Source organism: Thunnus thynnus, chromosome 10 (genome assembly GCF_963924715.1).
Source record: "Thunnus thynnus chromosome 10, fThuThy2.1, whole genome shotgun sequence".
Taxonomy (NCBI): Eukaryota; Metazoa; Chordata; class Actinopteri; order Scombriformes; family Scombridae; genus Thunnus; species Thunnus thynnus.
This window is the reverse complement of record NC_089526.1, coordinates 7,010,077-7,082,165: the sequence shown is the minus strand read 5'-3', so window position 1 is coordinate 7,082,165 and position 72,089 is coordinate 7,010,077. Positions and strand designations below refer to the sequence as shown.

Sequence of the window (72,089 nt, the reverse complement as noted above, 5' to 3'; positions counted from 1 at the left end):
CCTCACAGTGTCTAAATGTATTTGTGCTATTTAAACATGTATTTTCAGCTGTAACTGTATTGACAGGTGTATGAAAAGTGCAGAATATACATCGCCCTTTTTTTTTTCTACCCCCCTCCCTCCATGCCAAAGTCTGAAATTAGACGGGAGAATTTCAAGTTTCAGAGAGTGTTAAATGAAATGAAATAGTCTCAAATGAAGAACATATTACAGTATATATGAAGGGAGAAACGTCTCTCCATGGTGATCCTTCTGACAACACGTTGTACATGAATGTTTCCTACAATAGATTTTTAACATCAGGAAAAAAAAAAAAGAATTATCTTCATCATGCATGCATTTTCTAATTTACTCATTGTTTGATTTTATCATGCTTGTGTCCATTGTGTGTGTGTCTGTGTGTGTGTGTGTGTGTGTGTCTTGCTCCTGCATTTACATCTGTAAGCCCACAATGTAAGTGTGTGTGCATTGCAGATTGCGGGTTGCATGCACATTTTTTTAATTGTGTCATGTGTCATATGTGTGTGTGTGTGTGTATACTCATTTGTTGTGTGTGTGTTGTGTTATGTTGTGTGTGTGTGTGTGTGTGTGTGTGTGTGTGTGTGTAATGATTGACAGTTTGCATCTGCACACAGCCAAACTGCTCTGCACTAGCAGGTGTGCAAGAGCCCACAGGTAATGCAGCTGTTTACTTACAATGTGAATGTGTTTCTCTTTCCGGGTTTAGCATAAATAACACACTGATCCATTTACATTTACACTTAATTTACACATCCCATTGAAAATAGAATTAGTGGAAGGGAAAAAAAAAAAAAAAAAAGGCTAAAAGATGCCGACACGAGACAGAAGGTGAGAGCCGAGGAAAAAGGTTTCAGTCTGGAAAAAAATCATGAGAATGATTCTGATTGTCCACGGTGAGCTTATTTCTCAGAGAGGATAGAGAACGACTGGAGCCTTTATCGTAAGCTGATATGTATAAATACTTCTCAGAAAAGTGTATTTGTTGTGGTTTTGGGACTCCACAAAAGTTTCATTATGAAGCATCTGAGATCTGCATTTAAAAAAAAAAAAAAGAAGAAGAGGGAGGAAAAAAAAAAAAAGAAATCACACACACACACACACACAATCTCTGCATATGATTCACTCCAGCTCTCTCCTGGGAGACTGAATGGGAATTGAAAAGTTCCAGTAAAGAGATTCAAATTTGCTTTTTGCATAATTATAAATTCATGCTAAGTTAGGAGTGTTTTCATCATTACGGACAACAGCTGGTGATTTCAATGCAGCCTGTGTTTTATCCATCAATTCATGTTGCTGCCTCCGAAAAAAGCCCCACATGTGCTGCAGTTGTCGCTTTGACCACAAGGGGGACCGGTGAGTCTCATCTTAAAGAGAAGTGAGAGAAAAGGAGAGGAGAAGAGGAGGGCAGCTAATGATGACCTCTCTCCATGTGACACTTTTAATACTTTGGGTTTTAACATGCTGTAATCCAGCCGGCGGTTATGAATCTGCGGATTCAAAAGAAACAAACTCTGACCTCTGCTTTCAAAAACAGAGAAGATTATCAGTGCAGCAGCAGCAGCGGCGGCGGCAGCGGCGTGTGAGAGCCGTAGACGAGCTCCAAGACGTTAATGTAAATTGTTAATGTGCATCTATGATGGTGACGCATGCAGGGGGCACATGTAAGGCACAAAAAAAAAGAGAAACCAAATGTGTGTGAAGTGTAAACAAATCAAAGCAGACCTTGAGCTGAGACATTTCAATCGTCTGCACTTTTCTTTTTTTTTTTCTCTCTCTCCGAAAACAATAAATAGCACCTGGAAAATTACAAGGGTTATACACCCCAGAATTAATCTTTCCAACCCATAACTAAATAGAGAGACACTGTTGCCTCTCCATCAAGTGGGTATATTTTAATTACAGGCTATTGACTACTGAAAGTAATTTGTCTCAGAAAGATGCCCAAGAGCTAAAAGACAGACGTCTCGTCTAAATCTGGAATGCTCATCCATTTTTTTTTTTTTTCTGCTCTGGTTTTGTGGTTAGTCTTTGCAACTTTCTCCAGTAGATCTTTTATAATTGCTCACCTTTTAAACATTAACAAGGATTCCTGAGACACTAACGGTTTCATCTGGGGGTGAGCGCTGGATTTTCACAGAAATTGAAAATTAAAGCATGTATTTTTCCTGCCTTTGCCTCCTTCGCTTTTCTCCTCACAACCTCTTTGATTTCATGATTTTTGAAACAGAAGTAGTCCGCAGGCTCACCTCTCAAATGAAACACTATAAATCCTCATTTGCGTGCTGCCAAGGAGGACAGTAGAGATGAGAGCCAATCAGAACAATAAAAGCTGACCCACAGCGGCGCCTCCAAAGCGCACACGCCTACAGCTGTTAATGGGATGTCAGTCAGCTGGGCGAAGGAAAAACAGCCCCGAAGTGTAATTACTGTCTGGTGTGAACTCTCCCATCAGCTGTAGCCGCTTAATGTCACTTAGTACATTATTGCGTGTGGAGAGCGTCAGCTGAACACGGATGTCAGCTGCCTGGATTTTAGAGGACTGTGTCTGTGTGAGGTGGCGAGTTGCTGGTTCGATTCTTCAGGTGGACCGTGGTATTTCTGCTACACGCTCGCCAGGGATCACCTGTCAATCACACAGCGAAGGGCCTTTTTCCTCTTGACCACAAACCAAATCAAACCCCCATCATCAGTTAATCCTATAGCTCCGGCTTAGACCGGTGAAACCTGCTTGTGAATTCATGTCACATAGTGGAAAATAAGGCTTTATTGATCCCCAGGAGGGAAGAGAATTTAAATTTTGATCATAGGTATCAACTGTTGCCTTAAATTTAATTTTAATTGATTTTCTTGGTTGGTTAATTCTTGGGCAGCAGTTTCTTCCTTTAATGTAATTATTTTTCTTCACTCCTGATTTTAACACAACAAGTCCTCCAAATTAAATGACAAAATACGTGATTACTACTCGGTTAAGCTTAAGGAACGATGTGGTCATGGTTAAAAGGAACTGACACTTGATCGTTGGTAGAAAACAGGAAGCGCACAGCAGTCCATGGTTTTTTTGGCTCAGTCATCCACCCTCACCTCCTCCTTCTGCGGACTCTGTGGCTCTAACAACATCAAATCACTTCCTCCTCTTCTCCCGGGCAAAGAGTCATAACTCCTACGGCCGTTGGAGGTCTTCGTCACTTAAAGGTAAACATACGACGGATGCTGTTGTTGTTCTTGGGAGAGCAGCCTCTCCTCACGTCAACCATCTAAACCCTGGTGCAGCTTTTAATGGTGATAACCTCTTGACCTGCAGATAATCCAGAGTTTTCCAGAAGCGTCGGCTGTCGGCCTGAGACTTTCCCAGCAGACTTATTGTTATTGTTATATTGACCTTATTGATGTAAGGTGCCTTGCATCCAACTGAGCAGAACCTATGTCATGAAAGCAAAAGCTAAACTGTCACATGAAGAGTAGATGTAATATAATTAGGCCACAAATACGCAGGGTTTGTCAACTTAAGTCCAAATGGTTTTCTGCTTCTTTCTGGTACACAAAATAAGACACATGGCTAATTTTTTTTATTGTTTCTGCTTTTCACACTGATTGTATCATGCTCGTCTACTCTATATTGCTTTTAACATCAGTCATGCCACTAAAAGGTATAATATGTAATTGTCCTGCATTATTATGTCTAAAAACGACCAGCTCTATGTTATATATTTTGTTTAGTTGTGTACTTACATTATCCCAAATGTTTCCAACAATGGAAACACTGAATAAACTGCTTTATTCAGTGTTTTTACTGCTTTTAATTAATAAATATAATTTAATTATCTGCAGATAATTCGGCTCATTGTAAAAACCTTGTGAACGATGAACACTGAAGGAATCCTAACCTAAAAATAAAATGTTAATGGTGGCTTGTTTAACAATGAAGACAACAACTCCCATGATCCCACGTTTACTTCACAACATCATCAAACTCAACGTCTGTTCTGTTATTGTTTTGATTGAGAGACACCGAGCAGCAGAAAATTACACGTTGTGCGACGTAGCCTCTCAAATCGGTAAAGCCTGTGTTTTTTTTATTTCACCTGACAGATCACAAGGAGGGAGGAGTCCCAAGTTCAAAGCAACATCAGATCAACAAAGCCCTAAAAAATCCGGCTACGCATGATGATGATTATATGATAATGATGATGATGATGATGAAGTAGATGAGCAAAATGACTAAATGCTGGAGAAAAAAAACTGTCTTGCTGTGAAATATAAATGCAAGTTAGCAAAATGTAAATGCAAAACAAGTTTGATTTAAACTAATTTGAACTAAAAATAAGCCTATACTGTTTGTGCTATTTCTATTAAAAGTAATAGAGACCTTTCATCAAGAGAAAGCTGCTGAAAGAGTAGTGTGATAAATGTTTGTTACCATCATTACTTTAAATTAAAAAAAACAACAGAATACAGCCTTAAAAGATGCGTGATAGTCAAATTTAACTCATGCTGTTGAGCTAACCCTCCCACCTCAGCTGGACATTGTATGCACTAGAGAGCCCGTCTAATCCAGACCTGTCTCAGATATTTCTGTGGCCAGCAGTTTTCTGCATGTTCAGATGTGTTGGCTTTCACTCAAAAATGGAATGAAAGTATTCATAAGGTCAATCCACAACAGCAGCATTTTTGACATCTGACACACTATGTAGATACTACCACAATATGTAGATAGATAGATGACAGATATAGAGAGTTAGAGTCATATCCAGAAGACTCAGGGACAACTGGACATCTTGCTTCTCATCCAAAAGGCTTTTTCAGTTCTGAAGCCCTTCTTCATATACTATGATCTGGATGTTTTACAGACAAGAGTTAGAGTCACTCCACAAACTCCCGCATTTTTTAACGCTACAGGCCTATTTTTCTTCATCTCTTGGGTTCTTAGTAAAACATAATCTCCAAAGGCAGCTGTTCAAATCACACAAAACTCCCACTGTGTATATACTGTTAACTGTATCTATAATGATCGTTCAAGGCTTCTCATTTGTAAGAGCTTTCTGAGCACTTTACGGGCATGTAGAGCTACGGCGGCTGCTGACAGGGAAGCTGATTGTGAGGATACTGACGACCAAATGGAGGTCAGAGTTGGTGCGGATGGATGGACGCTTCACTATCACTTAAAGGCTGCTGACATTTCATGTCTCATGTTAAACAAACTGCTTTTAATGCAGCCAAAATATACAATTTTCTATGAGACAACAGGTGTTAAGAACTGCTAAGGTAAAGGGTTTCATGAACTGGTGATACGCTGCACTAGAGCTATGATATGTTTATGTCATAGATTATTTACTCTAAAGGATGGTTCACAATTTTTCTGTCTTAAAACAACAGTCAGGTGCCTATATGAACAATGAAACAGGTTTTGCTTGCTGTAATAATTCCTCCTGTTCATACTGACCATTAGAAGATCCCTTCATAGTCGCCTCAGTGAAGAAACGGGGGACAAAAACTACAATCTTCTTTTATGCAAACATGTATTAAAAAGTTCATCTGAAGCTAATATTAGGCTTCAACCATCGTAATTAGTCGAATTAAGTGTATATCTTCCAAAGCTGCAGTCTTTTTAGACACAAGTCTCTTTATATTTCCCTGGAGTGTGTTCTTGTTGAGCTGCAGTGGAGGTAAAAAGAGGAAAATTTACAGCAAGCAAAACCTGTTTTTATGTTCATATGGGCACCTAACTATTGTTTAAAGACAGACTTGAGAGAGCTATCCTATAAAGAGGACATATTCTGCACATATCCAGGTCTATATTTTTTTACTCTGGTGCTCTAGTGGAATATCTTTGCATGATTTACAGTTCAAAAATGTGTTATGTATCTTATACTAGTTCTTCATGCTACCCCTCAGTTCATCCTCCGTCTGAAACAGGTCTCTTTAAAGACCTCCACTGGCCCCGGAGGCTATGTAAACAGCAGTAGTAGGATTTCACTTCTTTTTCTTGTTCTTTACTTGAAATATAAACTTCTCAAATACATCCTTACATGTTCAAGCCCAAATCTGATCCGAAATATGTGAGTAAAAGAACCCACAACCTTGCAGACAAAGCGTTCAGAACAGGCTGAAACTTTGGCTTCTGACTTACAGGGAGCATTTTTACAAACCTTCACCTCAAGTTTTATAACTTTGACTATGTTTAACATAGACATCTGACATCATAACAGTATAAAAATAACAGATAACCACAAAGAGCATAATATGTCCCCTTTAAAGGGTGTTGCCACCTGCATACAGAGAACACAGCAGTGTCATATAACGAAGAACACGATGAAGATGTCCACCGCACGCCAGCTGCTACAACAGAAAGTTCTTGATAGACGTTCTTCTGACATCCACCTTTAACTCCTCCTTCTACCGTCACCTTCAGCGTTAAACATTTTCTGCGTCAAGCTTGCAAACACGGTTGGATGTCAGGCACATCAACCAGCACAAGCCACAGGAGCCGCGGCGATATCAGCCCTCCGTGTTTGACATGCATCTCAATGCAGTGCTGCTGTCACAGTGAGACACCATATCTCCTGGAGAGTCTATTAGCTGTGCTTAATTAAACAAATGTGATTAGACTGATCCAAACTCACACAACTGAATCCCCGGTAAGGAGTCAGCCATGAGAGGTGGCTGAAGAGAGAAAGTGGAGTCGCGCATGGCTTGGCTTTATTAATAGAGCCTATTACACACTAACGCACACCTCGGCGGGAAGCTGCAGGGCGTACGTGTGAGTTATGTGTGTGCGGGCAGCGATGTTTCAGGTCCACTTCTGAAGTTTGTCAATCACAGTTTAGTGCTGACTGTCAAGAGCAAATGAAGCTCGGAGTGTCGGGGTAAAGGTGATAACTAATAGCAGATTGATTACTGGTAATTTAGTGTGTGATATGTGGGTGGAATTTAGCTACAGCTGTCAGTTGTAACCAGGTGGAAAGCTACAGGGAAATTTCACCAACTTGTAAAAGATGAATCACCGACAGAGGCAGAGAAAGATGAGAGAGAAACTAAAGCAACTGAGTGCGCTAATATTTTAGGGGGATTTTAAGTCTGAGTCATTTCAATTCACCATCAAGTGTAAACGCTTTCTGTCAAAAAAATATAACTTGCTACTTAGAACTACTTAGTTGAGGAAACAAGTAGCAGAAAAGATGAAGAATCCCTGAAACTCAGTTAAAGTTTGAACTTTCTGTGCCCTCTGCATCTCATGAATTTGATGGTGCACTCATTACTCAATCACAGGCAACCTAGACATCCAGGGCACTGCTATTTAAAACAATGGCCTGTCTATGTCTGACTGAGCTGAGGGGTCCTGATGAGCTACTGCAAGTAATATGGCTCTGATATGTTATTGGGTCAATGCCAATTCAAACTAAGGAGGCCTTTAATAGTTTGTTAAAAAGGTCAAGTAACAGTTCACCAAGTTTGGTTCATTTAAAGGATCCGTTCAAACTTTTTTTTTTTTTCAAAAAGTCCTGTTACCGTGCAAACAGACTCCGTACGGACCTGCATCATCTGCACAGTCTGCAAAACCTGCAATGAAATGCTACTTTATTTCTACATTTTACTTTTTAAATTACTTGATTTTTTTTGTGTATCTTGCGCAATACTTAAAGGCTTTACGGTACGTATCCCAGAATACCTTCCCGCTATCTTAAAACAACACTGACATGCCCATATGTACACTGAAAGGGTTCGTGGCCGCTGTAATTGTTCCTTCTGTCCATACTGGCAGCAAAGAAATCTTTTCCTAAAGCAATGTTAGTGTAGGAGATGGAGGAGAAAATCCACAGTCTGTGTCTCCTGAAGTTCAGCTGAAGCTAATATGAGGCTTTAGCAGTTTGAGTTAGAAAAATCAAGCAGTATTCTCCAAAGTTAAAGAATGTGGCTAATATTTTTCTTATTGTCAACAAATGTCATGTGCAGAGCCAACGCTGAATTTATCTTCTAACAAGTATTGTGTGTGTATCCGAAGCCTGATATATTATTATTCCTCTGTGCTGTAAACCTCTGTTGGTGTCCTGGGTGACATGTTCCTTCCCCGTGAAGAGTTTGGTCTCTTTAGTTTGTTTAGAATCAGCTCCAAAGACAAATGACAGCGATCCAAAAACACAAAGTAGAGTTTGAAATCTTTCCGTTACTCTGCCGCTGACTGCCGTTTCTTTTCAGATTAAGAATAGTGATATTTTTTCAAATAAAGATGCAAAAGGCAAGAAGGAGGGATGAAGGATGTATTTACAAGATTTTGTTTTGATCAATAACATAATAATATAGGGCAGGTAATCATGATGTAACCATGGCAACATATGTAGACATCAGGGCTCACCGGCGTTGGAGTGTGTGTGTGTGTGTGTGTGTGTGTGTGTGTGTTTGCGAGGAAGCGTGTGTGTGTGGACTGAACCACTTTGTAAACACAGTTTAAGTTTAAGCTTCATCGGAGACGTCAAAACAGTGAAGCGTAGCATTAAGACTCTGATTCAATTAACTTTTCGTCCAAGTGAGAGATACTTCAGAGGCACAGCGGTGTTAAAAACTGCTGTGTGGAGAATGTTAAGTACACAGGTGTCGATGTTAGGTGTACAGTATGTTTGCTGGACAGGTTTAAATTATACAAACACAGTTTTTCAAATGTATTTTAACTACATAATCACAGACAAGAGAAAAACACTATTATATTATTACACTATTATAGAAAATCTGGCATGGATGTAACTGTACTGTGTGGTTTTGTTCAAGTCAATGTTTCTTATAAGAAATGATTATAAATTAAAGTGTTCATTGTAATTTTCACTTAATCAATGTTGATTTTAAAGGACAAGGCTGGCAATTTTTTTAAATATTTTTCTTACTGTCAACATAATCTCATGTGCAGAGCCAAACCAACAATCGACTGTGTGTGTTTCCAGAGTCTGATATATCGTATTCCTCTGTGCCGTAGACCTCCGTTGTTGTCCAGAAACTATTAAAAACAAGTCTTTGAGCCACACCGCTGCACTGAGTGACATGTTCCTTCGCTCTGAAAGCAATAGTTATGGTAGTTTGTTTAGAAACGACTCACATTTTCAGTCTCATGAGGTTCCGGATACGGCAGACACCGCTGCACATGAACGTGTTTGCATTCTCAGTGCTTCAACAGCTTGTTGTGTTACATATCACAACCTCTTGACTTTGTACTACACTGTAAATTTCTCAGCTTCAATATGGTATCACTGGTATTAGTCTTTGGAGCTGTTGCTAAACAAACTACGGTAACCATTGGAACCATTGCATCATGTCACCCAGTGCAACGATGTGGCTCGATGGCTTGTTTTTAATGGTTTGTGGACATCAAGGGAGGGCTGCAGCACAGAGGAATAAGATATGTCAGGCTTTGGATACAAACACAATACTTGTAAGTAGGACGAGTCCATTGCTGGTTTGGCTCAACACACGAGATTAGTTGACAACAAGAAAAATATAGAAGCCTCATCCTTTAAATATCAATATTCACTCTGTATAAGCACTTCTAAAATATACATTTCTGGCAGCTACTTATAATATATTTCTTAACTGTGTTTGAGTTTACTTTTAGAAAAGTGTTGTTTCCATTAACATGGAACATAGAGGCTGCTTGTGTCTATCTTTTAACAGGGCTATATCTGTACCGAACCATTTATCCAGGCCTGCAATGCCATTTTGCACTGGTGCATCCATCACGTCACCATTAAGAATCGGAATGCCTTTAAGCCTCTTATGCACATTTCCCTTTTAGCCACCATGACTTTTTTGATAACACTGCAGCCACAGGAATCTTTAATTCTGCATAATTTTTTTTTTTTTAGCAAAACCTGGCTAACCTAATTGTGTTCTTAATGTCTGTCACTGTACAAGTAAAGACAGGACAGGTAGGGTAAGAATTTACGGTAACTTATTGTTTGGTGACTGAGTTATAATGACACCTGTGTATGAATTGAGAGTCCAATTTAAGGCACACTGTTGCAACTGTTTTAATTTTGTTACAAAGTGAGATAATGTTATTGGATAAGGAGGAACAAATGCAAAAAAAATAACCATTGGACCAATTACCAATCAATGCTTTATTAGCTGTTATTAGCATTAGCCAACCCCAACTGTCCACATTTTAAAGTGACCTTGAGCAAGACACTAAATCCAAAATTGTTCCTGATATCCAGCAGCTTGCATGGAAGCACCATTAACCTCAATGACGGAGTGTGTGAATGAGAGGCAAACTGTAAAGCTCTTTGTTTGCAGGTAAAAATAGTGATATATAAGTGCAATCCATTTATTATTGAGTGTGTCAGTTCAGCCAAACAGAAAATAAAAAGATATTTTATAGTACTGTTATGTGTGATGCATATAGTTTTATTTGTCCAGGTTTTAAGATATCTATTTCTGTCGTCGCCTCAATACAACAACGGAACTTTATGGTGCTCGAAACATAAAAAAGAAGACATATAAAAGAAATTGAACAGTAACAGAAAAAGTACTCCACAGAACTCATTCAACAGTTTTTATTCAAACTGCTTTCTATGAAATAAATGGTTCATTCACCGTCATTGTGTTGCAGTGGTGGCAGAAAACTCTGAGACAAATATCTGGGCAAATAAAACCAAAACTATATGCATGACTAGATATCTCTAGAGTTATACTTGGGGACTCAGAAGAGAGAGATTTTTAAAAAGAGAACTGATGGAGCACATGCCGAGATATCCTGACTTTTAGTAAGGCAGTTTGGGTCAAGTTGCACAGATGGTCAATCCTACATTTCCCATAATGCAATTAAATTATCAGTTGACCCTTTTTTAAAACTCCAGGCCCCCAGTTTGTGATACAGGGTTTCTGTGATTTTAAGGCCCCAAACACGGTCCACACAAGTACGCAAACACAAATGGCAACTCCTGCCCCAACCGCCGCAAACATGCGTTAAAGTTAAAGCTAATGAGAGTGTTTCCATGACAACAGCAGTAAACAAACATGGCGTCTGCTATTCTTACCGTACAGAGGAAAGAAAAAAAGAAAACACAGAAGAAGTGTTGTGCTGCCTTTAAATTGGTCATGGACGACAAGTTACAAGTTACAAAGTTCAGCGAAAGTTGAGCGGGAATGAACCCAAATGGAAGGGGGTCAACTTTCTCTTGTTGTTGTTGTTTGACTAATAAACACTAATTTAGTAGAACTGACCCTTTAACACAACTGCGATAGATTTCAGCAGACTTGAAAACAAAAACTCAGGTCAGGTGATTTCTTTTACTGCACATGGAAGCACTGCTTTATTTTTAAGTGTGCACCGAAGTGTCACTGGATCATCCATCAATCCGGAGACATACGCTGCGATGCATCACTTCATTTCTAACAATCACTCATACAGTAAAACCCCTAATCCAGCTCACACTCTCAAGTTGCCTTTGACAGCAGCTTAGCCACCCTGCCATCCGGCGTAACACAGCGGGTGTGGAGAAGCCCTCAGGGGTGAGATATCCTCCGCCCCCCGTCAATCCCCCCCCCCCCCCTACTCCCACCCCCTCCCCGGTTGCCCCCGGTGACAGTGACAGAAGTCTGTAATTGCCACCTCGTCAGACGGCTTCATTAAGACGAGCATTGTCTGCGCAGCTGAACGGCGGTGCATGGGGAAGAGACGAGCGCGAGCCGAGGAGAGGAGAGAGTGCCCACAATGCAATTACTGCATCGCTGTGACAGGTGGGGCCTCCAATCCTCTGTGTCGGTGGGGCCCTGATGCATGTTGGGGAGCCGCAGCGGGCTCGCATCATTTTTCACCCCCCCTGTCATTAGTTGGTAATGATTGGATTATTTTGCAGATGAATCGCAGTATATGTCTTGCTCACAAACATTTCCTGGCCAAATTAATCAAAACCATCAAGGCAGAGCAGTCAGAGTGAATTAAAAAAACAACACGTCTAGATTAAAAATTACCGTAATCCTTCATCAGTGTGCTTTTAACCCTTTGACTGGGGGTGTGTTGTGGTGTGTGCCATCTTTTATGAATGTCTTTAACAATATGACAGTCTTTATGAATTGTAAATTATTTATAACGTTTGAGGTTCACAACACTTATAAAGAGCTGAAACATTGACACAGCAATTAAGTAACAAAGACTGTTATCATGTTTTTGTGCAGCTCACTATCTCTAGATCATATTTGATCTCATATTTGACAATTCTACAGCGCACACTTTACATTAGCACTTAGTGAAAATGTAGAAACTACTGAGTGGATGCTATATGTAGCAGGGAGACTTCTGATGGTCTGCTACGACCTGAAAAACCAGGGTCACATGACCAACTGAGGTCGCTGAGCTAGCACTACCGCTAGCGAGCTAATCTGCCAGCTGACCACTACAGGCTGTACAAGCTTTTACTACAATGTGGGTTTCACAGTGGGTTTTTATTTCAAAAAATGTGAAAGAAGGACAAATTTTAGTAGGAATTCATTATAAAGAATGATTTTTGTTACATTATTGCAACAATAACATGCCCTGATCATTCAAAGTGACCTTTAAGATAAATAAAACATCATACAAATGATTAGATGATCAATTATCATCCTTTTCATTGAAATTCAACTGTAAAGATTAGAGACTAGAGGTAAATCAGTCACAAACAAAGGACTCTCGCAAAGTGAGGAAAACGGATGAAATAAAAATTGCTTTCAAGGAGCTGAAAACTTTTAACTGTGGTAATAGAACATAAAATAGATCCTAATAAAACATTTTAATGGTCCTCTCTGTCTAAAGAGTACAAACGTTTCTCTCCTTAGTCATTTTAATAAACCCAAATCTCATGTACTGTGTCATCATACTGATGTTGCTTTCACTTTAACTTTCTTAGCCAACTTTTTCCCACCAAGTGATGAGTTGAAGAATCTACCTCAACCTCTGAAGACTGGAGGAACTGTAAGGAAGGAGCAACAATTTATATTCCCCTGCAACCTTGATGAATAGAACATTGAATAATCGTTTTTGATTGTTCAGTGGTCTTAAAAAGTCAGATGGTCAGTTTACCCCCAGGCAGATCAACTTACCTCTAACCTGGGGCAAGTTGAGCCACAGGAACACTTTTTTTTTTGAGAAGTCCTATTTTCAGGCCCCTTTGTCATAGATGCATTATTACAATTTCATTTAATAAGAGACATCCTGAAATAAAAGTAGATGTTTTCATTCTACTTCTGTCTCAGTTTCCTTACCTGGAGGACAACATACGTAGAATTTGGCTCATCTTATCTCACTCTCTCCTAATATGGAGTGTTACCCATTGACTGTATTGGAGCTATGCTCCTGTTGCTAACGTGCTAAACATGGATAGCATCACAACTTTTACAAACTGCATAGAATTAGTAAAATGCACACACATGCATTTACCTTCTGTAGATTGCAGGCTGTGGGAGGATTTCAAGCTGGACACTACAGCAGACCAACACGGTCTGGCTGTTCAGATTGAAGCTGCAGCAGGTAGGAGACATGTAGCTACATCTCGAGTCTAGTTAACGTTACTTAGTAACGTGTTGTCAGGGAGGTTTAATAAGAACTGTGTATGCTACACAAAACATGCAGTCAACGAGGTTTGTTTTGTTTATTTCTATGATTTCAACACAGATTTCTTGTTCACAATTTTAGTCTTATCAGGAGAAAAATAGGTTGGGTCCCCTGGACACGTTAATAGTGAGTTTACTGCATCCTTTCAAATTTTAACGCGTCAGAAACACAGTATCCATCAACATCACTGGATACAAGTCTTTATTAAGTTTGTTTTTCTCATAATTCTTGTTTTTACATTTGAAAATGTTTTCACTGATTCCATTTGAGTCACAGAGATACGTTACTGCTTTGTCAAAACTAAAAAGAGGTGAAAAGAGAGTTTTACAAATTTTTCAGGGACAGGTGTGTTATGTGCTTCCTCGCTGTTTACCTTCTACAGCAGAGGGCGCCAACCTGTCGATCTTTGGGAAGCTCAAAGGAGATCGCAAAGCATTAGGGTTAATTTTAAAAAATCATTTATATATTTTTTTTTCGATCTAGCCAATCCAGAAATGTTAGAGCATAACACTCTCCTGCTCTCCTGTCTGATTGGCTGGATCACGATACTGTCATGAAGCTACCGTTAGCTGGCTTGGCAACCAGCTAGCAAGTTCAGATGGAGGAGATGGCTAAACACAAAAAAACATTTACAGATGGAGAGTTGTCTGTCACTGCTGACACTTTATTCAAAGTCTGTAAAAAGACAATATAAAAAATGTGATCGTGAGTGTGCTACTTGGCCCGGCAACTGTGGTTGTTATCGGAAGATATGTCTTAACAAGTGCTCAGGGATTTATCATTGTGTAAATGCTTCTTACTACAATCTGACGAATCTGTGGACATGACACCACACAACTAATGGTGTTTGTTCAGATGGCTTTTGAGAACTCATCCATGAAGAAAGATTTCCATCATATATATATATATATATAGGAGAGGACGAAAGGTGAGGATGTCTACAACGATTTCAAACAGTACTTGCATGATAGCAACATCCCCATTCATAAGTTAGTGGCAGTTACAACTGACAGTGCACCACTTATGCGAGGCACACACTGTGTTTTTACTTCTTTGTGCTGCAAAGACCCAGAGTTTCCCCGAGTTCCACAGTTATCACTGTGTGATCCATCGACAGGCACTTTTTCCCATGTGATGACGCTAGATGTGAGGATTGTTAAGTCACAGGCAAAAGGACTGCAGCGCCGATTGGGGATTTCTTACATACCTGATGGCCAAACTAAACTCTGAACTGCATGATAAAGACAAAGTGGGTCTGTGGACCTCTCAGTTGAGAAATGGGAGACTGACACACTTCCCAAACCTGGAAAGAAACCCTGAAAAGTTCTGTGCCCATTTGGATAAAGTGGCAGCTGACTTTGACAAGCATGTCATGGAGGATACTGTCTAATTCATCACAAATCCATTTCTTCCCATTGGCAGTGACACTGTATTTGTCAAGTTCCAGGATGTGTTTTCCTTGCCAAGTGGAGTGGACATGGAAATAATTGAACTGCAAAGTGACATTGAGATGCAAGCCAGGGAAAAGGACAGCAACTTTTGGGGACTTCTCCCCCCCCAAAATCTCCTCTCCTCTCCACTTATGTGCTAAAAGTGAAAGCCTACTTTGGCTCCACTTATTTCTGTCAAATGGCCTTTTCAAGTCAAGTCAAGTCAGTTTTATTTATATAGCACCAAATCACAACATAAGTTATCTCAGGGCACTTTTCACATAGAGCAGATTGAGACCATACTGTTTAATTTACAGAGACCCAACATGTCCATATGAGCAGCACTTGGCGACAGCAGCAAAGAAAAACTCCCCTTTAACAGAAAGAAACCTCAAGCAGAACCGGGTTCTAGGTTGGCGGCCATCTGCCTTGACCGGTTGCGTTGAGAGAGAGAAAGAGGGAGGGGGGAGAGAGAGACACAGAGAAGCACAATAACAACAATAATATTAATAGAAAAATGACTAATAATAATAGTAGTAGTAGCAGTGGGGGCGTCAAGCTGGACCGGGAGGACAGCAGCTGGTCTGCATCGGAAGATCCACACCTGCGAGATGAGAAAACAGCAAAACTCTGGGGAAGATGCCAACTTAGTAACATGCATTAATGGAGCATGAATGCGTACAGATGGAGAGGGAAAGGAGGAGATGACAGATGAAAATAATCAAAACAAAGCACAGGACCTGGCTGACTGACAGGCACCTTACTGACTGTGTGAGACTAGCCGTCCAACTACAGAGCGCTAACTGATAGCGTGCAGTCACAGCCATCACACCGACTTTGGGGAGGTTTTGCATAGTTTGGAGTGAAATACTGTGTATAGTACCTAATTGCTTGTTTATTTCCCTTTTGTTGTCATGTGGCATATGGTTCAGTGGGAATATTTATATTGCTCTCTTTAGCTAGTTAAATAAGCTTAATGTATTGCAGTCATTCATATTTTAATTTCTGCCTTCGAGGCTGATTTTGAGAGAAGGTGAGGGTATTTCAGTTCATACTGTGCCTTGATAAAGCATAAAATAGTCAGAAATAAAATTGTTGAAATGGACTGACTGTAAAAAAAAAAATAAGAAAAGAGGCAGCATTTAAACATCTGTGTGGGCTTTCATATCTTATATTTCTGAACAGTAGATCTTGGCCTATATTTGCACGTGAGAAGTGATCCATCAAAAAATTGTCTACTTACGCTCCAGCTGTCTCTGTCTGTCACATGACCTTGCAGGTCATAGATGTCCCTCGAGAGTCGCCCTTATGTAGCAGAGCATAAAGTAAAAGTGTTGAGATGTGATGTAAGATGTTTGACCTCCATGACATAGCCAGGAATTTACCTTAATGTTGTCTTTTTTAACTGTAATAATTGATATTGTATAAATAGATAATTTCAGAAATTGCATTGAAAATAATCCAGGGTTTTGCCAAATTAACATCAGTGTTGTCTGGCATGGTGTTTGGCAGTGACACCTAAATCATTTATCCTAATCCATGTGCAGTGAATGTAGACATCAACATCTAGCTTTGATATTATTTTAGCTGAAAAAGCAAATAACCATGCTTACTAAAAGAAAAGCAATAGTAATGCATTAAACACAGTCAATAGTCTTTCTTGGATTTTCCTACAAAAACTGTGAACAGCGTGTTTTCAGGATGAACCAGAGTAACAAGGATGCTGTTTCTTGAGAGAGATGTCGCTGCAAAATTTGATAAATGTAATTTTTCAATGCTTTGAGCCCCACAAATTACACTGCAGTCATTTCTGTTGTCCTAGGAGTGCAGCAGCAATCTCATAGATATCCCAAAACTATGTAAACATGGCTACGTAGCAGTAGGTATAAGTGAGAGGATATATGTTATGGTCATTTAGGTGAATGACCCTTTAAAGGCTTTAATATTGATACATTTTTTTCCTAAATTTTAATGTTTTAGCCATAAATTCACTATCACGTTGATGAAGGATTCTCTCTTATATCTGCTATGAGACGGGGTAATGTGTGCAAACAGCAGCCTGACTCGCTCTCGTTCAGTCCACCCCCAGCGAAACACATTCCTTTCATCCATCGAAATTCCGCATGATTGAAATTGCCCTCGGTAGAAACATATCATAGCCATCCACGGCTCTTGGACGGCTCCCATTGGGCGGTTCAGCCCATGCCAAGCGTCTGGGTTGGCCGAGAGCCTCCAGGGAGGCCGGGGCTTATGTCTCCATGGGCCAGTAAGCCTAGAGGCCCCGTAGCCGTGGGAAATGTAGCAAATCAGGGGAGCACCTTGGCAGTGGTGCCCCCCCCCCCCCCCCCCCCCCCCCTCTTAGCCTTAGGACTGTCATAGCTAAAAGAAGGCTAATGGTGGCCAACTGTGCAGCGAGTGGGTCTGGGGTGTTGGGGAAGCATGTCTGTAGGTTCATCTGGATTGGCGTTGATAAGGATGTGCGCTCTTCGTCCTCTGCCTATCACTGCCATGCACAGGGTGGGAGCCGAGTGTGATGCATTTCTGTTTCTGTGTGTGTGTGTGTGTGTGTGTCTGTGTGTGTGTGTGTGTGTGCAGCGGTGGCACAATGATGAGGGACTGGCAGACCATCTCCAGAATGCCAGCAGTGACTGATGCCACACCAGACATTCCTTTCAGAGGAAACGGCGGCGTGGTCAGCACCATGCCAGCTTCCACAGGCCCTCAGGACACCAGCCCCCCCCCTCCCCTCCCCTCCTACCCTCCCCCCCTCCCCTCCCCTCCTCCCCCTCCCTCCTTTAAGCACAGACCACAGCAGTGATGGCACGAGCTTCCAACAAATGTGTGGAACTGTGCAAAGGGGAAAACAAACAAAGCAAGAAGATGTGTTAGGTCTCAACTTTTCTGATTTTTTTTTTTTTTGTATAGTTTCAGTTTTGTTTTTCATTTGACTTTGTCACACAAATTATATTATATGATCACTGAACCGATTTCAAGGCTAAGATTTGTCCACTCTATACATGTTATCAGATGAATACTTTTGTAATAAAATGTTATTTTAATTACTGGAACCATTACATTCATTGGTGACCGATCACACTCAGTCCCACCTAAATTCGGGAGTGTCGTCCTTAAATATTCGATTATGTCATTGATAGGTTTAAGAAGCAGCATACATTCACTTATTGCCTTTCAACTGCTTCTAAGTTCTTGTTTTAACTGTGTGTTTTAGTTTGTGCTATATTTTTTTTTATCTCCATCCATCAACTTCGTCGTGGTGTAAATAAAGTTGACCTGCATGGATTTAAACATCACGGTGTGACGGCGCCTGTTCCAGTCTGGGTTGCTGTTGACAGTCAGCAGATAAATGTATTAATTGTGTAGTGTTCAAGGATTAATTTGCATTTGATGTTTGATGTTTGATTTTCACGTCTGGGATTGGAAACATCCACATCATATGTGCGAGGAGAGGGGGAAAAAAAAACTGAGCAAACAGAAGAATAGTGTGGAAAGCTGTGAGTGTGTTTACAGACTGAGCAGGCAAAGTGTAGCTCGACTCTAAACTCTGTAGACTACATATTCTGTGTGGTCCTCTTTATACACTTTTTCACATCATTTTCAATCTCATTGCTTCTCTGTACAAACTTAAGTGATAAATGCTATTTGTTTATGTTACTGTTATTAAATGCAACATGCAAGCGTTCTCATAAGATTTGAGGTTTTACCTTTTGCCTCCAATCATGCTGTACCTGATGCTCAGTGTTGTCCACTGCAATTGCAAATAAAATATGATTTTTTTCTGAATGTCAAAATTAAACACTGGTGTATCTTGCAGGAAATTAGTTGTTGTATGTGAGGTGTCTTGTAGGTTTTTAATAATCTTCAACTATTGTTCTTGGCTTCACAGAAATACTTTTGCTTCTCACTGAAAAACTAAATGTGATTTTAAGTGAGGTTAGTGTATTAATAATGCAGCAATTTACATAGCATTTCTATTTTGTTTCTGTTTTGATCTGTTATTAAACCACCGTTTATTTGGAACACATGACCATTTACATTTTCATCAAATATATAAACACCATTCATGACTTTTTTTGTGCCCCACCCCCACACTTATGAAAGGAAACCTACGCCATCGCTGAAAACAGTGGGATCCCGGAAATACCTGGATGTGACGTCACGTTTGCTGCGCTTAGCTGTTACCTGCCATATGAGAGCAGAGATTAAAGGCTATTTGCAACCTCAGAGTTAGCAACGAGGTCACTGGAAGATATAAAGAGTTAGATAACAATCAGTGAGTCTGCAGCCTTTGTTGTTTGTTGTTCGTGACAACTACGAAACAGACAAGTATCACATTTTATATGAGAGAATGTGTGCGTAATGAATAATATGGAAAAAGTACCGTTTAAACTGCTCACCTATATTTTTTCAGATTTTTGTTATTACTGTCAGAGAAGCCAGAAATTAATGTCTGCCTCCTTGAAGAATGTCCCAACTCTGATTAAGTTATTTATGCTGCACTTTGTCATTTTTGTATTGTATATACTGTTTTACTTTATACCATATAACCATGATTTCAGGTCAATAAAAAAAAGAAATGAGTCATCCACTGTAAAAAGAAAACCAGAGCGACAGAGTCCAAAGAAATGCAGCCTAAATCATTCTTTAGAGTACATTCTTCCTTTCTCCTATTTGTTGGAAAAGTAAAAATCTCCTGAAAAAAATAAAAATAAAAAGCTAAACCGAAAATCCACACAGCACAAGATATCACGAACCATCCTTCACTCTTTCTGCCAGAGAGAGAAAGCCTCTCCATTTCATGTCTCAGGTTATTTCAGAGGGTGGCGGGGGTTTTTCAATCGCCAGAAGAGCCCCTCGTGCTCCACCAGGGCTTAAGTGATGACACAGAATGATTATAGCACAGTTAAATACCTGGCCTAATGAGCCATTTAGCCCTATTGACATCCGTGGCTGTCTCAGAGGTGGAGCGAGTACCACGTACATGCTCCTTAATCAGAACCGATAACACCATTTAGCCTTCAAACGCTAATCCTGACTCCCGGGCTCTCTCTGGAATCCACTGTGATTTCTCTGTACTCACGCTGAGAAACTTCATGCCTGATTCATTTTCAATTCCACTCTTCCTGCACAGTTGTAACTTCGCTGTGGTTTTACAAGCATTATGACTGGTGAGTTTTTATATGACTTTTTTTTTTTTTTTTTTTTGCACAGGATGTTGCTCAATATCTTTTAAAACGATTTGTGCAGAGAAGATCCCTCGTGCAGGTTTTGGTGTAACAGTGTTAACGTAGATAATTAAACCACAATAAACTGTAGGTATTTTTTTTTTTATTATTGAGGATGTTTTGAAGGTGTAAAAGCAGACAGTGGAAAACCTTTATTGTCGGTTGATTTCCGTTTCATAGCCTACAAAAAATGAAACTGAAAAAGTGGTGACAAGTACTTCAGGTAAATTTGGAGCATTTCATTAAAAACACGTGCCACAACAAAGAGAATGAAAGATAAAGTTTTAACCATGGGCACTTGTTGAGTCAGAATGGTGTGAATGTTTTGATATTATTCAAGTTACTGTAAAAATTATCAGCCCTCACCCTCTCAGCACCGTGAGAATATCTCACATGTGCATATGAAACCCTTGTCTTTTTTTTCTCAGCGCTACATCGTTTCACAGGTTTTATTTCTTTAAAAAGCAAATCAGTTTGACCGGAGGCAGAGAAAAAGTGAGCACTGCCTTCCAGCTCCATTACAAAAGTTTACCTGAAAAGATTTAAATGTCATATTCGAGGAAACGCGCCAGTGTTATATCAAGCACAGACAGGATGCACAGGCTGAGTTCTAGAAAAACTTCAGTTTGATATGGAATAAACTGAACATCATCTACTTTTGTGTCTTTGTGGTTGAAGGGGAGTGAGAGAAAAGAAGAACAACTGAGGTGAAACTTTGCTGCCAATCTGCTCGTCTTCACTTCTGAATGACGAAAATCAAGGTCAGTTAGACAAACACACACACACACACACACACACACACGCATACAGGCAGGCACACACAAAGAAAAATCGACAAATACACTCGCAGACACCTACACGTCGGGCATTTACAGCCACCACATGTGAACATGAGCGTGCATTCACCTGAGAGGCGCACACACACACACACACACACACACACACACATATATATATCACCTCCAAATGAAATACACACCACAAATTTAAAAAAAACTTTAACACATTTGCACAAATACATGCAAACCGTAAGCCCAAAATTCTCACTACCCCCTAAAGAAACTTTACTCCCTTACACCTACACGCTGTAATACACACACACACACACACACACACACACACACACACACACACAAACAGGCACACAGGCACATGCCATGCCCACAACACACACGACCTTTAAACCATCCCATATACTCCCACACTTTCTGTCTCTCTGCCACACTATCGCTCTTTGTCTCTCTCACAAGTTTGTACTTAAAGTATCTGTAAGGACCTTCACTGACATAATACATTTACTGGCTCCAAATCTTATTTCTAACTTAACCCGAAAACAAATTTTTCATTCTCAAAGAGCCCTTTGACCGGCCAGAACGTCCTCGCTTTCCAAAACCGTCTGCAAAAATATCTATACTTTCCAAAAAGGAATTCACTTTTCAGAAATGACTAAAAAAAACACTTTCCACGTGTCCTCACTCTCCAAAAATGTCTTAATTTTCCAAAATATCTTCACTGTCTTCACTTTACAAAAAAAAGGTACACTTTCTAAAAAAGTCCTCAGAGTCTCCTCACTCTCTAAAGATATTCTCACTCTCCAAAAATAATCGCCAACAATCTTCTCACTTTTCAAAATGTCCTTGATTTTAGAAAAAGGTCTTCATTTTCCACTATTGACCTCACTTTTTTTCACAATTATGTCCTCTTTTTTTCAAAAACTGTATAAGAATATCCTCACCCTCACTCAAAATTCTATTCTGAGATTTTATTGTTATTTTCTTCCATTTAATATGAAATACAAAAGACGTTACAAACTTAAAGTGCATTTGTTTGTTCACTTTGACAAACGTTCATAGGTTTATCGCCTTCCTTCCTCCAAACAGTGACATCCAACAGGTAGTTAACTAGTCATCAGACGGCGGACATCTTTAGTCACATACAAATTCTTCGTCCCCAAAAAATCAGTCTGATGTTGGATATTCAGCGTGCAGAGATAAATTAGTTAATTATGTCCCTTCAAAAAGTCCTCACTTATGAAACATGTCCCTAATTTCCAAAATCTAACCTTAAACTCAAAGTCTAAACCTCAAACCGGTCCTCACAAAGATAGAAGTACAAGAACACACACGCCAGTCTGAACATACAGAGGTGTTGTCTTCACGCGGAGCCTCTCTGGTCCCGATCGGTTCGTCAGTAAATCTGGTGTCCAGATGGTGAAAGAAGGAGACATCAGACTGTCGTTCCTAAAGAAGCAGAGCCGCGTGAATCTCTCATCCACCACCGTCCCTGCGGACCAGCAGAAGTGTCTACCGGGCCACGTCTGCCTGCTTCTCCAAGTGGCCACAGGGGAGGGCCAATTAGCAGTTCCCATGGAGAGGCGCTGTGGCCCTAATAAGAGACGGAGGGAGAAGGAGAATCAATTAAACCTGCGCTGACCCCCAGAAACAACACAGGAGGATCCGTCTTTAAAATGAGACAGCAGCGGGCGGGCTGGATTTAAACTCATGTCCTGGTGAATTTTGACGACGCTGACCCGATTTCAGACGTCAGCGTGAAACAGTGAGGTTGTATGATGGAAACAAGATGAGTCAGGATGTGCAGGAGTTGTGGAATTAGAAGGCGGTGGACGGATACGTTTACCTGCAACTCTGACAAAACCTCTGTGTAAAAAACAAAACGAAACGTGGTGACATTTTATTTTACGGGTCTGCAATTTCCTAAGAATTTTCCTAGAAACATACCCGTACATATCTACAGTATGTAATTTCACAGTTCTCTTTCGGAAAATAGTCCACGTTCTGAGACAGTTACAGTGTTTGATTTAGTAAGTTGTGTGGATTTTATAAGCAGTTGTCATTAATTTATAATTGGAAATGTTATTATCCACAAATTTTGAATTGCATGCCTGTCTCGCCTGCAGACAAACTTCTGACAATACAGGTTAATCCAGGTGTTAATTGGAATTAATTAACTGAAAGTGTAACAATTGAACCTTGTCTCTGTATTCCCTATAATTACTACTAAATGACATAGTTATTTCCAGGAACTTTTCTATAAATACACAATTACAAATGAGCTCCTTTCTGGGAAGTTACAGGACAAATTTTCCACTTGGAGTGAAGTGCACAGCCATACAATTTGATTCTTTAAATCCAAATTCAGCCATTCGACTGGATGGATTAGGACAATATACCAACACATTTTAGATATTAAAGATTAAAATTGCCCTGATGATTTCATTGGACCTCTCAAAAGTTGGTGGTTTTGCCAGTTTAGCACAATACAGAGCTGTAGTGAGTTATGGAGTGTTAGAGCACTGTTTTCCTTCACCTACACCTCCCTAATTTGGTATGTTAGAACAAGAGGAAGGGGATGCTGGAGAAATTAATAAATTAGAACATAAAGAAACAAAAAACACACATCTTACAATGACATTGCTCTGCTAGATACAACAGCTAAACAGTATAGTGTGATTTTATATGATGGGACCAGCTAGTCACCCAAATCGCATTTGATTAGATAAATGTATGGATCCAGGTTCAGTATGATTAATAAGGAATATTTAAATGTTTTATAGGAGGAAAAAGAGAGAGATTTTATTATAAAAATACTCTTTTTTTGGAGTATTTTTATTTATTTATTTATACTTTTTTGCCATATTTTTATAGCAAGAGATAACTGAACAATTACCACAACAAGACAGAATTAGAGCTTGGAAAATGTATTTTTTTTTTTATTCCAGTGTGTCTTTAAAGGTGTTTTCAATTTCTGACAGATCATTTAGGTTTTCATGGTGGTGGTGGTGGTTGTTATGATGTCTGTAGAATTTCATATATCAGCAATAACTTTTGAGACAGTTATCTGCTCCAGACGTGGCTGTAAGTTGAAGCCTTTGTTTGTTAAAAAAAAAAAGAAGAAAAAAAAAGCTCAACAGAAGGAAGTTGACGTATGAGTGAAAACTTGTAGATATGCAGTGCATTGTGGGTAGTTTCCTCTCATTTATGTTTTGGGAGTCGTCAACAAAGAACCAGCAGAGGCACCTCAGGAGGGAGGAGAGGCTAATGAAAAGTTTGATTATCTGAGTTGCACTCTGTTTTCCCCAATAATTCATACCAGAAATTAAATTCTGCATACAGTTCTCTTAATTTGACTTTAATTAAACAATACGCTATAAATGGTACTTTAAATGACCAAATGTTCCCATGTAGCCAAGCAGAAGGTCCCCAGCCATTAAGAATGATATAAAGTTGGTCTCAGGAGGGGGCGGATGGATTCTGATCTGCAGGAATGACAGCTGATGACTTCAAAAAGTTAATTAACTTTTCAATTAGGACTGCATCTGACATTGCAGTTGTATCAGCTATAGAGAACAACTCGGCTGTTCAGGGAGAAGCAGACTTGTGTAATAGATTGATGCACTTCAGTGTCTTTGAGCACTTGAATAATGGTTTGTAATGTGAGCATGTGGCATTAAAGCGGTTGTACTGACTATATTTGTTTTAATTTTGACATTAGATAGATGCTTTTATGTTTGTTATCATTTGTTTGGTGGTGTAAGATCTCACTCAGGTAGACTATATTTTGCTCAAATATAATAAATATACTGTACAACAGTTTGTTGCTGGTAAAGCAAAGATGTTAAATACTGTAAAAGTGATCATTTATAATGTAATCAATGAATTAATGATTACCATTATTGCTATATTCTATAAATAAGCACAATTATTATTATTATTATAGTCTTTTTTTGTTGTTAAAAACATGAGAATTAAATATATTCTAATGCACACCTGTTAGACAGGTGCTTGGGAGAATGAAATATTATTTTTTTTAAAAAGTTGTAATTCCAATTGTAGGCAACTGTCAAGCAAAAATCTAACAACAAAGCAACATTTTTGTCATTTACACATTATTTTATATTATTTAGCATTTATAAGTATTGTCATTACTGTACATCTGCTTACAATTGCATTATGGTGCATTATGAACAAATTCTAAGTGTTTATACTTACTTACTACTTACGTAAATTTTGTTGATAATGCACTATAATGCAATTGTAAGCAGATATACAGTAATGACATTTCTTAAGTGTTTATTGATGCATTTGTCAACAATTATAATTTCTCCTATGAAGCATCAGTAAAGAGTTAATAAATGATTAATAGCACAGCTGTAATCATATTTAATGATACATGAATGCACACATTAAAAAAATCCTTACAGTGCGTTATAAAACATTTATACCCATGTACAAGGCAAGTTTATTTGTATGGCACCTTTCAACAAGGAAATTCAAAGTGCTGCACATTTAAAAAGAGTCAAATAAAATCAAAATAAATAAAAATATAAGCTAAAATGGAATAAAACAGATAAAATAGGGACGTGACAAAAAAAAGTCCATTTACTACAATCAGTCATGCAGAGTCAAGAAGTATTTATAAATAATATAATATATAATAATAAATAAGATAATGAATACATAGTTCAGATCATATTTTATATAATAAATAAAGATATACTTCACAGTATATGATTACAACTGTGTTACATTGTCAGTCATAATTATACACGAGTTACAGATGCTTCATAGGAGAATTTGTAGTTACCAATACATTAATCAATACTTAATTTCTGCTTATAACTACACTTGCTGTTTTTAATAAACAGTTTATCCATAGTTTATATACTTCTTAATGCTAAATATAGGGGTTTAAATAAAGCATCGGCCTCCATAAATCAATACTCACTTACTTTTGCTTTTACTCTGCTTCAACTTCAGCAAAGTGATGATACTCTTAAGAAATACTCATCATCATCATTTCAGCTGGTGTTTGTTACATTACATAGCAGCCGGTGTGTGATAACAGGGCCAAAACTGGTGATTAATAGACAAAACAAAACAAAAAAAGAATAAATCTGTAGGTTTCTGCATGATAATCCATCCATATTCTCCTTGTAGAGGACAAACTGCCATTCGTGCATCCTCCATGATATCAGATCAAACATCCTCACCATTTGCTTATAGCCTCTCTCTTCTTGAATACAATGTTTTCAATTAGCGCGTGGTTCCTCAATTTTCGGCTAATATTAAGGCTCTAATTGAAGTGGCTGGGTGGCTGTGTGCACTGACGTGGGGACAATGTGCTATGTGTGGCGCTAGTCATTAGCCTGACAGTGCCTTACACCTGGGGTTCATTCAGAGCACGGGTCAGAGGGCACGGGAATTTGTACGATAATTATTGACAAGCAGATGTTATAAAATCATTTATGGTAATGCAATCATAATAAATGGGCTTTGTGTAGCCGGGCAGATGAGCGGAGGGGGAGAAAGTTTAAGAGAGAAGGAGGAGAGAAAGGAAGGAAATTTACACCAAGCTGCTGGAGTGATTGCATTAAAGTCCATGTGGATGATGAAAAAAATGTATGGAGTAAAGAGCACCTGCACGCAGCACACACACACACACACACACACACACACACACACACACAAACAATCATATACATAAATAAAAACCTTGTGAATGGTAAAGAATGGTGGATAAAGCTGCTTTCACGTGCTTTGTCGGCTGTTGGCTGGCTTTAGCACAATCAAAATCTGAAAAATTAGCGATCATTTAGCTCAGACGCATTCAGATCTATTTACATCCTGCATATCAACCTGATGTGATGTTATGTGGCAAAAAATAGCATCTCTCCACCTTAAGTGTGTATGTAGGTAATTTCGCTGCATGTCTAGTTGCTTTTGATCATAACACCGCCATTTAATTATAAAAATAACCTCTATCCCCAGCATAAGGAGGCTCCTCACAAATAAAATATTAGGAACTAAAAGGGGTGGGGGGGGGGGATAGGTGTCTTTACATATATTGTCATTTGCTATAAGACACCCTATCTGTCTCTTGAAATGTGTTAGGAATTACCGCCAATTCCAAAAACATGCATTAGCCCCCACCTTAGGTGCAATAGTTCTTTTTACAGCGGGCAAATATCGCAACGAAACACGGCTGTGCGAGGCAGCTAACCTGGCAGCTGGCGGAGAATAACCCTGCACAGGAAGAAAGCAACCATGTTATCATGCACACACATGTGGCCTGGGTAAAGATTAAGCCGTATTCATCCCTGGCTGCTTCGCTCTCTCCTGCCTCAGTCCATCACAAGATATGGCAGCCGTTCAGCCAGGAAGCCAGGAGAGGTGCCATGGATTTCACGGCGTTCCCAAATCAGGCCGTCTGGAGACTCGGGCGAGGTGCTCCACCGCTCCGCAACTCGCCTCGGCTTTCCCACAGATCATAAGCTCTGTACTGATGCCGGGGGTTTGGAATTTTGTTGGAAGGGAGCGTTGGTGCAAAACAGAGGCTCCCCTCCACCCACCCTAACACACACACACACACACACACACACACACACACACGTACCCTCAATACAATCCCCTGTTGTGTGCATGGAATTGGGAATCATCTGCTGATTCATGCTTTCTGAGGACTATTGTTCCGCAGTGTGTTAATATTTTCTGGGAGTTTTTTTTTTTTTTTTTTTTTTTTTTTTTAGGGGAGTAGATTTACTTGAATGAAAGGCAGAGTGTAAGAAAGAAAATGATCATTTAGCATGGAGAAGTGAGGGATCATTGCATGTCCCTGCTGACATGTACATTATCACTGAATGGGGCCGGGGGCTCAGCATGCTGTTGGCCTTGACTTGGGAGAGAGGCTTACACCCCGAGAGCTACTTAGGGGCCTCTCGGTGCTAAGCTGCTAATAATTCCTGCAGGTCCCTTAAAAAAAGGAGAAACACAAAGGGGAAACAAAGTGATGAATGCCGGGTGTATGGTAATACATCAGGCCGTGTTCACAATGAACTGGAGCCTTTCACAGAGTAGGTGTGAGCGGGGCGGCGAGAGCGGTCCACATTAATAATAATGAGAACTATACTCAGCAGTATTTTGCTGAGCAAGGCAACAAGGCAAGAAGGGAAACAGAATAGATCTACAAGGAAAGGTGAGACTCCGTCAGTGATAAAAGCTGCAACTAACACGTTATTGTCTTGATTATCAGTTAATCACTGTGTCTATAAAATGTCAGAAAATACTGACGAATGCCCATTATAAGGTTAATATTGCTTGTTTCATCCAAACAACACTAAAATATTAAGTTAACTCTCATATATGACAAAAAAAGTAAGAATAAGAATATTTCGAATCATGATTATTTGATTACCAAAGTAGATTTCCTGTTGATGGACTACTACTAATTGTTTCAGCCCTAATCAACATTAAGTTAAATGTATTTTTGTGTAGGTATACATTCTGAAAAATTTCTATAAGGAGGAGCATATCAGAGCTGCAACTATGTCAATAAAAACATTAAAAAAGGCCAAAAAGTGTCAATTTAGTTTGGCAAGAATAAGATGCTGTTTTGTGTTTTCTTGTGTTATAAAAGACAGAAATCAAAGAGCTTTGAATACATAGTAACACACACACACACACGCACACGCAGGGTGACAGCATTGGTGTAAAAGTCAATGAAATTTTTGCTCATTTGCAACAGCTGTTAGGTGGTAAATCATCTTTTCCTTTTTGTCATTTGAGTCACACTCCTCATCGAGGAGTGTTTGTCACAAAAAAAAAGGAGGCTGGTTTGCACTTTGCAACAGTAATCACAGGTTGTTAAAACAAAAAGAAATAACATTTAATGGTATAAATTTATGGTGTGAACTTCAGCGACGAAGTCTCATTGTGTGGTCTAAACTTTTTTAATGGAACCAAATGAAAACAAAAGGCACTCCGCATCGCCTTGAGAGAGCTCAGAAGCGATGCCAAAGGAGCCAGGTAATCACAATGGTGTATCCAGGCATAAATGATTAGCTTACCCATCTGAATATTCAAGGTGATGCCCGAGCCATTTGTGTTGTGCTTCCTACATCCTCGCTTCACCACACACAGATGAGGAGGAGGGGGGGGTGGGGGGGGGGCTGCGTTGCTGCAGCGGCGAATCCAAAGTGATTTCCCTGTGTCAGTAATTTTTTATTTTCGAAAAAGCCAGTGGTGCAGTGTATTAGTCATAATTTATGTTTATCATCCCTTGTACCCTGACTGACTTCAACAAACCGTTTAACACTCTTAGCATATGTGCATATGGTTGCTTTAATAGCTATTCTGCATGGAGGAGCACTTTAAAGACTCTAAATCATTTCTTTGGACAAACACTAATGAATTATGTCACCACAAGTGCGATTCAAAAGTGCAGGGGGGAACCAGTGGTAATTATTGGGAGGCTCGGAGATTTTAATTATCAGGATGGGCTCCTTCAAAGTGTAGCTAACAGGATTCAGAGGGAGGACGGGACACGTCAGTCATTAGATCCTCTGACGGAGAGAAAGTCAACTGTGAGTGTGTGGAGGGTTTCACTCCCAAATTGATCTCACTTACAAAAGCTTGAACCCTTCTAGGAAATATCTCATCATTTAACAAGAATCTCTATATTTGAAATATACATTGTGAAGTGAGAAAACTATTTTTGGTGTTTGTTCATGAATCTGTGTTTTTGAAGTGAAAAAACACAGATCTGGTGTCCCCCCCCCCCCAAAAAAAAACAACAAACGCTGTGTCGAAGCCGCATTGTTGCCGTTAATGAATTCATCAAATGTTCTGTTTGTTTTCTTGCGTGTGTCAAGGCCTCGCGTCTCAGGGCGAACAATAGTTCGAGCAACCTCTTGTACACTAATAAAACATCACACTTCCTCAAGGCTAAAGCTCACTCGTACTCGCCGTTACACGCGCGCAACTTTTACGGATTTACCTTTAAAATGTGAGAAAGAGAGACGTAACTCCCGCAGTAGACATGTTTATCTGTTAATGAGAGGAGTTCTGTTATGTGTGGACACATTTATGCTGATTTTAAGCGCCTTCTCTTGGCTCTCTGGAAATAGTAACTTGTTTGTCAAGAGCAGTGCTTGATTTTTTTTTTTTTTTTTGCTTAATGCATTAAATTCTGCTTTAATTTCATCTCTTAATTTTTTTATTATATTTACTGACATTTTATTAAGTTTGTTTATGAAACCAGTGACAGCTCTGAAGGCTCTTCTCACCACACGGTGTGTATTTATGTCTGAATATGTAAGCAGGACCGTTATGAATGTCCTGAAATCAGATTTATTCCAGTAAAAATATCCTCATTCCAAATCATTAAAAAAATGGCAACAAGCTGTGTTTTTTCCTTTTTTTTTTTTTTCACAGAAAAAAATAGCTGAAATATGGCATGTGAGAAATGTGCAAGGTGGCCGTCTTACAGAAGGTGTAGAGGTGGGATAAATTTAATTACAGCTTCAAATATTCATTTGGCAAATATATCAAGGTTGGAAACACAGGCCCAGAAATGGCAAGCCAGCCTGGCAGGCGCTCACAATAGCGGATGGCAAATGACAGTAATCCATGAAAAGAGACCAGACATTTATAGAATTTATAGAAGGACTCGCCATTCCAGATCTCTGATTTTTGTGGGATTTGCTCATCGGCATGTTAAATGTAGGGAAATATATATATAATAATCCCGACCTGTTTTTCACCCCATTACTTCGGTTGCTAAATTTCCAAATTGATTTAGGTTCATTATTGAGCCACGTGTGGAGACACATTTTTGCAAGAACTTACCTGAATCTTTCCTTTCTCGATCAAAAATTAAGTTATCCACACATTAATAGACTTTGAGTGTTACTTTGTGCTTGTGAGTTGTCGTTTGAAGAGAGAATATATTGGGTTCTGTGTATAAAAAGGCTGAATGTAAATGACAGTTTTACCAGCAGCTAAAAAAACGAACTGAACTCGGAGTCATACCGATACTTTCAAGGAGCGGTTAATACTTTCAAGACAGAAATGAGCCATCTTCTCTTTGTGTCTTTTGCTCTGCAGGCCTCAGACGGTCACTCGACACAGTCGCAGGAGCAGGAAGCGCAACACGTGAGCCTCGCTGCTCTCTGATCTAACACGCTCGCTGTCTCGTCTCCAGCTGTGCAACGGGTTGTAGCAGCGGCACCAGCGAGCTCAGGCACAGGTGAATGCACACCAGGGCACTTCCTCTTCCTGTGACAGCGAGTGAAGGCGGCCTACTTTGCCTCCGTTATCACGCTTTGCCCTGCGTAGGGTTGATTTAATCAGCAGGTTTTCGGAGGGGGGGGGGGGGGTTAAGGAGGGAGAGAGACTGCCTTACCTTCCCGAGCCTGGAACCGGAGGAGAGCACGGGGGCGGTAAGTGGTTCTCCGAAGACCACACAGTCACAGAGAGTCCTGGTACTGGTGCCAAACAACCGCCCCATCATCCCCTCCTCCCACCGACAACCAGATTAGAGTAGATCAAACCTCACCCACCTCACTTCCACCTCAAGGGGGCTCCTTCTCCGATGCTGCTGCGGCTCCGAGCAGGAATCACTCTCAGGAGGAGAACACGGGGCGTCAGCTGGTGCTCAGGTGCTGGTGTGGTTGAGTTCTAATAATAAACGGGTACAAAACAGTTAAGTCAAGGATGGAAATTGACAGTGACCTACATTACTAAACCCACAAACCATCTTTAGTTCACATCTTTCCTGCATGCCTGCATCATTGTAATTAACAGCACACAGTAACTGCACGCAGACAGCCAGTGTGGTGGAGTAAACTGATGAATATTTCTGATTTTAAAGCTACACAGATAAGAGATAATCGTTGTTTTGTTGCTCTCTACGATGTGGCATGATAACAAGCTAACTTTGAACCAGCTCATGAGAGACTTTATGTTACGATTGTTAAAGAGTGAACACATGTCTCATATGTCTTCCCTGGGAAAAATGTCACACAGGAAGTTATGTGTTGTTGTTTTTTTTTAACAGAAACCTTTGTTTGGTTTACGAGCACCACCTACGAAGACTTGGATGTCATCGACAAAAAAAAAAGAAAAGAAAAAGACGTAAAAAGTGTTGGAGTCAATGGCTTGAGTGACAAGTGATTGCTGAATCAAGAAACCAAAGAAAAAAAAACAACAACAAAGTAAGCGCCTCGCAGATTAACACACGACTTGAAATTGCGACTTTAAAGTAGTCGAACCGCTGTTTTTACTTGAACTTTCTTGACGAGCCTCTACCTGCGCGTCACCTCTGCGAACGTTAACACAACGGCGGATCCGCCAGTGGCTCACCGCTGCTCGAATCAAAGATGCGTAAGAACTGAATAAATTTGTTTGCCAACAGGAGCCAAATCATCAAACTGCCTTCCACCCTCCTGCTGCATGAGAACAGTCCGTGTGGAGGTATGGGAGACGCTGGCGGCAGGAGCGGTGCTGCTGGTGCTGGTGGTGGTGGTGGTGGTGGTGGTGGGGGTACTAATCGGGAAGGGAAGGAGGGATGGATGGATGGAGGAGGAGGAGGAGGAGGAGGAGGAAGAAGGGAGGGTTGATAAAGCCTGATCTGTGCCACCGGGCATTTATGGCTGGTGGGGAGGCAGGGGGACGGGGATAGGGGGAAACGGGTGGGAGGAGGCATTGTCTGCTGTGTCCGCGCGTTTATAGGATTGAGCTCAAGTTTCCTTTGTGTTTCCATTTTGTTGAGGGATTATGTTCTTTGAGAGAGTTGTGCAAGCAGGCAGGCACACAGAGTGGAGGCGGAGAGAGAGAGAGAGATGGAGAGAGAAGGAGAGAGAGAGAGAGAGGATGGGTGAGGTGGTGAGATGGGGGGGGGGGGAGAGAGAGGCATGAAGAGGGAGGGAGGATGTCTTTGTTCAGAGCGTTGATCATGAACAAGACAGATAGCAGAGGGTGTGTGTCTGCATGAGTGTGTGTGTGTGTACAAGTGAGTATATCAGTGTGTATGTTTTTGTATGCTAGAGAGAGTGTGTGTGTGTGTGAGTGTGTGTGTGTGTCAGGGAGAGCGAGCAAAGCAAGATGTCAGGACATGTAACCAGCCATGTAACAATTTAAAATCAATTTGCCTCCCAAGAAGGAATTGCTCTGCGAGACATTTTTTCCCCTCCGAGCGTTTACAGGACTTTCATTCTATCTAAATAGATATCAATTACATAATCGCTTTTCTTCTCTCCGCCTGGCCGCCGACCGGCTCCGCAAAGTTTGTCACACTGAGCGCTGGTGTAATTGTCCCCCCGCGCATAATGTTTTGTGATTGCTTGTGACATTAGCAGTGTCATTGATTGTGTCTTGTCAATGTGTCTTCATTACAACGGGGCGCAGTTGTAATGAAGACACACACACAAAAAAAAAAAAAGCTCTGACTGAAGCGAGGAGGGGCGGGAGGTGGAGGTTGAGTTCGGTGAGGTCTGATACTTATTTCTGAATCGTGTCAGCCAGTCGACGTTTCATGTCGGGGGAAAACCGCTTCTTTTCCCTTCAAACGCGCCAGTCCCCAAGTCGCATCCAAAACATTTTTTGCTCTCGTTAATCGATTGGTGATGGATGAAAGTCTGCGCCTCTTCGCAATTCATCAAAAATTCAAATAGAGAAAAAAAAAAAAAAAGTAACTGGAAGTCTTAACTGGTGATAATCTGAATGCTGAAAGTTTTCCAACTCCTCTCATTTAAAAAAAAAAACAAAAAAAAAAAACATCCTGGTGTCTTTACCTTGTTCCAACCCCACTGGGGTAACCACGCACCCATTGTGTTTTCCTCAACTTGTTAAAACACCACATGGTACATTTGCATAGGATAACCAACATATAGAGAATCATTTGCATGCCTGAAAGTGCACTTGAGTAACCGTAATTACACGTGACACCAATTACTCTGTTACTTTGTATTAAATTATAATGGAAAATTCCACTAGAGAATTGGAGCCTAATTGCATCTTAATTTGCATAATTTTGCATATTAATCACATCTCAGATGAATAATAAATTTCAGCAGATTTTTTAATTTATGCATAGATACAAAAACAAGTTGAAAAATAATTTGTGAGTGAAAAAAATCAGGAACTATTACTTAGAGCATTTGTGCTAATTTCTCTCATTACCCAACGCTCAAGTCAAAGATATCTTTACTCTTGATCAACAAGCTCCGCGTTCTGAAATCGAGAGTTAGTCAAAGCTTCAGTAGGAGAAAAAAAAAGAAAGAAAAGAAATGGAGAAACATAAATTTTTGGAAATATCCATGCATCAATTTTACATAAAACTTTGTGGCTCTACAGTATTTAAAGCTCTTTCAGCACTGCAGAGATGCCAAATGCACTCAACAATGATAATTCAAATCACTTTCTGCCTTTTCCCTGTTCTCACTCTCGCTCTCTCTTTTTTTCTGGCCAACACCTGTGCCTGCTATTGTGTGTGGCTCCCTGCCAGCAGACACCAAAATCCAATACCTGTAGCCCAGATTCAATTCAAATGTACAAAAAAACAAATCATATTTTCAGATTTAACATCCTATCTTTTACAGAGGAAAGTTGACCAAGTTGTTCTCAACTTGATGATGAAGAGAAGCGAAACTAAATCCTGCTCTTTTGAGGCTGGTATCACTTCATTTATGTAAAAAAAAATAAAGTTGGAGTCAGAAGAAACAAGAAAAACAAACATATTATTATATATTTTTATCAGGCTACACTGTCCGAGTGAACACAGTGTTTCCCGACCTTTCATGACCCTTTGACACAGGTTGTTAACTTTTTTTTGTTTTCTGATTTAATTGCAGGTAACATTGAGACAAATATAATGATTTGTGGAGAGTTTGACAAAATAAAATCACTTCCTTGTTCCCTCAATCAACACTCCCTATATAATATACACTCTGTAGTGAGCAGTTAATTGATTTTGGACACTTTTTTGAGTCACACGACTGTAATTTTTGCATCATTGTGGGTTTGTTAGAGGAAAATAGATTACGCACCATGGACACTGCTTTCTTATTCTACTGTTGGAATTCTTGAGGGCGCCATATAGCGGATAAATTTCAGTCAGAATTTGATCATTCGAATAAAAAGAGACAGTAAATACGGTGCACTGTCGTACATAGGGAGAGATTCAGACAGCTTTTTTTGTGTAGCTGTGATATGTTTCTCCTTTCTTACCCTTTTAATTGTCTCTGGACCCTCCAGATTTATTTTGTGTCCCCTTAGAGGTGTCCCTACCCCTTGGTTGGGAACCATCATCTTTAAAATGTGAAAAGTGTCACCTGATATCACTTCATGTACACCGAAGCTACAATATCATATATATATATTCATTTTTTGGCGTCCAAATCCTGTGATTTCATCCAGAAAACATTCATTCCAGAGCATCACATGTTATTGCCGGCGTCGTCTCGTCATTATTAATAAATGAGGCTCCGCATTTAGCCTTTGCTCCTTCCAGTGACCCGCCTCGCACACTCTGGGGTTCAGTTAAACACGACATCTTCATCCCTGTGAGGAGCTCAGCTGTGGACAACAGTGCCTTTCAGTGGCACAACAGAGGAAAGAGCTTGGTGAAGACGCAGGCTGCAACGTTACAGCTCACACAACCGTCTCTGTGACACTGAATCACATTTACATTCGAGGCCTTCGAAACTCTGAGTGTCCTACAGTTTCACCTTCACAGCTTAGGTTGTCAAGAATAGTGAGAAACACCCAAACTATCCATTCAAATAGATTCTGAGAGTGGAAGAGAAACACAGAGAGTCAGGGCCTCGGTGCCATCACACCCACTTAAGAAATGTTTGACTAGACACCAGAAAACCTGTAAATTTTTAACGTTTTCTTGTAAAATGTATTCACTTAACTGTTTAGCTACATTCTGTTAATTTTTATCTCCCTAAATAATGGTTTAACTGCTACTTCACAGAATATATTGTACTATCTGGGGTGAGAAATACTAAATCCCTTTATTTTATTTTAGGCTGCTTAAAACATTCACATGTAAAGATACTTTAAAGAATATCAGAATCAGCCTTAAAAAGCGCACTGTGTGTAATTTCTGTCCGTAATTTCTGTCCGTAATTGAATGTCCTCAGTTCGCCAAGACACAACACGCAGCACATGACCTCTGTGTCTTTAATGTTAGCTACAGCTGATTGATTTTTTGAGGCGGTTTAATTGGTGTTTGTGGTGTTTATTTAAGTTTGAAACTCAGTCAACCTGTGAGGCTCAAATGACAAAAAAAAAAAAAAAAAAAAAATCAGTTCATTCAATGATTTTCTTTCTTTCTGAATGGCACTAAACAGGGATAAATGTACAGTAGTCATGACTCACTTTTCTGACTGTTGTTTGCATGTGAAAACTTAATCTCACGAGACAGTTCAAATGTTAATTATCCACATGTGAAAACCAACATGTGTCCAAACAACTCATATGTTCTGCTCCTACACGTGGGTTTTTACATATACATCCCTATTTTCTTCTCTTCTTTTTTTAAACTTTCTTTTAATATCTCTCTTATTTCTTCCTTTTTCTTTTGTTTCTGTTTTTCTTTCTCTTCATCTTTTGTCCTTTTCCCTACCCTTTTCCCTCCTTCTTCTCTCATTCTTCTTCCTTCTCCACAATCTAAACCTGGTTAAAATATCTTGATTATCACGTAATAAACAGCAGCCTGGACTCTCACTCTGCACTTGTGTGTTTATCTGCATATTCTCCAAAAAATTAATCCCATCCAGAGAGGACTTGTTAATATTCTGCTCCATTCGACTCGCAGATGTAAAACGCATTCTCAACTGACACACATAATTACTGTGATACATCCCGGAAAGGTTTTCGTGTCTGAGCGCAATTTCAAATAACCGAGTGCTAATTATTGATAGCCTAAATAAAATTAGTTGGGAGAACTTCAGGTGGGCGGGGCCGCGCGCAGGTGTCTGCCGCGTGCGTGCGTGCGCGCGCGAGAGAGAGAGCGACGGGAAACGGCGCTGACCTGTAATCACCGAGAACAGCGGGGACTTAATGATGTTTTGGTCTGCTGATCAAATTTCACATTTTCGCACAATCATTTTGGGCACCTGCGTAGAAAACAAAGCCTGGGCGGAAACTGCTGGCCTGTAGGAACAACTGGTTCTGTGCGCGCGTGCGTGCGTTTGTGCGTACGTGTGTTTGTATGTGTGCGTGCGTGCGCGCGCATGTATACACACAAAGTCACTTTCACTGGCTTTTTTAGGTGTCCTCTCTCTTTTGTTGTGTAAATTGTACATGCACGCACAGACACACTTAAAGTTTGTCTCCTACTTTTCTCAGACTTTATAACACACACACACACACACACACACACACACACACACACAGAGAGAGAGAGAGAGAGAGAGAGAGAGAGAGAGAGAGAGAGAGAGAGAGAGAGAGAGCAGACGAGACAGATTCATGGATATTTATCTCCCTCTACTGGACGGAAAGCCACTTTGCTCCCTTTATATGCTCCTTGCACAAGTTCTAACTAACGCAGTTATTAAGACATAAAACACTTAACCAGTAAAAAAAAAAAGATTAAATGTTTGTGCAAAAGAGTGAACACATGAAATCAGGTTTGAATATGTATTTACATGTGTTACTTTGAGCAACTGAGCAACTAAAACCATCCTGAGGTCTATTATTGTTTAATAAGGGGACCAGCTAGAGTATAATTAAAAATTTTAAAATGAGTTTAACAAATGTATGAAGGTTTTATTTCTGCTGATTAACATATATACTGTTGCTGGTAAATCATAGAGCCGACAACCTCAGTATTTGCCTACAGTTGACCAAATGTATATTGTCAGCATTTGACCTCCATACTTCCACTTTCTTCCTTTCCTCAATTGTTCCAACTTCAACTTATTATCCCTGGGGAAATTTGATGAGCAGGTCACAGGAACACACTGGTGACTGGTGAGCAGCAGCAAACTGTTAGTGAAATACATTAAAGCAACATGAAATATTTTAAGAAAAATAAACATATTTAAATATACCTCTTACACCTCACCGATCCCCACTGAGAAAGTCATAATGAACTCATGCTGTGCAGCCAAACATTGTTCAAACCCACATGACTTTATTTGAAATTCTTCTACAAACATACCAAACATGTCAGGCTGAATTTTGGAGAAAATGTGTAAACTGCTACATTAAAATGGGACATTAATAATATTTCCATTTGAAAGAATGCTGCAGCCTTAAAAACATTTAGTCTGGGATTTGAATAAAGTGTATTAGTGGAATTACAGAATATAAACTGTCACACAGGGTGGAATAAGATGATTTTTACAACCTTAAAGCTGCTTAGGAGGGAAAAAGAATATGGAGAACTGTATATTAAGGGGTTAATTTGTTTATTTATTTTTTCTTAAACACAGCAGCAGATCCAGCAAAACACTTCCCCTACTCTGCTGGAGGGAAAAGTGAAGAGTTATTAAGACGATCCTTGAGCCTGATTGTTAAATTTCCAACTGCACTTGAAGGCAGCAGTCATGTGTGTACACCATGAGGATTATGGGTACAGCATGGGGTGAGTTGCATAAGGTTACCAAAGACAGTTGTTTTGATAATGGAGGCTGTTTCGGCGTCGGTCCTCCGTTCAGTCGCAGCCGGTAACGCTGCATGCTCCCCGCTATGATGCAGCGGATCACCAGCCTCGCTGCAGGCCGGGAGCTCGGCGGGCTCGTAGCCTGCACACCCGGGGTCTACGCCTGGAAGAGAGGCCCGACCTGCAGCAGGCAACCGGCCGCCGTGCACCGGTTGAGGACGGGGGTGTGTATACGTCCTGAGCGTCCCTTCAGCGGGGAGCTTGGAGCACAGGGCCGGAGGTTGTGCAGGCGGGATGTCGAGTTCGCCGGTCAGAAACACAGACTGTTCAGCTCGCAGCCCGGAGCCGACGGCCCGCCGCCGGAGAGCCCCGGCGGTCAGCCCGCTATCTCTGTGGTCGGCTCACCGGATCCTATCACATGGATCCGGTGCAAAGCCATCATGTGGGTCGTTTTGCTGTGGTTTGAGGTAGACATCATCTCTTCGGAGTTTGACAGAGGAGTAAAGCAGGTAAACACTGACGCATGAGGTCTTCTACTTACTGCTACTGTGGTAATAAGTGCAGTAGAAGAAGAAGTCAAGCGTCGTTTCAAATGTGGATGATAAAGGGCCTCATATTTCCAAAACATCACCTTCTATGTTCTTCTTTTGTGTGACCATGGACACTAAAAATGAGGATTTGATATGGCCACAAGGGGCTTCATAGAGGTCAAATATGAGATAAAGTAATTGAAAAGCTAGAGAGGAGGCATTATAAGAGTATGTATGTAAAGTCTTTGTTAGAAACTTGAAAACACCCACCAGATTTTAATATAATGCATGAGCTTAATTGATTGGTTAAATGATGATTAACCGATAGTTGATTGACAGAATATTTGTTTGCAACTATTTTGACATTTGATGAATGGCTTAGGTAATGTTTCCAAGAGAAAATGTCAAAATATGTTCCTGATTTTCTCTGTTTTATTACTTTAAACTGGAGTTTGGGCTGTCATTTAGATAAAATAAGACATTTAAGACTTCACCTTGGAGTTTGGGAACTTCTGACGAGCATTATTCTCAATTTTCTGGCAGTTTGTGGACCAAATGATTAATCAGTTAATCTGCAAATTAATCAACAGATAGTTGTCGGAGATTGCAGCTCTTACAACTTATAAAATGCCATTTAAGTGTATTAATTAAATGACTTCTGTTGCAAAAACAGTCTCACCTCAAGGTCCGTTTAGTAGCTGTTCTGGAGCTTTTGGTCATGTCACATGCACTTCATCAGCTGATGGACTTTGCCCAGCTGTTTTGAATTGTAAATGTTCAAATTTCCATTTTTCTCTGAGCATTTTGTCTTAAAAGCTGCAGTTTAAGTCTTTAGTGTTTGGAAAAAATGGAAATTTTAACTTGCATAATTACATGACAACAAGGCAAACTCAAGCTGCAAAACTGCTACTAAATGGCCCCTGTTTTTTTCTCAACTACAGTTTCTACTGCCAAACTATAGTTTGAACAGCAGGATGTAACTTTTTTTTAAGGCTAAAAGGCTTGAGGGAAATTTAACATTGTGTATTAGATTTCATCACAGTGAACACAACCAGCGCAGCTTACAAACACCTTTGTATCGACAGGAATAGAAACAATGACTCGAGGCACTTACATCACTCACCTTGTTGATCCTTCGTCCATTCCAGGCTTTTGTCCATGTCTCTAACATGATGTCCAGTGGCAGATACTGGGAGCTGAGGGGGATAGTGTCCAAGGAGGTAACAACCACACTGTACACACACTCAAATTAGAGATGTGTTCAAGTGCATATCACTGACTCTGCTGCCTGCGGGACGCCAGCGCTATGTAGAACTTTGACATACTATATGAAAATGAACATATCTACTGATAGATTTATAGAAAAAGACATTGTGCTCATTTTCTTATAGTACACCCTGCTGCCAAAACAGTCCGGGTACAATGAATGGCAGAGTATTGAACTGAAACCTTAAAAATAAGTTGTCACCTAACATTCAAAGCAAGCTGGCAGTCCTAGAAATCCTTGGAACTTGACCCGTCATGGCAAGGATCCAACAATCAATTGAGACGGACCAGTGTTAAAGGTTTAATCATCGCTATTGCTTGTTTTTCGTATTGATTATGTCTGTCTTGTCATTTCAGATGGTGAATTATATTGAGAAGAAGTGTCGTCCTCTCACCAAAGACCAGAGACAACAGCTAGCAGTGTCAGTGGATGATATTATATTTGTGCTGCCGGAAGACATCTCTCTCGTTTTTGATCAATATGGTAGGTTTTTGTTGGATCGGTTTTCATGTATTCACATGAGCAGACTGAGAATACTTTGGGTGAGAAAGTGAAAACAGGACACTTGATTTGCAATTAACATCCCACCTGGATCACTTTGAGGGGACTTTAACAACTTCAGTAAACTGGTTGAATTGCTCTACTGCCAATTTGATCCTATTAGTCAAAGGTCATAAACTTGTCCGTGCTGTTTTTGCAAGGACAGCGTGGACTCACATCCTCTGTTTCCAAGCACGGTATCCCTCATCAGACAGCTTGCAATATTCTATTCTCTGTTACTAGTCACACATATATTGGCTTTTTCCATTTGAGCAGTAGAATAAAAGTCTCGTATTTGATCACAGGCGAACAAACACACCTTTCATCGCACTTTTAAGGTGTCCTTTAACAAGCCACTTAACCTTCAGCTGCGCTAGTAGAGCATCACCTGTAGAGGATTGTAGATACAACATTACTATCGCTCCAGCTAACTCAGCTACCGGATGCTCTCTGGTTTCTTGCAGGTAGAACGTTCTGCAGTGTTGTCATGAGGTTTTGGCTCCTGACGACACACGAAGGCCCCGATGACCCCGAGGCCACAAAAATCTTCAAAGTGGCCCCCAGTGAAGATGGCAGCCCACAGAAGAAAATAGTGACAGCGGTCTATGAGTAAGCGCTCAGCTCGTCATCTGCGCGCATCACAAACATGACATCCGTCTAAAAGTATGGATTGCTGTCAAATCTCTCCTCGCAAATCAGTCCCACACACATTTTTCTTTACTAAAAGCTCATTTTTGATCATTAATTTGCTCAGATGTTCTTTGCCAAAATCTCTGTTTGCTTTATTTCTGCATATAGAGTATGCTAAATCACAATTAAAAGGTGGAAATATTTACCTAGAGGCATAATTATATGTTGGCAAAAGCTCAAAGTTACATGCAGGCCTGACAACATATGGCATGTCTGTTGTTGTTGGGTTTTGTTGGGAGCCACAGATACACAACAACTGATGGCGGTGAGTTTAATGTTTTTCAAATAGATGCGGACGTTATAATTTCAGAAAAAATGTTTCCCAAGTGTCATGTGTGGACGGGGATGAGAGATTTTAATGCGTCACCTGGGAAAATGTTGAAAGAGACACATTTAGTTTAAAAAAAAAGAAACATTAATAGAAATGCTGATGTGAAGAAAAGTAACCAAAAAAAACACCACCAAGCAAGAAACAATACCGATAGAACACACACAGGTGGTGCAGTGAAAGCAGCACATCAGTCGAGCTGCCGCAGCATCAGTTACAACAAAAAACCCTTTTATACAACCTCCTTTTATACGTATGACTCACCGCTGTTCCCGGCAGTCACTCTTCTCCCGCTTGTGCACCTGGTGCCAAATATAAGGCGAGCATTGTGGCGCTTTCCGTAAAATGTCCTCATATCTGAATAAAGCTCGATGCAACGGATAGCGACGTCTGAATGAGCCAAAGCCATTACTTTAGATAGATGAAGCCAGCAATGTTATACATACTTCATGTCTAAAATGGGATGTTGAGTGTTTGCCAAAAAGTAAAGAATCCAGTTCTGTTAGTGCATCACTTCAGTTGCTCTGATTTGGGTCTAAAGAACCGCTGACATGATTTGCCACTGAAACAGAAAAGGGGAAATAATTTCACTCCCGGCGCATGCAACAGTCAAAGCCTCTTTCCATTCCCAGTCAGTAATCCTGTTAGTTGTTGGACCACATGGTGTGGCTATTCTACCTAATGCCCACCTATCTAGTTAGCCAGATTCTCTTTCCTATTGTTTCAGGTCTTTAAATCCCTTCTGAGAAAGCCGGTTACACTTCAAATGTTATCCCAAAGGCTTGCGAACAGACAGTTTGGCAGGATAAGGAAGCCGTTTTTCAGAATTTTCACCTCATTATTTTCAAGGTGAGACAGGAAACAGAACTTTGTTTGAATGTCAGTGTAAGTCAATCCGCCTTTTCCCCCCCAAGGACTAAAAGGAGTTTTAGGATGCTGCTCTGCAAAACTCACATTTTACTTCTTAAAAAAAAGAGAAATAACTGTCATGACAGTTAACAGAGAACATGACGGGGCGTCCCGTTGGCCTTGAGGTTTAAGATGCTGCCTGTTTAATTTCAGTGTCCCCAGATCGAGTCGTCATAGTAACGCAGCTTTTAGTCGCTCCTGTTGGTTGGATGGTTTTATTTCCTGTTAAATTGTCCTGGAACCGGATGTTCATGCTCCTGTTAAAAACACGTATGCCTCCTTCCTCCCAGATTCCACCGAGAGCTGACGACCGGAGCCTCTCCTGATTGGACAGTCACCACCGTCTGGCACTGGCACTGGAAACTGTTTGAGTGATTTGACTCAATGCTGCAAGGTCATCAGGACACGTCAACAGACTAGTGATTGATTGATTGATTGTGACTGAATGAAGGACAGCCTTCAACTGGACAACAGACAAAGCAAGCAGCAGATTAAAGAACTGTCCATCTGGATCACATGAAACTGAACCACAGCAGGGACACTTTGCAGATGACCTCAGAACTTTATATATATACATGACCCTACTTGAACATCCTCCTTTGACCCTCGTATGCCTTTGAAACACTCTTCCAGTGATTTTACACAGTTCCCAGAAAGTCACTTACTGTAGCGCCTCTCTGATCTGATCCACCTGCAGAACACTATTAGCTTAAACATATGAACAGAAGTCATTGGAGGAAAATTTAAAAAAATATTAATGTATATAATTAATATTGTTAAAATATGCTACAAGTCTGGGTTGAGTGTTTTGACAAAAAAAAAAAAAAATCTTATCTCATTCCACTCACTAGCTTTTTTGGGCTTTCAGCTGCGTCTCATGGTCTTCCTCAGTGGATGGACTTTCATCAGTTGTTATTACATAACATAAAGTATTTGATCACATGACAACAGGCGTTCATATATGGGACCAAACCTCCACACCTACTGTAGGTCACATGACGACAACTGAGCCATCTCTATGACAACTGAACACCTCCATCATGGCTGAAAGTCACAGCAAAGCTACTAAGTGGACCTGGAGTTAAGTTTTTTTTTTTGCCAAATCACAATTTCCAAGGTGACGATGAACTCTGACACCTGTTAAACCGATACCTCATATGAATAAACTGCTTGATAACCGTATCAAATTGTACTCTTGATCCTTTGATTTACACAGTCTTACAATTAATACTCATCTCCACCACAGCAGCAGCATGTGTCTCTGACATAGCAGCGATAACAAGCTAAGGGACTTGGACATGTTAAAAAAAAAAAAAAAAGCACCAGTGTCATGAATGTTTTAGTCAAACCGTCTTTACTCTCTCCACAACATGTCAAAATAATATAAACGTATTAAATTACAAACTGACACCCAACACTTGTCGCTGTGTGATGCGCTACAAATCAAATATGACCTGGCCTCAACTTTTTTCAGCGCTCCAATGACGCAGTGACGAAGCGTCAACCGATGTCAATCATATGTCTTTGTTTCACCATTTCCACTCTCCTTCTCTCTCCCAGCAATTCCTGTTACGTTCCATCTAAAAAAAAATGGAAGAAAAACTGATTCTTGTCGTTAGCCAGTTCCCTGTTATTTAACCCTTTTCATTTACTGTGACACTAACAAAGCTTGGCAGAGGGCGGCAGCCATTGTGGGAGTACTCGGTATGTAATGTACATTTTTAAACACACAATAAACACACAATGGCTACCTGTGGTAGTGTGTTATTTAATAATACTAAATCATATTTACTAGCTATTAAAGATTATTGCTGTTTTGTAGCTTTGTCGCTCATAGTGTGAACACCCCGTTAAGAAACGTGGCACACCTACAAATACTTTCTCTACAGTCCCTAACTCTGCAACAGTTTCTAACATGAACAGGCTAATGTAGCTCTTCATTAGCATTAAAGGTGAAGTCCTTATATTCCATAACTGTATTTCCCACATGTGATTCATGAAACATATAAGAAGAAACCAAATATATTAGTGTTCTGGTACTTCTGATAACAACCAACAGGCAACAAAGTAATCCATTTTCCATAGCGAGCAGGAAGGGGGGCGTACGTTCTGCTACATGGTTGTCGGCGACGTAGTTGACTGCAAGTACAAGAGATCACAACACGATTCCTACACCAAGTGAAAAATAGTTGTAAAGCATCGCTGCGAGCAAGAGTGACAAATTCTAGCAGAAAATTCCCCCACCAGACAAAGTAACTCAAACGCAGCCTGCGGTCGTTGCCAGAAACATGTCAGTCGTCAAAGACATCACAGGCTCATGAATGCCGCGTGTCATCCCATTCTGTTAAAGCTCTCTGCAATATTATTAATGTTGACAACATATCTGACAAACAGAGGATTCTGTCATTAGCGGCCGCTTATTCATGCATAATGAAATATGCCGAGGATTATTCTAATTTTTTTTTTCCCGCATAGTAATATGCGGTCTGTGGAAGTTTGCGTGGGGGGGTTTTTTTTGGTTCCAGTGGAGCATCTCGCAGACTCGTAATGAGATTAAATGAGTGCGGTTAGCTTAGCACATGTCAATATGCTCATGGGTTATGGTGAGAGCACATTAAACAATTAGCCACGCCTGTGCATCACTCAGTTTAATGGAAATTAACAAGAAAACAAAAACAAGTGGTGAATATAAAAAAAAAAAGCTAATGGTTTTTTTATTAGTTTTTTTTTTTTTTTTACTGTTTTGTAATTTTCTGACATGTGGATCAGTCAACGCTGCGTGCCAACCTGTTTCATTAATCTGGTTACCGAAACTGATTGCAAACAATTCCTTATTCCAAGAAACCATAAATTAATTGCGCTGTCACTGTCAGACTCTCGTTTTAAGATTGATTAATAGAATTAAAAAGATAAATACGCCTGGAAATCAAATCTAATACTCTGACAGAACAGACGATAAGGTACAGAGAACATACGTCTCAGTATTTATTCAAGTCTTTTACCAGCATAGAAACACAGGCTGTTATTGTTAAGTCCAAAGCAATCAATTAAAGATTTAACTCCGTCTCTGTATCTCAGCAGCTCGGTGTATCAACAAAAGATGACATGTTGTCTCCAACAAAAGAAAGATGAAATATTGACAAAATAAATGAGCTGTCGCTACAAAAGAAATTCTGTTTTTCATTTTAATATAGAAACTGATTCTCTATAAACAGATATATAACAGGGGAAAACAACTTCTTTTGTTTGCTGACATGTTTATCTCTGAATTTGAGACGCTATTAATATTATGACTAATGAAAATGTAAGAGAGAGCAATTACATACAAAAGCCTTCAAAATGCTTTTAAAATGTTTGTAGCACAGGGACATAAAATAAAACCAAAACTCAGAAAAGCACATTATTATTACTATGCATTTACCTATACAATTAAGTATTTTTGACTAGATTTTTTATTATTATATATATTATTTGCTTTCATTCAGTGTTATGTGCAGGAGATTCTCTACTGTGTGTTTGTACTTTACTGTTTATGTACAGTCTATGAAACTAAACATAATATTCAGGAAATCAGTGACATAAAGACTGATAGCAGACTTGAGTGTATCACAGTTGACAGTGATGATAATGACATTTACCACCAAAATGTGTATTTTAATCATTCCCCAGTATGCAGAGAACCTGATTTATTTCAGAAGAAGGTTGGTTTGCATCTCAAAATGAACCTAAACTGACAGTTGTGTCCTCTTTGAGAAATTCTAAGGCAAAGTTGATTTATTGTTATAAAACGTGTCCTGTGGTGTGTTAATGGTTGTTTCTAATACTGTAAATATTACTACATCAAACAAGTTGTTTACCCAGCGATGAAGGCGCAGCTTGAACGGCTCTCAGCAGTGCAAATATTGAAAAATGTGTATCAGGTACAGTATGTCTCTTCATGTAACCCTCTAACTGCTGACTGGCTTCAAGCATATTCATGAAATAATAGAAACAGCAGCCCTTCGAAATAGCCTTCAATCCAAGAAATAGCTCCAGAGGATGCTCAGATTAAGGTTTATATGACGAAATACATTAGTCTGATGTTTAAATGTTATGGCTCTGTGTCTCTCCACCAGTCCACTAGATGCCCTCAGTCTTTTCCCCAGTTTGTTAAGACTGGACTGAGGGGGAGAAGAACGGTGAAGAGGTTGCGAGTTATGTTTAAGGACCACTTGAGATACTGTTGCTTGCTTCATTGACTCTCATAGAAACTAAGTGCAAAAGTGAACTGAAACTCAGATCAACAGTTGCAGCCTTAATGTGCAGGCCAACCACTTGACAGATTTATTGGTTCATGTTTATGTCGACAACAATTTATGTTTCTAGTCTTTATGTTAAAGGTTTCTAGACTGGCACCGTAATGTTGAAGTTTATTTGCTCAGTATGACTTTTGCACTTTAAGTGATATTTATGTAATCCTGAGACAGTTCAATTTATGACGCTCATATATTCAGAGGATTGTGTGTGATTATATTGTAGACTTTTATTTTACTCATTAATGAAGCTGTATTTTTGATTCGTCCTCAGCCCAGAGCAGCTATCGCCTTTTGTGTTTTGTCTTTTTTATCCCCAGCCTGTTTTTGCCTCCACACCTGCCCTGCATCAGTCTCGTTAGCCCTGCCCTGCTCTCTGTGTCTCCCCAGCCAATCAGCTCCCAGCCTGCCCTTGTGTCTTACCACCTGTTCCTTGTTGTTTCATCAGTTCAATTTGTATTAAAGTCCTGGTTTCCAGTCCAGTCTTGTTGGATTCTTTGTTCTGCTGTTTGTTCAGTTTTCCTTTGCCTGCACTTGAGCCAGAATAAAGGTGATATTTTTCAACCGTACTCCTCGTAAGGTCTCCTACATTTGGGTCAACCTGCCGCTCTCCACATAACGTGTTTAGATGTGTTTTACAGATTGTATATTTATTGTATAACAGATTTATAATCGAAATCATGATAATACAACAATGTGTAACAATAATGATAATAATAATAGCCTGACACATTCTGAAACATTTACCTTCGAGTGTGTGATAGCACAAAATGAATTGATTATGTGCAGAGGACATGGTTCTAAATAGTGGCACAGAAGAACAATTAAAATTTAACATATCATTTTTTTGGACGTTCATACAGATTAACTCAAGAATCATTTCCAAGAAAGCAAAACTCAAGCTGAGTACTGTTGTGGAAATTTTCTCTTGAGAAAGAAGGCACATGGAGACATAAAGAAAGCATTAAACATTGTTACTTGTTGAAGCAGTTGTAAACACTGTACAATCCATCACATCATCAGTAACAATTATACAAATGTCCAAACACAAACAAAAATACAATCATCTTGTATTTTTGGAGAGAAAGCATGTTGTTCAGCTGGCCCTTTCCCTAAAGCCAGCCCTTTCTCTAAAGATTGTGAACTCAAACTAGACAGCTTTATACCTCTCCAGAAGCAAAGCTAAAAACAGTCTGGTCCCTAAATGGACACTTCCACAAACCGTTACACCTTCTTACAAACAAGTATGGTCTCTAAAACAGTAGGCTTAAGACAAAGATATCTCTAGCTAACCCCAGAGGTCAGCAAGCAACCCTCAGATAGAAACAGGTTCAAGAGTTCAACTAGCCTAGGAGTAGGATTTCTTCACCAACATGTATCCCCAAAATGACGATGACATTACATCACATTCAGTTGATAACAAACATTGACTCCTTAGTTTGAAAACATTTGTAACATATATATAAAAGATTTATAAAATGATAACCTACTATTCAATTTTCTTTCACAGTACTGACTTTGTTTATTCAGATCCCCAGCAGCTGACACCAATACATTTATATGAACAACAATATAATGACAAATAAAAAGTGTTTTTCATTGCTCCAGATGTATCAAAATAAGTGTCCCACTTGCAGAGACAAAGTGTAAAAAACATTGTGTTTTGCATTAAAAATGTCTTTTTTGTTGCACAAACTGCTTTGATTAACTAGGTTACTGAGAATGATAGTGAGAAACTCAGATTTTCACATCATGATTATCATGTGAAAACTTTAACTTCACTACTAAAACATGTACTTGAGATGAACATACCTCTTTTATGGATTGAGATCATTCTCAGACCTTTTAAGCTGACGAAATCTGTTCTTCATGATGTCAAAAATGCACTCCCATCAAACTAAAACCATTTGGAGCTACAACATTTCCACCTGAGATATTTACTGATGAGGAAGCACCGTGCCGGTAAAACACCATTTTTCTACAACACTGCCTTTATTTCTTTGAGTATGTTCCGGAAAACCTCGACACAAACCTCCCCGGTTGGATGCCTCATTGACGCCAGCTTCCACGCTTCCTCGAACGTCTCCTCGGAAATGTTCACATCCACATTCCTGAAGATCTCTGCTATCTGAGAACGGAAGGATGAGATGTGTCATTAACAAAAAAACTCTGTTTCTCCCAAACATGGTCATGTAATTACTGTGAGATTTGTGTATTTTCTTTTATCTTTTACTTCTATTTATTTATTTTATCTATCTGCAGGGAAGCCACACTACAGCAGCAGGAGATTATAATGACAGATTCTAATCTGAACAAAGAATCAAATAATATGAAACAGGCTGGTGGTGGAAAAGCAAGTTCAATCAACTTTATTTTGAAAAGTACATATGAAGAAATGTATTAACCCCCACTGAAGTAAATGGTAATTCAAAAAACAGATACCCAACAAAGAAAGCACATGAAATTTAACAAAACAAATTCTCATTATTATTTAGGCACACTACCACCCCGATCTTGTGTTTGTTGTGCGTACCTCTGTCTTGGTGCGAGGACAGAAGAAGTGTTGCTCGTGAACACCTCGGAGGGTGTGAACTGATGGATGCAGAAGATCCGCAGCCGTGGATGTATCGCCGTAGTTGTTAGGGTCGCTGACTCTCTTGATGCGTGGAGCTGGGAGGTCAGAGCGCACGGACGGGATCCCAAAGGTGCGGCTGCCTATGGAAAGAGAGAGAATAGAAGTTAAATAAGCACTTATAAAGCTTTATGTAGAGATTATGTCCTCACTAAAAAATGTTGTGCTGCAGAGGAAATTCAAGCACGTTTTAATGAATATGACTCATAACACAAGACGCTGAGACTAATGGCCGTCTTAGTACTGTAGGAATAAAGTCTTTTTTTCTGCAAGAATTAATAATTATAATATATAATAATTAAAAAGTTAATTTATTTCATGTCTCTCACTACAGTGATTTCAACTGTTGCATGATTGTGTCATTAGAAAGTCATTTGCGGGTAAGGAGGAGTGTCAACACGTTGCTAATTGGCGATGACAATGACTGACTTTCCTTATTACCAGAATGTCATTTTACACTTGATTCACCTGCTTTGCCTCTTTACTGAACTGTGCACATTTTGGCTCCAAACATACAATGTTGTCACCCACAAATCCCAGCTGTTGGGTTTTAAACAGGGAAAAAGTCATGTGGTTAAATGGAAACTACAGTCATCTTGTCTATTATTATCTTCAGTCTACAGCACACACATGTGTAGCACTGTGTGATAATGTGTGCACGTATCTAGTGCAAAAACATACTTGTCACAACAAACCTCTGCTTCTGACTTACTCGATGTGAACGGACCACCACCGACAGCCCCAATGATGGAAGAGGAGGTGATGAAGTGGTCTGGGGCTGCCCTGGGTTGTCTCAGGGTCCGCACAGTTTTCAGTGAGCTGCCTGGCTCCACAGGCTCCAGGTCCTCAGGCTCAATCAAAGCCCTAGAAGCAAGAAGCTGCGCTGATTCTGACGAAGGCTTCGTCTCTATGTTGGCTGGTGCCGTGCCGGTCTGGCGCTCTGCAGGAGACGACAAAAACAGAAAATGTTCCAGAAACTAGGCCTCCGTATGTAGCCTCTGCTTCACCCTGATGCAGAAGCATAAAAGCAGCCTCGACTGAGCCACATGAATTTGAAGCAGAACTGGAAATGTCCTAGAAAAGCATGCGTTGAGATTAAAATAATAATAGCAAATAGCAACTTAGTAAATACAAACTGACTATTCGTGAGGATGCGTTGCTCTTCACTGTTGATGGGCATCTTGTCCTTCCAGTTGAGGAAGTTAGCAAACTCCAAGAAGTTGATTAATCCGTCCTTATCTGTGTCGCAGTAATCTATCAGGTCATCCAGGACCGGCCCGCTCACGTCCAGATGAAACTCACGGCACACCTCCTGCAGGTCCTCTTTGTCTATCATTCCTTTGCCTTTCTAGTGATTTACATAAACGGATATACAAACAAAATCACACGCAAACTCTGTCACTATTTGTTATTTGTGGCACCTTATATTGGTGAAAAGACTCAACAACTACAGTATGTTCTCACAAGTGTTAAACTGCAACAGGAGAATTGTACTGTAGTAGCATTATTTACTTAATAAACTCACTTATCAATATCCTAATGCAACTGGCCGTTCTCACACCATACATTGACATAACTTGGTGTCTTTGATCATGTGAAAAGATGAATTGTTGTATGTGTTACACTGAAGTACCACTGGACTTTTTCAAATTACTTTAGTTAAAAAGTCAGCAAATTAAGAGTGCAGGTCACCAACATTGTGTAAAAGTGTCACCCTGCCTGTCCAGTCGTACCTTGTCATAATGCCTGAACGCCTGCAGCAGGGAGGAGAAGTTTTGGAAGTTGACCTTCTTGAGTCGATGTCGCACCGCGTTGACCAGACTGCGCTGCTGGTCCCGGCCTCTCGTGTACCTGCCTGGCTCCGTGGAGTTCATTACACCTCCAACACCTGTGAGGGAAGCAGGCGAAACATCATGTGTGGCTTGTTTTTTTGTTTTTTTTCAGGGCACATGGTATCTGCTAACACATGTTCAAATATGAAGCCCAGGAAAAGAAAATGTGTAGATAAACTAATAAACTTTACCAAATTCATCTGGCGGCAAGAGAATTCCAAAAGTGTGATCCGGTGAAACTTTCAAGCTATTTCCTGTCCTGAAAAGAATGAGATTAATGACAAAATGAAGTTAAACATTAGTTAATAAAGTATAATTGTCAGAGTTAACAGAATCAGCCAGAAGAGATGCGACAGAAACTAACGCGCGGTTCAGTCTGCCAATTGGTGGCGCCGTCTTTTCCCTGAAGTCATTAGATCTCTTCCAAACAGGCTTTGGATTGTAAAACCTAAGGCAAAAATAATATGAGAGCGAGGTCAGGTGGGATTTATTTTCTCTAAAATTAGATATACACTAAATGGATACACAGTGTTATGGAAATTAGTGTTAATTTTTCATTGCTTACTTCTGTGACTCCCCCAGCCAGCGGAGAGTTTTGCTAAGATTGCGGCCGTCGTTGAAATGAGGCGTGAGGTTCCCGAACCTGCTGTCTCTACTGCAGTGACTCCAGTCATACTTCCTGTCAACTTGCTCACCTGGAGTAGAGCACGGCGACGTGATCGACAAAAATCAACAAATAGATTGATAAATCTGACTTTCAAATATGAAATAATGAAAAGGAAAAACAAAAAGATCAACAAAATACAGCCACACATGCAACTTAAAGTCACAATTAATTACATTCTGCTTGGCCAACTGCTTGTTATAATAGTGAAGGCATTCTGCATTTTTATCAATATGAATGTGCAACTTAATTTTGCTTTTAGGTTATATTTCAGACACATTTCCAGGTCCTACCAACAAAATAGGCATTGTGGCTACGGATATAAGCCTTGTGTCCCTCCTGAGCCTCCATCTCCAACTCCTCTGCTGTTTTTGAAGGGTTAATAATTTCACTTACACCCGAACCTGAACAAAAAAGAAGGTCATCACTTCAGTAAACGATTCTTATCCTTACTTTAATTAATTATAACACTGAATTTTTAAAAAATCTGCACATTTTGGGAGACTAGTGACATAAGTGCAGGGTTGACAGTTATTTGATAGGAGAAGATAAATATTTGCATGTTCACGTTACAGCACTTATGTTTTACCAGACTCTTTTTGACCTTATTTGACGTTGCACATACTGTACCTTTTACTGTTTTAACACCAAACGTTGTGTTGTCATTATACCAGGTGGGAAGTCCAGTATGCTGGTCATGTGACCTGCCCAGAGGTGCTCTTTGTCTGGAGGCGTAAACCGCTTCACTGAGCTCCTGCAGCTTCTGTTGGAACAAGGTGTTTTGGGGAGGACTCAGGATGCCTCCGTCCTGTTTGAATCACGCAAAACTGAAGAATTTATATCCATATTCTGGTTGTGTGGCATCTAAATACCATATATATAATGTAACTGATAACCTCTGTGAGTTTTAGCAGGTACTACATGGTTAAACAAAATGAACATACTACAGTGTCACTGTCGCTAATCTTCTTTTCTCGAATTAATCCATGAGCTTATAACAAAAAAATAAGTATTATCAAGGTATGAAGTAATTATTCAGGAGCATCTTAAAATGTCAGAAGGTGAGGTAATATTTATTCACAATTTCAGTAAATCTTTTGTTTTGACAGACTTAATCTCATCACAGTGCAGCGTAATAAATCATTCATTGACACTGACCCAAAAATATATCAACCCACCAAATGTGAGGTAGTAAAAAACCTCCTTATTGCCCGTTTAACCCACAGGGAGGTATGTGTGTGTGTGTTTATGGATGGTACTCACAGCGAGGGAAGATTTGGTGCTGACACCATGAACGAGAGTGCCAGCAACATCTGGATCATTTGCCTTCCCTTGGTGCACTCTGATAGCGCCCGGTTCTGGTTGGGTGCTGTTGCGGAATTTCCTAACCACTGGTGGGGTGGGGGGCTGAAAAACAACAGATAAAATTGTTAAAGGATGGGTTCATATTTGTTCAAGTCTGTCTGAAAACAATAGTCACAGGCCCAAATGAACAATGAAATACTTTTTTTTTTTGCCATAATCATTCCTCCTGTTCATACTGATCATTAGAAGATCCCTTCATAATGCACTTACAATGTAAGTGGGCCAAAATTGACAAAGCCAAATGTTTATCTGAAGCTAATGTGAAGTTTCTCAATGAGTCAAATCAAGTAGATATCTTTCAACGTTACAGTCTTTTTAGTGCCAAAGTCTTGTTACTATACTTCCACCGCAGCTCAACAGGGAAACACTGGGAAACAAAAGCCTCTTTCACACATAGTTTCCCTGGGATAACATTTCAGGCACCATTAGCAATTTTCACTATTCACACATGCAGCTACTTTCAGGAACATTTCCACTTTGCGCCTTTTCTGGCAATGCCAGAATAGATGGGGCAAGGGACAGTCCAGCAGATGGCGGTAATGCAACACTTAGGGATGCCAACCTCCATAAAAATCAACAGAAGAAGAGGGAGACACTCATGAAACTCAGATCAAACTGTGAAACCAGGCAGTCCTGATCAAATATGCATCCAGATTCTGTTACTGCATTGCCTATTTCTCGCCTCAAATGTTTCAGGAAACATATTTTAGTGTACTATTTAGAAAGTTTGCCATGTTGAAAGCAAACAAACCAAAACCAAGCACCGCCCAACTCACAGTATATCACCCACAAGTCAAGTCTTGTGATTTGTTCACTCCCTCTATCTGAAAGCATCTTTCATCTGACGGACGTAATCCTTAACAATACTTGTCCTTGCAATGTTACTGCTTTCATTCACATCACAGCTGTACTGGCATTTTCCCTGAAAAAATTGGCAGCACAGATTTCCCTGAATATCGATCCCTGCTCCCATTCACACATGACCCCATGCAGGAAATGTTCCTGAACATTTCAGGGATAGACTCTCTAAAGGGGGGATCTGATGCTAAAAAGACAAATGTGGCAGATATCCACTTGATTTGATCTGTTGTTTTAAGACAGACTTGAAAATTTGTGAACCTGTCCTTTAATATGGTATACAGCATCAGAGAGAGAGAGGACATGTAGCTTCAGCATTTAGAGTTGGCTGGTGCTCTGCATGATATTCATACTTACAGTTGTGCAAATGCATCCAGAGACAAAACTGATATTGTATACTTAGACACACGCACACACACACACACACACACACACACACACACACACACACACACACACACACACACACACACGCTCTTTCACACACACAATATTGACTTACAGCTGGCACTTCTTGTAAGCAGGTCTTAGTCCCGTAACCTACAGGTCTCAGTTTCCCAGCCTGGTGTTTAAGAAAAAAACAAAACAAAACAAAACAAAACAAAACATTAATATACAGTGTAAACTATCAAAGACACAAGGTTATTTAGCTAAAACCTTTCCTCCATAGTAAGACAACGCTGGCTAACAACTGCAAGTTGACTTACCCTCGGTATGTTTGGAAAACTATCGGTGTATTTCACTTGGTAAGAAGTATTTCCGTCAGACATGCTTATGTCTGCAACAGAACCAACCAAGTAATGATCTTCTCTTCTCTAATGTTTCCTGGAAAAACTTTGGACAACTTGCTACACCAAATTCTTTGGTCGACTGCCTGGACGCTGAGTTGTACACCTGTTTGGGTTTCGTTGCCTAGCAACACTGGTCATTAGTTTAAATTGGAAATACGATCACACAGAACTTTTTAAAAACACTTTTCATGTTAATATAAAGTTAGAAGATGGAAATCAATGAGCAGACCCCTTTAAAAACATGCTGGAAAAAACAGTTTAGATATTCCTTTCATTTAAGTACTGACTAAAAACAGTCAACCAAGAGCCTTAGTTTGTTGTTGTTTTCACTTTTTTGAGTACATGAATGAACATGAGGTACATTCTTGGGAACAAGATGCCAAGGGGGTACACAAACAACACATCAGAAATTAACTAAATAAATGAAAAAAAAACTAATGAATATAATGAAAAATACATAAAATAAATAAAACAACAAAATAGGGTTAAATAAATGTATTAAAAACAATACACTCATTAACCGTGTTTACAACCTTTTTATCAGTGCAAGATTTAATGGTCTATGATTTCTGCTCACACTCTGCATGAAAAACTGAGAGGAGAGTCTTTTGTTGGCAAATTTTATAAATATGAAACTTAAGCTAAGATTATTATAAGATTGATGATGTAAACTTGTTTCCCATTCTTTCTGTTGTGACTTAAAAACCCAAACAGTGACATACAGTAAATATAAATAACACAATAAAGCAAAATCTGCCATACATGTAACATTGATAAACCAAGAGTCTTATTGAAAAGTGGTGTACAAATGACATATATTATTATTATTATTTGCAGTGTTTTTATGAGGAGGCACATACCAGTAAATTGGGAATAAATCCTGACACGTGATTGGTCCGTCGCGCTGCTACGTAGGCAGATTGTCAGCTCCAGTCATACGATCTGTCATCATCCTTCGTACAATGCGAAAAGGGAAGTTGAAAGAAGTGGGAGAGGGACATCGCGGAGCCTTATGAAATCTAACGTCATAGCAGCTGGCTGGTCTCTCGACACACTGTGAACAGGACGCCGAAGTGCTTCAAATATTGTTCTGGAGACAACAGTCACGTTAACGGGCTTCATCTTTTGGGTAAGTGAGGAGCTACTAGTCGCTAACCGGAGGGCTCCTCCCGATGCGGCCACAGCTAAAGGGCCAAGCTAGTTAGCACAGTAACTTAACGTGGTAGGATACGACAAGCGAATACGCATCAGCTGTCATGTTTGGATTATTAACACGTTAATGTGGACATATGTATAATATAATGAATGCTAGAGACCCTGTTTAGTCCACTGATTAGCACGGCAGTTCGCTAAATTAACGTCAGACAGCTAACGGTAGCTAGCTGTCACTAGCTGTACACACCCAAACCTGCATCATCTGTGTTTAGCGTATCCAAACGTTAGCCCACATACATGGCAGATGTGTTGTGTTTAAGATCGGTGTGTCCGATACTACCCATATTTAACCTATACATGTTAAATCATGCTTTATTACAGGTAGAGATCGTTTTTTTTAGGATAAACAATCTGAACTTACCAGCTAGCTATGTGGCTAACGCTAGCATTCGTTACTAATTCTTGCCAGTCAACAACAACATAACAGGTTATTTGTGGTTAACTGTGTGTCGTAACGCGATTTCGACGACGTTGACAGTAATTATTTTTGGACTGGTACTTTCTGTATACTCGGATGGTAGTATTGAGGAATGTCTAAGTTACAGATCTGTTATTGTCCGGTTAATATGGTTTGTTGTTATTCACCTTCAATTTTACAGAACCACGCATACCGAAACTGCCTGTAATTTAACCTTGAAGCATATTCCCACATATATGCTCATACCTGTGTCATACTAATCCCCTTTGTAACAGTCTGCTTCACATTACTTAAAGCTACAGGCAGGAGCTGCCAGAGGTTTGTTATTACAGATTTTTTTTTTTTTTTTTTTTTTTTTTTTACAAGTGCACCAGTTGGTCAACTTTCTGTCATTGCTTGAAGTTAAACAGATCAAAAACAGCGGTAACTTCACCAGCAGCAGCTCAGATGTTTGTGTGACATCAGTTGCCAAAATGTTGGCGTTACTGTCAGGGTGGAAATACGACTTTCACTGTCTGCCAAACTCTGGTATGTTTTTGCCATACCTGTTACACTTTGTTTAACTGGTTACTATGGCAAGCAACCAACTATTGTTTGAAGAGGAAAGAAGTTAGGCGGAAACTAATATGAAACCATTTTGTTTACTCAGTGTCTAATGAACTACAGCATAATGTATTTCCCACTGTTGCTAATGTGACATCTGTGACATTTGGCCTCCAGATTCTGACTGCTTGTTTTAAAAAATATGTATTGTAAATAAAACTACACATAACATAAACATAAAACTACAACATTTAAATTCCTCATTATTCCCCTCATTTCACAACCAAAACACATAAATCTGTTCACAAGTGTTTCTGACATATGATCACACTCATTAATCCACTCAGACAGTACAGATATTCATTTTTGTCAGCTATGATCTCGAGTAAACAAAACACAGGTATGAATTATTATAAGACATAACAATTATAATATTGACCAGGTTTGCCGCATTAGTGCATTTTACATTTTTGGAGGGTTACTCATATCATGATGAGATGCAACCCTGGACAAGACTTTTGTACTGTAATAAGCGTACCCACTCAGGCATTTGCTCTATCATGCACCTGCCTGTTTACCTCAGTTCTCTCAGAGGCCTGTGTATAATTTTTCACATAAAACATAATTGTTAAAATAGCTTTTGCTTGTTCAGGCTTGATGTCCTCTGTGCTATGACCATGGTGTTTCAGGCTCATTTACCTACAGAGAGGAAAAAACGTATCATATTATTTGTGTTTGGTGATTTTCCAATAAACACCGCAAACCTGCGAATTTAAATTCTAACCAGAACAATCTCCTAACTGATTTCCTTTTGTGACATCGACACTTGGCTCTCTTTTCTTTCTCGTGCTCAGGTATTTTCCACAGTTTTCCAAAGCACGTCAGCGTCCAGAGGAAGAGACCGGAGAGTGTGACATGGCAAGTAGAGGCGGAGCTACACGACCCAATGGGCCAAACGCAGGCAACAAGATCTGCCAGTTCAAACTTGTGCTTTTAGGAGAGTCAGCGGTGGGGAAGTCGAGTCTCGTACTCCGTTTCGTCAAGGGACAGTTTCACGAATTCCAAGAGAGCACAATCGGAGGTATGCGCATACATAAGCTCGTGTTTTTGCTTCTCTTCTGTCAACAAGCCTGCAAAATCATACTGACGTACTTTTATTTACAGTTTCACTAAGCTGGCAGTCTTATATCAGGAGACTAAGCATTGAATAGATCATCAACATAAGCCTACAAAGCAAACAGTCATCACAAGAGTTATAGCTCCCGTTCCAGAGTATAGGAAATATTAGTAGAAGCAGAGGAAATGGGTTGAAAAGTTGTTGAACACCCAAAAAAACAGGATGGTGGAAAAGAATACATGATTCAATTAAAGGAGAGTGAGGGGAAATGAAGAGATGTGTTTTCAGTTTATAACTGGAGGTGCAGAATGTGAGAATCACCAACAGGAGCAGAAAACTGTAGAATAATTAGGTAAATTCCCAGACATCCATTCCTGGTTCCTGGTATGTCCAGCGGCTCATGTGACGTTCAAGCTGTCGCTTATCATCTGCATAATCTTACCCTCATCGCGCGGTGGCAAACATACTGCATACTGGATATTGTAAGGTTGAATCAGACTCTATCCGTTCCAATGCTTTGCTATTTTCAGGCTCACCTTTGACCAGAGAAACCACCTGTAAAATCCTAGAAAACACAGATCACAGAGAGTAAACCTGCTCAGACTGGATGATAAGGGAAGATCAAGACAACAGCACAGCTAGAGTTGTCCAGTGTGCATTGATATGTGTTCAAATGCAATGATGAACCAATAAATAAAAGATTATAATAGATGTATAAAAAGAGAGACTGTGTTAATCCGTAACTGGAATGGTTAAAAAATGTGTGTTTTTGTGTTTCCTATCCCCTTAATGCTTCAGCATCCATCCAGATTTTGGATGTACATAATAAAATGTGTTTGATATTACTTTGTATCCGTTTTCCCAAATGTGGAAATCTGGACTAAATCAACCAGATAATCTTTCTGTTTGTGTCTCAAGCATTGGTTTTTAATTATTATCTTCACAAAAACACATTTCGTGTACCGCAGTAGTTATGGGCCCATTTATCATTGGTCGCTCTGCTTTGTGCCCCTGCAGCTGCCTTCCTGACTCAGACAGTATGTTTGGACGACACAACAGTCAAGTTTGAAATCTGGGACACAGCTGGTCAGGAGCGCTACCACAGTCTGGCTCCCATGTACTACAGAGGTGCCCAGGCAGCCATCGTGGTCTATGATATAACAAATGAGGTGAGATTTCATGACTGGTGTGAAAAGCTACTAAAAAGTCACAAATAAAGGATGAGAAAGACCATATTCATAGATGCCCTGTGGAGTTTTTCACCACTAGTAGCACCGTGGAGCAATGTTTTGTACAAACACATGCACGCAGGCAGTGCAATACACGTTCCTGCCACTTGTTTCACGTTATTCGACAGTATGAAAGCTGGATGCGGTAACACACAAAGAAACGCCTACAAAGGCAGTGAGAAGAAGACCACAAGCTTAGCAAACATGCATGAAAACAATGCACAAAAAAAAAATCAGTGTTGCAGATGTTTCATGAAGAAGGAAACGCTTTCAACACATTTATTGGAGCTTAATGATGCACACAATGTATTCTAGTGAGAAACACTGGATGTATATACTGTATATATATACTGTAACTACCGTGTAACTACCGTGTTTGTTCACTAGAAAACTCCCCAGGGCTCCTTTTAATGTCAACAGAACTATCAGCTGTGAATTCTCTTGAATTTGGTTCAGCTTAACTTTGATAAACGAAGCAAAGCACAGACGGGTATGAAGCACCTTCTGACACCTTCTACTCAACTCGTTAAGAGACGTTTTACTGCAGTAGATGATCTTTTAAAGACAAGGTCATGAATTAAGAGAGTCCCTAGTCTTCAAAGCTCAGAGAACAGGCACCCATGTTTTTTTTTCTTGTGTGTACGTCTGTATAGCATAAGCCAGTCTCCCGTACCGTACAAGCAGTGCTTTAACCGTACCTGAGGACATTCATATTGTTTCATATTTCATCAAAAGCATCATTGTAAGTCTGTTATCTTGGACCTCAATCAAAAGATTAGCAAAAGCTTTGCCAGACATCATGGGGAGGTTGTCCGGTTGTCCTCATCTTGCCATCACATGGGTCTTATTGTTATTTTCACTAACTGAACACCCCCCCCTCCTCCACCTCCACCTCCACCCCCATCCTCTTTCCTCCTTGTTCTGTTTGCCAGGAGTCATTTGTACGGGCGAAGAACTGGGTTAAAGAGCTTCAGAGACAAGCCAGTCCAAATATTGTAATAGCCCTGGCTGGGAACAAGGCTGACCTCGCTAACAAGAGAGCATTGGACTTCCAGGTTTGTGTTCTTGAGATCCTGATTAATGAAGTGGAGGATGTGAACACAGCCGCAGAAATCATTAGAGTAATTGGGAGTTGTGTCTATGATTATTCAAGTTTTTTTTTTTGACAACTCAGCAACAGACAATACAATGAAGCTAACGATTCAAATGCTGAACATTGCTTATTTAATATAATTATTAACTATTATAACTTAAGGAAGCACTTGCATGATAAATAAAAAGGCTCATAAAATGAATCAGGCTTCGCATGTCCAATACTGATCCATTTAAAAGATGCCTGGATGGACTACTTGGGAAATCCCAACTGTGCATCCTCAACACTTAATTTTTTTTGGTCTATGCAAACTAGGAGGTAACTAACGTCAATGATAATAAATATCTCTTAATGTCGGTTTCACTTTCACAGGATGCACAGTCATACGCAGATGATAACAGCTTGCTTTTTATGGAAACGTCAGCGAAGACCTCTATGAATGTGAATGAGATATTCATGGCCATCGGTAAGTGTCTCTTCTGAAATACTTAAGAAGAGTTTAATAATTATGATGTGATGTTTGACTCATGATCCTACTAAAAAAAAAACTAAACAATTTATCACCTGTCTGAGTGTCAGAGCTCTGACAGTACAGACCAGCCGTTGGTGTGCAGGGAGTGAAACGAAGAGATGTCGCTTCATGATAAGATAACTGTAAACACATGAACTCATAGTAGAAACATGTGGTGGCCTCTGATTCATATGTATCTGATTGTGGTTTTGTTTTAATTGTCTTTATATATTAATACTACAAATTCCCAGAAATTCTTTTGTTTGCCGTCTCAAAAAGGATGTTGATACTCCGCCAGCTCCCGGCATCACGCTGTGTGCTTTCGGATGATTAAAACTGTAAAAGATAATTAATGACAAAAATAATAAATTAAGGTTATTAGAACAACACTGATCTGTACTTTCTGTAATACTTTTGTAATTGGATTCAGCCTCTACAGGCAGTGTTTTTTAATCCGTATTGTTTTAACACGCTGTCGGTACATGTGGTGTTTTGTTTTCTCGGCGTAACTCACCGTTTCCTGTGCCAAACTGAACTGGAGTGAAAGTCGTGCCAAACCGGCGCTGTGCCGGTGGGGTTTTTAGAGAGCGGAGCCATTGTTATTGATTCATAGAGTTTGGTGACATCTTGTAATTCTCAGCACAGCTTCACCCAGCTTTCACCCGACGAGAGGTCCAATTAGACAAAGTGATTGCAAACACCTGTGTGGATGTGCAGCAGCTTTTAAGGGATCTTCATTAAAAATGTGTAACAAAAGAAATTGTTGGCCAATAGATTGTATCAATATATCTTTTTGAAATATTGATATCATTATCAGCCTCAAACATCCAGTATTGTTAGGGAGATAGTCCTCTTTGATGGTTTTATTTGTTGAAATGAACTAGGATAATATCTGGAAACTGTTATTGTCCCTTGAAAGTATCTTTAAAATGAATTCGGTGTCATCTGAGCGCGTGTCGTCTCAGGTGGGCTCGTGTCCCCGGCTTATCCGATCGCTTCCAGCGACGCCGTCACTCATCTTTTCGCTATGTCATTACAGCGAAGAAGCTACCCAAGAACGAGCCTCAAGCTGCCGGAGCCAGCAGCGGGCGGAACCGGGGAGTGGACCTGACAGAGACTGCCCAGCCCACCAGCCGTCCCTGCTGCAGTAACTAACCCAGCTCTTCCTGCTCATCCTCCACACACACACACACACATGTACACACACATGTACACATACACCCCCCCCCCCCGCCCTTCTCTGCCCTCCCCTCCCAACTGAACAACATCTGGACATCGGGCTCCTCGGCTTCCTGACGTCAGACCTGACCTTCAGCCTCACTCCCCCCTTGGAATAGCTAAAGACTCTGTATAGCTGCATTTCTAATACCTTTTTTTTTTTTTGTTGATGTTCGTTTTTTTTTTTTTTTTTTTAACTTTTTTTAAGAAGTGTATATCAGTATAATGGATGCATGTATCACTACAACGCCTAAAAAAAAACACACACACACATTTTTATCTTTTGTTCAGTTGGAAGACTAACCCCCGTTTTAAAAGAAAGATGAGCGAGCGTGAAACCTGTGAACGTGTGATTGTTGTCGTGTGTGAATTTTTTTTTTCCTGAGAGTGATTTGCTGATGAGAAGGTGTAGCCTCATTTGTCACTTCACAGGGTCGACTGGATGCGAATGATGATGATGATGATGATGATGATGATGATGTTGCCTGTAATAAATACACTGTTGTGCGGGTTTTAAGTTTTGCTCACAATCAGAAGAAAACCAAATTGTTCCCATCTTGAGACGCTCGGCTTCTCAGACTGTGAGTCAAGACAGTTCAAAGCAAGAATCCCCCCCCACCCACCCACCCCTCCATCTCCGCATCTGTTACTCAAGAAGACGTCTTTATCCAAGGCTCCCTAATGAAAAAAGTGCAAGAAAAATAAATTTGTTACTGTCCTGTTTTTATTTTGAAAAGGTTGAAAAGTCTAAAGAAAAAAAACAGCTCTGGCTTCCCGTTATGTGCAACCACTGTCATTTTTATTAAAAGCAAAAAAAAAAAAAAGTGGAGACTAATCTTCATCTGTAGAGTGATGTCACGTTGCCGTACATTATATTAAAACAACAGTCTTCATGGTGTGGGGGAAAAAAAACGTGGAGTTGTGACATGCAGGAAGACCGGGAAACGACACCCGCAGGCCACACGTGAGGCCGGTATGACAGGATTTTGTAAATTCAGCTTTGCTATCGAACGAAATGCTTTCATGCCGCAGCATCTTCAAGAGTCTTATCACAGATGTTAAAATTCTGACACTGATAACGGTTTCGCTTGGAAAAAAGGAAAAATCAACTTGAAGACTGTCGGAACATCCTGCTTTGTGAAATTGTCTCGCAAAGACTTGAACATACGACGATTTCTATGTTAAACTCTTTGTTAGTTATCTGCTCTGTTTCTGTTCAGGCCAGTAGTCAACCTGCATCAATTTGGGTGATCTGAATCAAAGGGGATCATTTATTTTTATTTTTTTTTGTTAGAATAGAGCTCATACGGCACACAAAAAGAAAATTGGACTACTACCCATTGTCACAAGTCTGTGGAAAATATACTCTAATGTTGTTATAGGGTGCAATGTTGTCTTCTTCCTCCTTTAGTACAGCTTGCAGAGCTTGTGAGCTCACCAGGAAATTTATCTAGAGATTCCGAACAATTGTACAGTTCAATATAGGTCTGCTTTTATTTTTCATTTCTCTCTCTTTTTTTTTTTTTTTTTTTTTAAATTTTCATTCTAGACCTTGTCACAAACTGGTCAAATGTTAAGCAGTGTTGGTCTTTTTAGGTATATGTAGTGTTATTAACAAAATCCCTCTCTCTGGTGTCTTGTTACTTTTTCTCAGAAATGGTCCATGGTCATGTTTGAAAGGAACTTTTATTGCATTGCACAGTGTTGATCATGTTTTAATTAATGACTGCCCTTCGATTTTATATGACGGACTGTATTGGACTTGCTAACCTACAGCTGTAAGCAGGTAGCATAATTAACCTAACTGGTTGTCTCTCTTACAGCTCAATGAATTTTAATGATGTAAAACAGCATTACTAGTGATGGGCTGATCAGTTTTGAGTGTCTGAATACAACTTAATAAATTCAATAAAGAGGTCTCTTGTACGGCTTTTTGCTCTGATTATATCGGTGGAGTCACGTATAAGCTGTGAAGAAACAAGTTTCTGCATGTACTGGAACCAAATTTCTCTCGTTACTCAAGGCAAATTTAATTACAGCCCATCTGATAGTTGTGGAGACATTTTCACTGGAAAAACTGCAAATGTCAACTTCATGGTGGCGCAACAAGAAAAGTCAAAGGATCACTCTTAACCATAAATGTCTGTACAAGATTTTTGGCAACTGTCTAAATGTTCCTGAGAAAATCCTCCGAAAAACCCGAAATGTCAGCCTCAGGGTGTTGCTAGAGGGAAAGTTAGGGGATCACCAGAGTCATTAGGATTCATCATCTGGGAGCTGTGAATGTCTGTAGGAGGTTTTATGGCAGTCTGTCAAGTAGTAGTTGAGATATTTCAGTTTTGACTGTAGGGCTACGCTGCTGAAAGGCTAAAGTTGATGCAGCAGAAGCTATGGGTCAAGCCCCAAAACTGCTGAATCCTTCACTTCACATAGTGTAAAACAATAATGTTGTTTCGTTAGACTCTTCCTACCTTGAAAACATCTACAATTTTCAAACTCTGCACCCAGAGTTTATAAAAAGACTTTCTTTTTAAAAATTGTAGCGTCTGAGCCCAGATGACCCTGATGAAGGTTATTTTTGACAAATTATATCTGACAAAGCTCCTCCACAACTAATTTCACAGACCGGGTTGTACTCCCTGTAACGAATAGGCTGATCTTAACATGTAAAATTGATGTGTTCGTCTGTCAATCAATAACGAAAATAACCATCAGTTGCATTTTTTTTTTTCCTTTTTCATACTTGAGCTCTTGTCAGTTCCAAGTTTCTTGTATATTTCCATTTTCTGCCTCCTCCCTCGGCTCTTTGGCGGTTTGCCATCCTGACGATTCACACACTCCCCATCCTCACAGTCCAAAGTAGATGAGTCCTCTCTGAACTCTCCACCAGCCCGATCACATGCTTGGCCAAGACTCAAATCTCCGAGCATAAATGACCTCCTGCTCCTGACGATTACAGTCCTCACAACTTGATTAGCAGCTTGCTCGCCCAGCACCTCCCACACACCACTGGAGGCATGAATCAGTAAATGGAAAGAGAAGTTGTATGAAGTGAGAGGGTATAACAGCACGGGGATCAATAACCAATTAAACTCAAAGTCTCTTAAGTGGACAAGACCAGAAAGTGCTGTGTAATAAAGGGCAAGTTCACCAAAATTACAAAGAACTCAGGTTTGCCAAAGTTTTGAGATATATCGGACATTTCTTCTGCCTTCCCAGTGCAGTCGGGGAGATTTTGTGCTCACTGCATTGAAACATAATGAAAAGAAAGAATTCAACAGGAACATGTCTTTCTATAAACTTTTAACTATCCACAGAACATATTGCCAAACATTGGGAGTATTTTTTTCAGTAGAAGTTAGTCCTCATGAAAACTGTACACAGGAAGGTCTGTGGATTATCCTGAGTAACAGATATCAAAGAGATGTTAATGTACTTTTTATGTTATTAAAAGAACTTCAAGAGTAATTTGATTCCCCTTGAAAATCCTGCGTTTGCTGACCTCCAGTGGTTTAATTTCTCACCTTGCTGCAGTGAATCACCCACAACATCACTGTTAGGTGTGGTTACAGGTGCAACAGAGCACATTTCTGACCACTTACATCACTGAGCTGGGTGTGGGTCTGTGTTGAAACAAGTGTTGTGATGCCAAAACAGTAACACCAGTGAGGTGTTGAGATCTCACAGTTTAGAGGTCGTGGCTCATATGTGCTTCACATGCTTGTCATCCACTCGCTGGCCTGAGTGCTGATTGATGGACTCCTTGTTATCATTTTGTTTTCTTTGGTCTCACCTACTCAGATTTTATTTTATTCCTAAATCTTAACTGTTTCCTGTCTTGGCTTGCTGTGGGAAGAGAGCGTCTTCCACATCCCCGCTCCTTTATTTGATCCAGCCAACTATTCATACTACAACATCTCAGCTTTGTTGGTCCGGTCTGGCTATGCAACACAGGCTTGAAACTTTCAACCAGAGAGGGCAGCAAAGCACTGCTCTTCAGCCTTCTAATAAATTACACTAACAGTCACCTCCATTTATTGATGCAGCAAGATAAGTCTTGACCTGGAAAATAAATCCAAACCTCACAAGATCCAGAGTAGCTACTGAATGGGCCTTGAAATGAGGTTTTTTTTTGTCTTAACTGCTGTTTCCAAGGTCAAGAATGAACTTTGTCTTTATGGATATATGCCAGTAGAGAATTAGTAAGTGAGAATGTTTTGTGTGTGTGTGTAATTCAGGTGAATTGACTCTATATTGCTGACAGAACCTGCATTTTGGAAACAATTAACTCACATTTCATATTCACTGATACATTTGGAGCTTTTGTGTCCAGTTAATTTAATATTTTTAAGTTTTTCTCATCCTCTAGTTTGCAGCTGACATGAAGTGATGACTTTTTGAATATTCTGATCTGAACAACTTTGACACCAAATGATTTTTTTTAACAAGAGTGTAGGATGATGATCACAAAGATTGTAGTAATGGTGCTCTGCTCTGCTCTGCTGTGTCACAATGTGCCCTTTTTTCCATCCTGACATCCACCACTAACCACACAGACGCATAAGACAAGTTTGTGCGCAAGTCGGATGGCTTGTTGCCTCCTTCGCGCTGGAGTTTTCGTGTTGCCAGAAAAGCTTCAAACAAATGTTGGACCCTATGAGTCACTAGGTCGCATGCTGCTTTTTCTGGGAGAGCTGCCCATCTACTTTGTCCAGAGAGTTAAATCACAACCCTTTGATGAACAGTTCAAACAAAAAAATGAATACCGACCACAGTTTGTGATTATAATCTTTCCACTGGGAGATTCTAAACCCTGATCTTTCCAAATGTCAATCAAGCAGACCGACACTCAAACAGATTCTGGAAATATCATTTCTGCCCAGTGAAAGAATGTCGCTCATCTCCATCAGTTTTACTGTTTTGACTCATTCTCATCGCTCTTCTCGATCTGTTTTTAATCGCAGCAGGCAGATTTAGTAGAAGAAAGCTCTGATAAGCCAACCCTACGCTACCAGCCCAGTGCCAAACAGACATTGTTAGTGACTAGCTGGTGGACATACTGGAGCATTTAGCAGCTAAATGCTCCACTATGTTCACCAGCTATTTCCTTCAGATGTTGGTGGAGGAAGCAAAACAGAGCTAAAAGACATACTGAATTTATGACTATGTGGCTAGAAACATGACTCCAAATTAATGCTAACATTCCTCTGCATCAGCTGGATGTCTATAAACTTGCTAAGTTTACCGAATGCATAAAAAGTGGTTAAAAAAAAGCTTTGGGTTGGTTGGAGCACCTGTTTTCTTCCATGCATAAAGGTTTGATAGTCTTTCACCTTTCTCTAGGACTAAGCTATAAAGGTGTCAGTCCGCTCCAAACAACATTGTTCAACCAGATGTCAACCACGTCGGCAAAAGTGTTTTTTACTTCTTCCGATCGGCCATACTCGCCATCATATGGAGCTGCAAGATTTTCAAATGCAGATAACTGCATTCACTTTCAGACAGTCTCTCTTCAAACACGTTCATAGTGATTCACTGGGTGTGCACACAAAATGTGACGGGAGTAACTGCGTGATCTTATGCACGTGTCTACTTCCAATCCTTTCTTGCTTTAAACATTTAAAAAAACAAGAAGACAACTTCCATCTAGCGCTAACTCTTTTTGAGTCACTGTCCTCTAATGCTTGATTGTCTTTCCACGCTTGTATATTGCTTTGGATAAAAGTGTCACTCTGCCAGCTAACTTTCTCACTCTGCCATCATTGTGTGACGTGGGCTTGCTTGTCCGATGTGTCAGTTTTGGAAAGTTATAGAAATTGTCTGATGCAGCCCTCCTAAATCTGATGTGCAGAAGGACCGGGTTTCAGACGCTGTACAACCATCCGACAGGCACTTCGGTTGAAGCATACTGAGGCCTTTACTGTTGCGTCAGGAGTCTCCTCTTCAAAGAGCTGAATGTTGACGCTGATGGAGATGGCTTTTGGATGGACAGATGCATTATTCACGTCCCAGACTCTGCACCAGTCCATAATTCTGGATGTAAAGCAACAATGGTGCAGAGTTTGTCTCTGCTTGTCTGAAGATATCAGTCTTTTAAAATGAATTCAGCTGTATGCCGACTTTTCCACAGTTTCACGGGTAACAGAATCACTTTTTGAACTGTGCAGGATGAGATTATCCTGTCAGCCCAAGAAGAAAATAAAGTAGGACAAAATGCTTTATGGGTGTTTTGACATTTTGCTCATGAGCCTGTAAACAAGATTTATTAAAGTTTTCTCATATAAACTGTGAAAACTGCACACGTTTTGACATGTTAAAGGATTTCATTACTCAAACTGAAATCTTTCTGTGGCAGAGATTCATCATATTAGTATTCTACGCTGTCTGTCACAGGAATGATGACAATTGGTTCACTTCCAAATCTGGCCCTTCACTCTCTTTGGCAGACCTCCTGAGGTGGAAATGGAAAGTACTCGTTCCATTCAAAAATTGTATTTTTTGATATATGTGACAGACACTGAAAATAAAGCTCACTTTGAGTTTAACCTTTCCTTTCAACAGTATATTTGAGTGTGTCCACATTGTGTTTTTACAATACCAAACACCGAAAATCTGGTCTTACTTGGTCTTAAATGGATTTGAAGGATTTTGGCAGTCAACCTTCTGTACGGAAATCCTGAATAAAGCAGCAAGAGGCGCTTTTCAGAGGACATAACCACATTTTACACAGAATTACAGAATAATCATTACTGCTATAAATGTGGGTTTTTTTTCAAATAAATTATGTTTAGTGTCCGTTTTATTTTCAATGAAACAGCTTCAGTTTATACTTCTTCATGTTCGCTAACGTCAGACGAATAGAAACCCTTCAGTGGTACAAAGAGGCTGATTGCTGGACCATCAATTATAAACATCACAAAATTGTGTGATGAGGTAAAATAAAAGTCTCAAAATCACCAAGTTGGTATTTGATAAACAGCTAACTTGAAAGGAATTCCCCAAATAAAGGATAGGTTCACATTTTTTCTCATCTATCTCAAAACAATACTCATATGCTCTTATTGAAAGATTTATTGATTGCTGTAATCATCTCTTTTCATAGAAAAACACTAATAACATAATAATTCAGCTGAGAATAACATGAGGCTTCAGGCTTCGGCTTTCTGAACAAAATACCCCCTTTTTGTGTTCACAGACAGTGTTTTCTTGCTGCAGAGTGGAGAATTAGTTACAACTTATTCGGTGTACATATGAGCATGAGAGTACTGTTTCAAAACAGACTTGAAAATATGTGAACCTTTCCTTTAAGTGGCCTGTTTTTTGTGATTGTTTTTAATGGATTTTTAAAGATATCATACATGCCCAAAAAGTCCATAAATGTTTTCAGTTCATATATGTCCATATAAATTTGGTTTATTTTCTTTATTTTATGTCGTAACGTCCTCCTCATAGTCTTCATATAATTCATATATAATATATAATTCGTATAATTAATAGAGATACTTCATAAAAAATTGTTTTAGTCAACTTAAAAACACTTTCAGGCAGGTGTGTTTGCATTAAGTATGATTCTGTTCATTAATTGTGTTCACAAAACAGTGTTTGGGTGGTTTTCACACTCGATGTATTTAGACCGCTGACAGACTCCACCCATGAGGTCTTTGAATCAGACCAAAGAAATGCTCAAAAAATATAATGAAAATGTATTTCCTGTTGCTCTTTGAACTACATTTGAAGCAGGAAGTATGCTATACTGTTTGTAACAGGTTTTATAAAAACATTGGGTTCACATGTTAAGTGTATTTCACTCTGGTTGCCATGTGGGGGCAGCAGTGTACTGTACCCATATAATAAAATACCATCAGCACATCTGGGGGGAAGAAAGATCTGTTTGGAAAAATGGCTTAGAATATAATATCACCTTCACTCACCAATAAAAAACAAATTGATGCATTTGCACTTAAAAAATGTTGGCTTGCTCGATTAATATCCACTCTTCACAGCCCATCAGTTTTATCACCAACTACATAAAATGGTAATTTATAAGAAGGATAATGTAACACTGGAACGTTAACAGACACCTGCAAGAGAATAAGACTTTTTTTAAATTTTTTTTTTATAGTGTAGCTCTTGCCTAAAGTTGCTATAAATATGTTTATATTAGGACACCATGCAGATTCAGTACTGAAGATTACTTGATTGCAAAAACATTATTGTTGTTGCTTTTATTTCCTGCTCTTATAAAACAACATCAGAGAGACTGAATATGCACTGACAGAGAAAAAGTTGTGAAATAAATAAATATGGAAAGAACTTCAAATCAGTCAGTGAATATCATTACATATTAAAATAATTGTCAGTGTTTTCATGTAGTTTTGCAGCATCTTTGGCCGTAAGTGTGAAATTGTTGTGGTGTGTTTACGCTGCACTTATACGGACATATTTCAAATATAATACCGCCAGTGTTGCCATAAATATGAAATACTCCCTGTGCACGTCTTTTTCTCAGAAAAACCTTGCTGTCACCGAGTGTTTCAACAACTGTCTAGACTGAATTATTATTTCTGTTATATCATTAAAGTCATTATATAAAGTGGCAAAACAGAAATGTGGAAAAAAAAAATATTTTTATTATTTAAATGAAGACAACTGCTTTTTCCACCTTCAGTTACCAGAAATGTCAACAGACACATCAAAGTGCTGTTTGCATGCCTGCATTTGATATGTCAAGGCAAAACACAAGGTAAGACCCCCTGAAAGTCACGGCTGTTGCCCACTGTGATCTCCATAGCTGACGGCATGCGTCACCTGTCCTGGCTGTCACCGGTAACCCTGGGACGTCGCCATGGTGACAGCCTCATTACAGTGATAACTCTGCCGGGTGAAAATATTTCCGTTATGTCCCTTGTGATGTTATGATGTGCAGTGTTCCAGTGATGACCGGGGGCCACTTCGGAGAAAACTTTTAACTCCTGAGCTACAGGCTGAGAGATATTTCATCCACGTACGACCTGCGGGCTAAAGAAGGGGCAGAGGAAATGGTTACCACAGTGACAAACCACAGCAGCCTCAGCTCATAAGCTCCTGAGGTTTATCGCTATGTGACTGATGCTTATCTAATCCACCCAGCTCTTGGGTGTCTCACACCTCGACAGCAAAGGTCACATGTGTCACATTTCCATACCAAAACTAATAAATTAAATTTTAAACCAAGGCTTTGTTTCCTGTGATTGTACTTATTAAGAAAATATTGGTGTAGCTTTCCGATCCAATGTGCACCACCTAAACCTTATTGTGTAAGGGATGCATGAGGCCAAACAAAAAAAAAGAGAGAAAGAAAGTTACCAATGTAGGTTGACTGATTTCTTG

General features: G+C 39.8%; 3 protein-coding genes and 1 long non-coding RNA gene across 4 annotated transcripts; 2 read left to right on the top strand and 2 right to left on the bottom strand.

The window, feature by feature from the left end:
• Window positions 1–22,024: 22,024 nt before the first annotated feature.
• On the bottom strand, window positions 22,025–37,917 carry LOC137190932 (uncharacterized). The gene is made up of 3 exons (XR_010930322.1): window positions 36,696–37,917; window positions 31,624–31,741; window positions 22,025–22,652 (listed from the first exon to the last, which is right to left on the bottom strand). It is a non-coding gene; the product is annotated as an uncharacterized lncRNA (long non-coding RNA).
• Window positions 37,918–38,626: 709 nt separating this feature from the next.
• On the top strand, window positions 38,627–44,117 carry si:dkey-82o10.4 (uncharacterized protein LOC797793 homolog). Its single transcript, XM_067600666.1, has 5 exons — window positions 38,627–39,187; window positions 40,357–40,428; window positions 40,832–40,962; window positions 41,484–41,624; window positions 43,233–44,117. The coding sequence occupies exons 1-5, from the start codon at window positions 38,753–38,755 to the stop codon at window positions 43,315–43,317; spliced, it is 864 nt and encodes a 287-aa protein (XP_067456767.1). The 5' UTR covers window positions 38,627–38,752; the 3' UTR covers window positions 43,318–44,117.
• A 4,642-nt stretch (window positions 44,118–48,759) lies between these two features.
• Window positions 48,760–55,523, bottom strand: efhb (EF-hand domain family, member B). Its single transcript, XM_067600664.1, has 13 exons — window positions 55,293–55,523; window positions 55,088–55,147; window positions 53,626–53,769; window positions 52,993–53,170; window positions 52,656–52,766; window positions 52,264–52,393; window positions 52,063–52,146; window positions 51,890–51,957; window positions 51,600–51,754; window positions 51,007–51,214; window positions 50,579–50,806; window positions 49,768–49,949; window positions 48,760–49,362 (listed from the first exon to the last, which is right to left on the bottom strand). Exons 1-13 carry the CDS (start codon window positions 55,353–55,355, stop codon window positions 49,213–49,215), a joined length of 1,761 nt encoding a protein of 586 aa, XP_067456765.1. The 5' UTR covers window positions 55,356–55,523; the 3' UTR covers window positions 48,760–49,212.
• A 785-nt stretch (window positions 55,524–56,308) lies between these two features.
• On the top strand, window positions 56,309–64,646 carry rab5ab (RAB5A, member RAS oncogene family, b). The gene is made up of 6 exons (XM_067600665.1): window positions 56,309–56,505; window positions 58,407–58,633; window positions 59,687–59,838; window positions 60,831–60,953; window positions 61,364–61,457; window positions 62,542–64,646. Exons 2-6 carry the CDS (start codon window positions 58,468–58,470, stop codon window positions 62,655–62,657), a joined length of 651 nt encoding a protein of 216 aa, XP_067456766.1. The 5' UTR covers window positions 56,309–56,505; window positions 58,407–58,467; the 3' UTR covers window positions 62,658–64,646.
• Window positions 64,647–72,089: the final 7,443 nt, after the last annotated feature.

Bases quoted from the DNA above. Each gene is read 5' to 3' on its own strand.
- si:dkey-82o10.4 (XM_067600666.1), top strand. From the start codon at position 38,753: ATGCTCCCCGCTATGATGCAGCGGATCACCAGCCTCGCTGCAGGCCGG. The intron at 39,188-40,356 runs GTAAACACTGAC...CGTCCATTCCAG, and splicing joins TTGACAGAGGAGTAAAGCAG to GCTTTTGTCCATGTCTCTAA. The intron at 41,625-43,232 runs GTAAGCGCTCAG...CCTTCCTCCCAG, and splicing joins ATAGTGACAGCGGTCTATGA to ATTCCACCGAGAGCTGACGA.
- efhb (XM_067600664.1), bottom strand. From the start codon at position 55,355: ATGTCTGACGGAAATACTTCTTACCAAGTGAAATACACCGATAGTTTT. The intron at 52,394-52,655 runs GTAGGACCTGGA...GCTCTACTCCAG, and splicing joins CCACAATGCCTATTTTGTTG to GTGAGCAAGTTGACAGGAAG. The intron at 49,950-50,578 runs GTAAGTCAGAAG...CTCTTTCCATAG, and splicing joins TGGTGGTCCGTTCACATCGA to GCAGCCGCACCTTTGGGATC.
- rab5ab (XM_067600665.1), top strand. From the start codon at position 58,468: ATGGCAAGTAGAGGCGGAGCTACACGACCCAATGGGCCAAACGCAGGC. The intron at 58,634-59,686 runs GTATGCGCATAC...GTGCCCCTGCAG, and splicing joins CCAAGAGAGCACAATCGGAG to CTGCCTTCCTGACTCAGACA. The intron at 61,458-62,541 runs GTAAGTGTCTCT...ATGTCATTACAG, and splicing joins TGAGATATTCATGGCCATCG to CGAAGAAGCTACCCAAGAAC.